The sequence below is a fragment of the Ranitomeya variabilis genome, chromosome 5 (genome assembly GCF_051348905.1).
Source record: "Ranitomeya variabilis isolate aRanVar5 chromosome 5, aRanVar5.hap1, whole genome shotgun sequence".
Taxonomy (NCBI): Eukaryota; Metazoa; Chordata; class Amphibia; order Anura; family Dendrobatidae; genus Ranitomeya; species Ranitomeya variabilis.
In genome coordinates this window covers 517,995,369-518,067,457 of record NC_135236.1, presented here as the reverse complement: position 1 = coordinate 518,067,457, position 72,089 = coordinate 517,995,369, and positions in this window count along the sequence as shown.

Genomic DNA, 72,089 nt, shown 5'->3' with positions numbered 1-72,089 from the left:
GTGACGCCTAATTCTAGGCATTCAGGATTTTAAAATTACGTTCCGGCTTGTGAGTGGTCGTGTCGCCCATGTCACATGGGCGACGCGACCAATCACAAGCCGTGACGTCACGGGAGGCAGGAAACGCGCGCATTTTAAAATTACGTCACGGCTTGTGATTGGTTGTGTACCGCCCATGTGACCGCGACGCGACCAATCACAGCAAGCCGTGACATAATTTTCAGGTCCTGAATGCAGAATTAGGCATTCAGGACCTGAAATTACGTCACGGCTTGCTGTGATTGGTTGCGTCGCGGCCACATGGGCGGCACGCGACCAATCACAAGCCGTGACGTCACGGAAGGAAGTAAACGCGCGCATTTTAAGCAAAGAACGCTGCCGGTTCCCTCGGTGAGGTCCAGGCTGCGTCGGAGAGGTGAGTATAGCAATATTTTTTATTTTAATTCTTTCTTTTACACATTAATATGGATCCCAGGGCCTGAAGGAGAGTTTCCTCTCCTTCAGACCCTGGGAACCATCAGGGATACCGTCCGATACTTGAGTCCCATTGACTTGTATTGGTATCGGGTATCGGTATCGGATTAGATCCGATACTTTGCCGGTATCGGCCGATACTTTCTGATACCGATACTTTCAAGTATCGGACGGTATCGCTCAACACTACTGATAAGTGTTGAGCAACCCTAGATGGTCCAGATGGATGGAGTAGTGGATGGCCACCATGTCCCAACAAGGCTGCAACGTCAGCGAGGAGGTGGAGGAGTCATGTTTTGGGCCAGAATCATGGGAAACAGCTGGTAAGGCCCTTTAAGGTTCCTGAAGGTGTGAAAATGACCTCTGAAAAGTATATAGAGTTTCTGACTGACAACTTTCTTCTATGGTCTAAAAAGCAGAAACGTGCCTTCAGGAGCAAAACCATCTTCATGCATGACAATGAATACCTCTGAGTCATTGGCTGCTATGGGCATAAAAGGAGATAAACTCATGGCGTGGCCACCATCTTCCCCTGACCTCAACCCTATAGAGAACCTTTAGAGGATCATCAAGCAAATGATCTATGAGTGTGGGAGGCAGTTCACATCCAAACAGCAGCTCTGGGAGGCTATTCCAACTTCATGCAAAGAAATTCAAGCAGAAACTCTCCAAAAACTCACAAGTTCAATGGATGCAAGAATTGTGAAGGTGACATCAAAGAAGGGTCCTATGTTAACATGTAACTTGGCCTGTTGGGATGTTTTGGCGTTAAATAGCTTTTTTGTTCAGTGAATGTGACCTCCTAATGCTGCAAATTCCACAAATGAGCATTTTCAGTTCTTTAAAACATATCAAATGTTTAGAAATTCTACTGTGCATAATAATTTGGAACAGTGCATTTTGAGTTTTTATTCATTTTGGAGATTATACTGTTATAATTGGGAGGTTTCTTCAATAAAATTTGATGTATAATCTAACGGGTGATTACTTTTATTAGACTGACTGTCAATTGCACCGACCATTTAGGAAAATCTGATAAAAATGTAATTTGCATAATAATTTGGAACATAGTGTACTTGGACTACTCTAGTTCATCATTCTGACAGGCGAGCAGCGCAATCTGATGCCCCATTCTCTTTACCCAACAAAGAATCATTGCTCCCAGGCTTGCAGCAGCCGCCAATGCTAAGTACAGTGGCTGTGTCTCACACATCCACAATAGAGTGTGAATTTGAGCTATCTAACATTCCTTTTATCTTGGATAAGCAACAATGTGTGCTCTTTATTCCTTCTAGCTATCAAGCTTACACAAACAAAAGTCAGTTTTCTTGACTAAATAGAAATCAACACATAAATCCAAAAGCCAACATACGGATAAAAAGTCAATTCTTCTTGGTTTGCTAAACATAGTCATCTGGGTAATTAAGATATAACCTGATTTCTTCACAATGTATAATCTGCTTCTGGGTACATTGCTTGCAATACATCTCAAGATTACCAAATTCTCCTATGTTTATTATTATGGCCTGTGGCTCCTACGTGGAGCTGCTGCCTGAAAACATGGAGATGTGAGTTCAAATCCTGATGAGAACCAATCACATGAGAAGAAATGTGAATATTATAATTTAATAAGTCTCAGGGCAGAGAGATGCCACCTCCCCCCCCCCCAAAAAAAAAGGAGCAATGGAGAGAGGATGAATAATAGAATCTAGGACAAATCCCTGATGTAGTGAAACTGAGCCCTCAAATTGGGACAGTCCTGCTGAATCTGGGATGGTTGAGAGCTGTGTGTTCCTTTAGTAATAAGGAAAACCATTGCATGAACAGGTGTGCAAGCTGTTGACCAAAACTGTGTGCATATACACTCACCGGCCACTTTATTAGGTACACCATGCTACTAACGGGTTGGACCCCCTTTTGCCTTCAGAACTGCCTCAATTCTTCGTGGCATAGATTCAACAAGGTGCTGGAAGCATTCCTCAGAGATTTTGGTCCATATTGACATGATGGCATCACACAGTTGCCGCAGATTTGTCGGCTGCACATCCCAAAGATGCTCCATACAAGGCAGGATGGATCCATGCTTTCATGTTGTTTACGCCAAATTCTGACCCTACCATCCGAATGTCGCAGCAGAAATCGAGACTCATCAGACCAAGCAACGTTTTTCCAATCTTCTACTGTCCAATTTCGATGAGCTTGTACAAATTGTAGCCTCAGTTTCCTGTTCTTAGCTGAAAGGAGTGGTACCTGGTGTGGTCTTCTGCTGCTGTAGCCCATCTGCCTCAAAGTTCGACGCACTGTGCGTTCAGAGATGCTCTTAGGCCTACCTTGGTTGTAACGGGTGGCGATTTGAGTCACTGTTGCCTTTCTATCAGCTCGAACCAGTCTGCCCATTCTCCTCTGACCTCTGGCATCAACAAGGCATTTCCGCCCACAGAACTGCCGCTCACTGGATTTTTTTTCTTTTTCGGACCATTCTCTGTAAACCCTAGAGATGGTTGTGCGTGAAAATCCCAGTAGATCAGCAGTTTCTGAAATACTCAGACCAGCCCTTCTGGCACCAACAACCATGCCACGTTCAAAGGCACTCAAATAACCTTTCTTCCCCATACTGATGCTCGGTTTGAACTGCAGGAGATTGTCTTGACCATGTCTACATGCCTAAATGCACTGAGTTGCCGCCATGTGATTGGCTGATTAGAAATTAAGTGTTAACAAGAAGTTGGACAGGTGTACCTAATAAAGTGGCCGGTGAGTGTATATTTCAATGGCAGGCAATTTTTTAATTTATTCTTTTTGTGACTAATACTTTAGGATTGCATAAAAGTTATTAATTTTGTGAAAGTTAAACAAAAAATTACATTTTCATTCTAAATTTATTTGAATAACTTAACGTTAATACGCTTGGTACATTCAATGACTTCCATATGACTTATAATTCCACAATAATGACAGTATGAGCTAGGGTAAAATGTGAACATGTTCTGAAAGCAAATTAATGACGCATTTGATTAAAGTCAGTTAATCATATTTTGGAATCAGCATATCACTAAACTGTTGCATTTGTTTCTTCTATCCTTCGTCTCATTTTATTACAAATTGTATTTGTTATGTTCTTTTTTTATTTGCTAGTTCATAGCCAAACAGATGTACTTTCTTGTAAAAATCCACAATGATTGCAATTGTATGGTTTCAATGCCAGAGAAGAGGCCACATTTGCCTGGTATTAAAAGTCCAAGTGATTTGGGTTAAACATAACCACATTTTAAGCTCCAAATGCAGAATACATTGGGAATGAATATAGTTTGCTAAGTGACTGCACTTTGCTAGATTCAGAGAGTCTGGAGACACATGGTAAAAGCATAAAGGCACTGTTGGAAATGAAAGTTATATGGGGATGGATTAAATCTGAGGAAAAGAACTTTGTCAAATATTTCGAAGAAATACCTCATTTTAAATTTTCTGTAAATTTACATTGGGTAGAGAAATGAAAATTGGCGTTCGCTGCAGTGTGCATTTAATCATGGTTTTACAGAGCTGATTTGTGTATGAACAGATATGTTACTGACGTGAAATTATTATCTAACTAACATGCCTTGCACATATCCTGTGAGGGTGAGATCAGGACCTTAACTGACCTTTTTGAGTCTCCACTTGTTAACTCTGAGAGCTTGGCTATCTGTGGTGCAATTATTCCATGTATATGATATTACTGCATTCCGATTGACTGTATATTTTAATTAGCGAAGTAAACATAACAGACCATAGGGGAGTTGGATTTCTGCTACATTCCTTATAGAGCCAAAAAGGAAGGTCAGGGATAAACAAAAAGAGTTAAGAAATGAGACACTATGTTCACAATTACATTTCTTCGCTATGCTCAGTGTATGTACTAAGAATGCTACAGCTTGTCCTGAATTGTTAGCATCCTATTTGTCTAAAACTTGCCAAAAGAGTGACTCTGATGGGCTAGCATTCATGCTGTTATATTGCCAAAAAATGTATAGGTTTTTACTGAGAGAGCCTATGGGCAACCCGTCCACTGTATTGTTATATGCTCACCAGGCACAATATCAAAACTACCTACCTAATACTGTGTCTGTCCATCTTGTGTAACCTGCTCTGACATATCAAAGCATAGACTCTACAAGATATTTTCCAGCATCTTGTCATATTTGCCCCCAAAACATTAGGAAACTGGTGCAGTAGGTCTTCTATGGAGCAGACTTCTTCATCCAGATGACTGATGTGAAGACACGAGGAGTCAGCAGATGCTCTTGTCCACTAGCCGATACCACATAGACCAGGGCTCAGCCCACCGAACGCCAGCTCTCCTTTTACCGTGGGCATAAAACTACTCAGACAACACAGGGTGAAGGTAAAACAGTGTGGCAATACTTTATTGAACCACAAAACAAGCAAACAACACACAGAAAAGTCTCAGGAAAATACCCAAGATGTCTCACCCTACCATATCCCAGTACAAATATTAGGGCAACATATGCTTCAAACATAGAGAGTAGAGTAACCCATTCACAAGGATTCGTATTACAAATGTATAAGTGGCGTTACCTCCTTGGTTGGTAAATACAGTGTGATGTCCGTGATCTGCCAGTGACCCTCCGCACCCCGACGCGCGTTTCACCCTTTTGCTTCTTCCGGGGGCGTCCCCTAATATTTGTACAGCAGGAGTAAATATGTATATATATATATATATATATATATATATATATATATATATATATATATATATATACACTCACTGGCCACTTTATTAGGTACACCTGTCCAACTTCTTGTTGACACTTAATTTCTAATCAGCCAATCACATGGCGGCAACTCAGTGCATTTAGGCATGTAGACATGGTCAAGACAATCTCCTGCAGTTCAAACAGAGCATCAGTATGGGGAAGAAAGGTTATTTGAGTGCCTTTGAACGTGGCATGGTTGTTGGTGCCAGAAGGGCTGGTCTGAGTATTTCAGAAACTGCTGATCTATTAGGATTTTCACGCACAACCATCTCTAGGGTTTACAGAGAATGGTCCGAAAAAGAAAAAAAATCCAGTGAGCGGCAGTTCTGTGGGCGGAAATGCCTTGTTGATGCCAGAGGTCAGAGGAGAATGGGCAGACTGGTTCGAGCTGATAGAAAGGCAACAGTGACTCAAATCGCCACCCGTTACAACCAAGGTAGGCCTAAGAGCATCTCTGAACGCACAGTGCGTTGAACTTTGAGGCAGATGGGCTACAGCAGCAGAAGACCAAACCGGGTACCACTCCTTTCAGCTAAGAACAGGAAACTGAGGCTACAATTTGTACAAGCTCATCGAAATTGGACAGTAGAAGATTGGAAAAACGTTGCTTGGTCTGATGAGTCTCGATTTCTGCTGTGACATTCGGATGGTAGGGTCAGAATTTGGCATAAACAACATGAAATCTTTGGGATGTGGTGGAACGGGAGATTCGCATCAGGGATGTGCAGCCGACAAATCTGCGGCAACTGTGTGATGCCATCATGTCAATATGGACCAAAATCTCTGAGGAATGCTTCCAGCACCTTGTTGAATCTATGCCACGAAGAATTGAGGCAGTTCTGAAGGCAAAAGGGGGTCCAACCCGTTACTAGCATGGTGTACCTAATAAAGTGGCCGGTGAGTGTATATATATATGGGATGCTTTTAGCACTTGGTGGATTGCTTTGCATATATGTTAATGTATACTCATTATCCCATAATAGATCAATTGGATGTATAAACATTTATTCAAACATAATTGATTCTTATCTGTCAGTTTTGCCCTCCATGGGGTATGTTTTTTGAATAATGGATATGTGGCTTTTATATCAATTTTTAATTTTTTCAATAAAAGATAATTAATTTTATATTGATGGTTCATTTAGGTGGTGGTATACTCTATTGTTCCTTTAGAGTTGATTTTCCTCAGATTTTTGTATATTTCAATTTATAGTTATTATTGTTTTCCAGGCTTCCATCACAGGGCCACCCACCTCTTTGATACATACTGTCCATTAACGATATGGCCACTTGCCAAACCACAACAGTCAGGGCCGGCGTCAGCACCCGGCGTACCCGGGCAAGTGCCAGGGCCCTGAACAGGCGGGGGGCCCACTCGCTGTCAGGGACACTGGCGCACTATGGGGCCCAGTGCCTGTGCCGGCACCTGCTAGTGGGCCCCCCTGCCTGTTATGGGCCCTGGCATTTGTGATACTTACCTCTCCCATCTCCATCGCTGCAGCGTCTTCTGCATCTCCTGACTTTGACCTTCAGGTCATAGGGCATGATGATGTCACATTGGTGCCCTATCTACCTGAGCAGTCACATTGCAGAGAGCCGGCAGACAGCGATGCTGAGGAGTTCAGAGTAGGGCAGTGGCCAGCGATGAGAGGTGGGTATTTCATTTTTTCTTTTTTTATGTTTGTAGCACCATGCATGGGTCCATCATATATGGATCATTATATAGGGGGCCCATTATGCACTGGAGCATCACATATTGGGCCCATCATATATGGAACATTATATGTGGGTCTAATTATACACTGGAGCATCATATATGGGGCCCATTATACTCTGGAGCATCATATATGGGGACCACGATACATTCAAGCATCAAATATGGAGCCCATCATACACTGGAGCATCAAATATGGGGCCCATTATACACTGGAGCATCATATATGGGATCCATTATGTATGGAACATTATATGGGCCGATCATACAATGGAGCATCATATATGGGGCTGATTATATATTGAGCATTATATGAAGCTCATTATGGAGCATCATATGAGGCCCATTATATATGGAGCATTATATGGGGACTATTCTGTATGGAGCATTTTATAGAGCCCATTTGGTATGGAGCAACATATGGGGCCCATCATATACTGCATGGAAAATTATATGGGACTCATTATACTGTATAGAGCAATATATGGGGCTCATTATACTCCATGTGGCCCATTCTATACAGTATGGAACATTATATGGGACCCATTATGAATGGAACATTATATGGGGCTCATTATTCTTTATGGAGCATTATGTTGCCCATTATACAGTATAGAGCAATATATGGGGCCCATAATACTTTATGGAGCAATATATGGGGCTCATTATTCTGTATGGAGCCATATATGGGGCTCATTATTCTGTATGGAGCACTATGTGGTGCCCATAATACTGTATGGAGCAATATATGGGGCTCATTATTCTGTATGGAGCCATATATGGGGCTCATTATTCTGTATGGAGCACTATGTGGTGCCCATAATACTGTATGGAGCAATATATGGGAATCATTATTCTGTATGGAGCACTATGCGGTGCCCATAATAGTGTATGGAGCAATATATGGGGGTCATTATTCTGTATGGAGCACTATGTGGTGCCCATAATACTGTATGGAGCAATATATGGGAATCATTATTCTGTATGGAGCACTATGCGGTGCCCATAATAGTGTATGGAGCTTTATATGGGGGTCATTATTCTGTATGGAGCTCTATGTGATGCCCATAATACTGTATGGTGGACTATACTGTCTGGTTTCTGAGCTATTGTAGAATTTACTATAGAAATCACTCGTAATGTAAGAAGTAAGTGAAATTTTTGGCATTGTACTATATCTATATTTCTGTGCCATATCTGTGCATCATGAATTGTGGTATGTGTTAAATGGGCCCACTGAGACTACTTTCGCCTGGGGCCCACGAGAACCTAGAGCTGGCCCTGACAACAGTCATAGCAATGCCACTGTGAACCAGTACCCCCCTGAGCTAGGATAAAGCCTAAAAGAGCTGCTTTGTTTGTCCACATTTGAATAAATTCTCTACCTTTAGTAATAAGCTATAAGTGAGGAAGTCCTATACATCTTGGTGCTTCACTCTACTCTTTATGGCATTATGCTTATATATATTTACTTTCCTGTGATGTCCATTTAGGGGATAGAGCTGTAGTTGTATGCAGAAATATTTTTACAGTTAAGTCATATAATGGTGTAGCTTTGTTAGTTTCTTTATATACAGAGGGCTGAAAATAAGAGTTCAGTTTGCAGACGCAGATTGTTTAAACAAGTTGTCAGAAATGAAGAAAGGAAGCATTTAGACTGGCATTCTGCATTTTACTGCCTCATCCATTCCATACAACAGTTAAAATTCTCCGGCTAGCTACACTTTTTTAAAACTCAACTTTATTCATATTTAAAGGGATTATATTACGGTTGGATTTATTTTTTTCTTACCGTTTACTCCTTTGCAACATTATTATTGTAAAACATTTGAAGCCAAGCAACAATTCAGTTAACGTAATATAAAGTAATAATCCATTGGATACTCTATATGTGGCACATGAAAATCATTGATGAATAGGGATGAGCGAGCATGCTCGGTGATACTCGGTTATCACTTTAGTTATCATGGTGCTCAGAGGTTCCTGTTACTCAACGATTAATGGACGATGATCTATGTAAAACTCAATTCCCACCCCCCAATTTTTGGCGCCTGTTCCACAGCCATCAAGAATGTGAGGAATGCATGCATGTCGCTGTAATGCTGTAGCCATCTTGGTAGTGACATTAATGTGATTAGCTGGCCATGTGACATCATCAAGGGTTATAAAAGAACAGGCACTGCTCGGCTCGGCACACTGACATCATTGCACAGCTCTGTGACTCTTCGTATTGGAGGGAGTGCTTGTCAAGGCCTGTTTGCACAGTATCACGAATCAGAGGCCTGAAGTGCTGATATTGGTGCTGAAGCTGAGCCATCATACTAACATTTCTTCTAAGGGCTAAACATTTGCTTTGCTGATTGTAGCACTTACAATCAGCATATAGCCTAAAGAGGGGGCCACAGGAGCATGGAGAGTGACAGAATCCTGCAGAAAAGGATTAGGGCTGTGCAGTACATTGGCAAATACAGTATATAGCTGCAGATTTTTTAGGGGGTGTGAAAAATTGAACCTGGCCTCTCCTCCTTGGTTGGTCCAATTTCCTTGTCTAACCAAGGAGGAGAGGCCAGGGATACACACAGCAGAAGCAGGGGTACACTGGCAGAGGCGTGTGACAATTTAATGACACCAGCCTAGTATCTGAGGTCTGATGACCAGGTATTTTTGTCAAGGAGAGAAGCAATACCTGGACAACCAAATCAGCGTACTCGCTACTTCCTCTGTGACTTTCAACTATTGGATCTCAAAGCTGGACACTTGGCAAGAACTATCCCTCTATGCCTTGGAAGTGTTGTGCTGCCCAGCTGCTAGCTTCTCATCTTAGTGGGTTTTTAGTGCTGCCAAGGGGGTCATAACAGACAGGCACTTTTTCCTGTCATCTGAGAATGCCGACAGGCTCACTCTCATAAAAATGAAGGGATTAGCCCACACTTTTTCACAAATATCAAATGACAGCACCACATAAATGATTTAAAATATTCAATATTTCAATGAGGCTTGCCAGTTGTTGCCTTTCAGGGGTATGTGGATAACCCTCCTTATAATTTTTGCCTAGTTTTTCAATTTCTGCAAAGCCTTTAGGACTGTACAAGTACATCACCTACACTTTCAAAATATTTACATTAAATTTTGCAGCCATAGAGTATTATGCAATCTTGGGAACATTTCTATGATATATAGCACTCTCAAAAAAGTGTTAAAAAATTTAGCTGGGTTACATTTATCACTAGAACACTATTCCGTGTTCTGGAGTACATTTTTTATGATATATAGCACTACAAAACAGCATTAAAATAATTGTTCGCTGTTAAATTTCTCACCCATACATTATTCCATCTTCTTGAATACATTTTGCTATAATATAACCCTTAAAAAACTTGTTCACAAATGTATTGTTATTATGTTGCCCATTTATACAGTATTACGTGTTCTTGGGTACATTTCATTGGTAGATAACCCTCAAAAAATGTGTTAAAAATGTATCAGTATTATATTGCTCATCCATAGATGTTTACATATTCTTGGGTAGATTTCAGTGGTATATAAAACTCAAAAAAATGTTCTAAATGTATTTGGATTGCCCCCAGGTGCAGGGCAATGGGGTACTCGGCATCGGGTCCCTCGGTCTCGGTTCTGGGGATGTCACGGTGGCCCGACCCGGTCCGTGGCCCTGCTGAGGGGCGCCCAATTAAAGGTGTAAGTTTGTACGGTGTTCGTGACGCCACCTGTGGTATTCGGTCAGGGTGACCGACGCTGCTGGGGGTCCGCTGGGGTGATGGAATGGCAGCCAGATGGTATACCTTCCCACAGGTGTAGTATGTCCCAGGGCTTCCCAAAGTAGGTGGATGATGTTAGTGGTCATTGTAAGGCGCAATGAATAACGAGGACACAAAGGTTGCAGTCTCTTTACCTTTTACTGAAGACTTCATCGTCCGCAGTCCAGAGTACCGCTCACAGGGCTGGCTGAGTCCGGCCGGTCCGAAGGCACATCCAGAGTCCCCTTAGCCAGGAGGAAATCAGTAGCCTTTCTACTAGTGCCTGTGTGTTGTAGTACCTCCCTGCTGAGCACCACGGGAAAGTCCTCACAACCTTTGTAGATGTTTCTGATGTTCTCTTTCTCTCCGTCCCCCAGATGATATGGATAGGATAACCCGTATGACGGGGTAGGCCTGGAGCTATTTTATAGGGACCCTAGAGAAGCCCCTCTCCCACAATTGCCTCTGTGTCTTCTTAGGTATTTAGGTTGGGCAGCCAACTTGGAATTGACTGTCCTGCCATTTCTGGAGTCAGTACTCCCTCAGTGTTCCGGCCACCAGCTACGCGCCTTGGAAGGAGGCTGCCGATCTTGGGGCAGGACTCCTACCGGTATTATCTCCTTGTGCTGTGTCGTTCTCACTCTCCACAATATACTTCGCTTCATGTCCTTTCTTAGGATGCTGCCGCAATGATGTGCAGGCGCAGCTCCGTAATGTTCTATCTCTTGCTAGGCCTCTGTCAGGATCCCACCCCTGACAGGACCTCTCTGGGTCAAACCCAAGCTGCTTCTCCCTCGATGTTATCTAGTCGAAGCCCAGTCTGCTTCTCTCTCTAACTTCCTATCCAACCCACCAGTTTTACCCATGTGTGAGGAGTGCCCTAGTAGATAGAAGCTTTTCTCCCCCTGGTGGACTGGAGTGTAAAGTGTAGTGTGTGACTGTGATACCTGGCAAGGTGAACTCCTTTAGTACCATCAAATGTAACATCACTCCCCCTGGTGGAAGAGCAACATTACTGCAACGACCAGGACTCTGGGGCGCTGCATATTGGTATTATATTGCTCATCCGTAGGGTATTACATCTTCATGGATTCATTTAGTTTCAATTTAAGCCTCAAAAAACTTTTTCCTTGGTCTGGAGTACATTTCTTTGGGATATAACCTTCAAACAACTTGTTCAAAATTTTATTGTTATTATATTGCTTATCCACAGACTATTCCGTTGTCTGGAGTACATTTCGTTGGTATACAACCCTCAAGAAACTTGTTCAAAAATTTTTCGGTATTATATTGCTCATCCATAGGATATTACATCTTCTTGGAAACAGTTTGTTGCTCTATAAGCCTCAAAAAACTTGTTAACCCCCTAGTGAACAGGCCAGTGTCACTTTATGTAGTAATAACTTTGGAACACTTCAACAAATTCTAGTGATGTTGAGTTTGTATTTTCGTGGCACATTATAATTTATGATAATGGTAAATTTAGGGTGATATGATTTTGTTTATTTATAAAAAACTTCAAACATCAGGACCACACAATCATGATCTCAGGGTGCCAATGAGGATAAGATGGGAGCCCCCCACACAGTTTTAACCATTTATGATATAGTCATTATTGACAGCAGCATCTAAGGGATTGAACAGATATGGACGGTGCCAAAACTGATCTTGGCTGATGCAGCAAGTTGTCAGCTATAGTGTACAGCCGACAGTTGCAGGATTGTCACCTGTATGGGGATGCTATTCTTATATCTCAGGTCAGTAAAAAGATGTATTGGCAGTCATTAAGGGGTTAAAAATGTATCGGTATTATATTGCTCATCCATAGGGTATTGGATTGTCTTGGGTACAGTTCGTTGCTACATAAGCCTCAAACAAATTGTTAAAAAAAATTGTCAATATTGTATGGCTCATCCATAGACTTTTACATATTTTTGGGTGGATTTCGGTGGTGTATAAGCCTCAAAAAATATGTTCAAAATTTTAGGCTGTGTGCACACGTTGCAGATTTGGTGCATTTTTGTCGTGTTTTTTCAGTATGGATTTGCGCCAAAACTTAAAGCAAAACCTGATGCCAGCAAAGTGAATGAGAAAGCTAAAGTGTTATGTACACCTTGATACAGGAAAGATATATATCTTGGTACCGTGTTAGCCAGTAGATAGAAAAATGTTTAGAATTGAGTGTCCTCAGTGGTTGATACCTTTTAATGGCTAACTGAAAAGATGGTAACAAATTGCAAGCTTTCGAGACTACTCAGGACCTGAGTAGTCTCGAAAGCTTGCAATTTGTTACCATCTTTTCAGTTAGCCATTAAAAGGTATCAACCACTGAGGACTCTCAATTCTAAACATTTTTCCATGTACACATTGAGCATTTTTTGACTTGCAGATTTGGTGCAGAAAATAATCTGCAGCATGTCAAGTCTCTGTGCATTTTTGCCAGAGTTTTTCACAATTGATTTCACTCAAACCAACCAAAAAGGCGCCAAAAATGTGGCAAAAATTCATCAAAATGTGTGTTTCTGCAGCTGCGTTTTTCCTGCCAAGAGATGCAGAAATGGAGCATAAATTTTACTCAACGTGTGCACCTACCCTTAACGGTATTATATTGCTCACCCTAGGACTATTCCATGGTCTGGAGTACATTTCCTTGGTATATAACCTTCAAAAGTGCCTAGCCTTTATGAGTCTAGGAGTACCAATACATGAAACTTGAGCAGAATGTGTATGAGGCCCTCCTTTATGTCTAATACAGGGTGTACCTGAGTCCCTAATTTTTGGCAGTTCTTGCTTCCGTCATAAATTAAACTGATATTTCCTATTTTTTTAATAAATAAATCACTTTTGATTTACTTCAATTATAAGTTTTTAAAATCCTTTTTCAATTTTGCCTTATATACAAGTCATTATATAGGAAAACATATCTGTTAACATTTTTTTCCTTGTAAAATGCAATTTCTCATTGATTTGAAATGTTTTATTGTCAGTCCTTAAAGTGGAGTAAACGTGTGACACCATCGTTCTCAGCAGCGATCTGGGAGTCAGTGATGCTTCCTGGGGTCTTCCCAAATTCTATTCTCCTTTCATTCAGCACTTTTCCCATCCATTTGAACATTTTCACTGCCCCCAGACCTCTTTGTAGGTTCTGCCGGAAAAAAGCTTGGCTTTCCCATTGACTCTTATTCCATTCTTATTGACCATTATACTCGTTACTCGAAATGAGCATGCGAGTATTAGGAACTGATCGGTTAGAGCAACGAGTACCCGAGCATCTTATTGCTTGTTCATCTCTCTTGAGGAGTGCTTTCTCTGCTCAGAAGCTATTAGCCAAAGTAGAAGCTCTTATTGGTTTATATGTTACATGCCTAACCATTCATTTGAATGGCTGACATTCAATATTATATCCCCCAAGATCACTTCAGGGGTTACCTGCTGCTCCCCCTAGTCATAACTGATTGTTCGGAGTTCTGAAGCCTGACCCATGTAGATTAACTGATTACATGCAAGCCCTTTAAAATACCATAAATAGCATGTGAGATATGAAGTAAAGAGGAAAAAACTAGCAAAGAGCATAACTGGATATTATATGTCCTTGCATGGGTCTCTAAAGATATTATTTCACATTCCGAAAGCATATTTTTCGGGTAATTGGTTACCTACGCATTCATCCTTAGTGTTTGCGTGTGTCTGTGGGAGAGAATTCTGGAGAACTAATCTCATAAAAAAGACTGTAAACTCCAGCACTGAATGTGGGGACTCACATACAAGCATTTGCAGTTCAGACTAGTAGATCGTGAACAATGTAGAATCATAATGCAAACTGTCAGAGGTTACATCTCCGAGGTCAAGCCAGGATCCCAAATATACATATGTATCAGGCCTAGGCTTCCTCCATGCACACATACTGGACAATTGCCTTTTATGTTCCTTAAATCCATTTTTGTGAACTCTTTTCCCTCTTCTTAAGCCACAAGAGATTTTATATAGAAAATTGCATTTTTGTATCTCCCTTTGCGTTATGTTCTTATGTTCCCTTGAATCCAGCTCATGTATGCTGCCAGCCCAACACCCTTTGACATTTTTCCAACCCTAGATTATGATTTGTGGCCAAAAACTAAATATAATCAGGAGAACAAGAGAACCAGCTCTGTGCACACACAGCAAGAGGTTATAGTAAGGATACTGTGTTTCATATAATAACCAGATTCATCGAGATAAAGGATGTTATTAATTTAGTTCATTAGGCACGGTGACCGCATGTATGCAATTTGTATGCTTGTGTGCCAACTAGACGCATTTGGCTTCTTTTAGTAGAAGAGAATTGAGAGAAGCCAGATGAGTCTTGTCGGCACATGACTGCAAGTATGCAAATTGCATGCATGCAATTATGTGACCACCCATTGGAATATGAGGGAATCGTGAAAGCATATCCATCGCACACTGTCACAATTCGGCTTTTGTTCTAAACCACAACAATCCCTTGGACAATGAGCTTGTGTTCAAAAGAAGGGTCAGTGGAATTTGCCCATCTTATCAAGTAATTGCCTATCCTTCATGCTGGTGATAACTTGCTTATAGATGACTACGATATCCAGCTAACTTTAGGAGTCCCACAGACTGGATCAATGGTATGCATGCATTTTACAGCCCCAATCTTCCTTTTCGGAAGTGCATTGAACAGCAAGGTGGATTGCTGCTGAGGGGAAAGAGAAAAAAAAATCTTTTTAAATCTTCAGCTTAGCGAGTGTGAACGAGCTGATTGTGACCTGAGCGTAAGTGTGAACGGCAGTAAGTGTGACTTGTGATTCAGTGACTTGGGATTCAGGGAGTTTCCAAGGGAGGAATTACTGAATTGCTAGCAGTATTTTATTATTATTATTTATCATTATAGCGCCATTTTTTCCATGGCGCTTTACATGTGAGGAGGGGTATACAGAATAAAAACAAGTACAATAATCTTAAACAATACAAGTCACAACTGGAACAGGAGGAGAGAGGACCCTGCCCGCGAGGGCTCACATTAATACTTTGTATTTATTTTTATTTAACGTTTCTGTCTGGTGCAATCCCCATTAGGAAATGTGCTCCACTATTGTTAATGCCATCCATTGCACATCCTGCCACATGTATGCAGTCCTTGATCAGCCGGTCGAGGGTGCATACTGCTGTGCGAGATGTGAGCACGTTGTGCATTTGGAAGCCCAGATTCTGGATCTAAATGTGCAGCTGGCAACACTGAGATCCATTGACAATATGGAAAGGAGTCTTCTGCTCACTGAGCAGACGCTCAATGGGATAGATGAGGGGGGTGGTAGGATGGAGCTGCAAGACAGTGTGGCAGTTAGCTGGGTGACAGTTAGAAGGCCAGGTAGAGGGAAGAGTGCCAGGGAGGCTAGTCCTGATCTGGCACACCCCAATAAGTTTGCTAAGTTGGCAGATGAGGGGGGTGCCAGTACAGGGGTAGCACTGCTGCAGCCAGGCATGTCCTCTGAAAGCCGGAGGAGTGACTGCTACAGTAAGAAGGAAATAGGAGAGCAGGGAAGGCCATACAGGTGCTGATAGTGGGGGATTCAATTATTAGGGGAACAGATAGCGCAATGTGTCACAAAGACAGGGATCGTCGAACGGTGTGCTGCCTACCTGGCGCTCGAGTCTGACATATCGCTGATCGGGTTGACAGATTACTGGGAGGGGCTGGCGAGGACCCAGCGGTCATGGTGCACATTGGCACAAATGACAAAGTTAGAGATAGGTGGAAGGTCCTTAAAAATGATTTCAGGGAATTAGGCTGCAAGCTGAAAGCAAGGACCTCCAACGTGGTATTTTCCGAACTACTGCCTGTACCACGTAACACGCCAGAGAGGCAACGGGAGATTAGGGAGGTTAATAAGTGGCTCAAGAATTGGTGTAGGAAGGAGGGGTTCGGGTTCCTGCAGAACTGGGCCAACTTCTCAGTTGGTTGCAGGTTCTACACTAGGGACGGGCTGCACCTCAATGGGGAAGGTGTAGCTGTGCTGGGGGAGAAAATGGCTAGAAGGTTGGAGGAGTGTTTAAACTAGGGATTGAGGGGGAGGGTATTCATTGTATAGGAGGGGAAGATAGTGCAGATAGAGACCTGGGCACAAATAAAGAAGTTGGGGGTGGCGGTGGCATGGGGGGTGGGGTTAGAACAATTAATAATTTAAGAAAGAACAGAGGTACAGAGAGGAACATAAAGTGCATGTATACTAATGCCCGAAGCCTCGCCAACAAAATGGATGAATTAGAATTAATGTTGTTGGAGCATAATTATGACATGGTAGGGATATCTGAAACATGGCTGGATGAGAGCCATAACTGGGCTGTAGTCTGTTCAGAAATGACTGAATGGATAAGCGAGGGGTAGGGGTGTGTCTGTATGTAAAAAACCCATCCTGCGTGATAATATAGGTGAATCTAATGATAATGTAGAGTCCCTGTGGGTGGAGATAAGGGGAGGGGGAAAAAATAATAAATTACTGATAGGGGTTTGTTATAAGTCTCCAAAAATAATGGAAGTAACGGAGAATATCCTCGTAAAGCAGATAGATGAAGCTGCGACTCAAGGAGAAGTCATTATTATGGGGGACTTCAACTACCCTGAAATAGATTGGGGAACAGAAACCTGCAGTTCCAGCAAAGGTAATCGGTTTTTGACATCTATGAGAGACAATTACCTTTCACAATTGGTTCAGGACCCAACAAGAAGGGGGGCACTGCTAGACCTAATATTAACAAACAGGTCAGACCGCATATCAAATATAAGGGTTGGGGGTCACTTGGGGGATAGTGATCACAAAATAATAAGTTTTCATGTATCCTTCAATAAGATGTGTAGTAGAGGGGTTACAAGGACACTAAACTTCAGGAGGGCAAATTTCCAACGGATGAGAGATGATCTTAGTGCAATTAACTGGGACGATATCCTGAGACATAAAAATACACAAAGAAAATGGGAGACGTTTATTAGCATCCTGGATAGGACCTGTGCACAGTATATACCGTATGGGAATAAGCATACTAGAAATAGGAGGAAACCAATATGGCTAAATAGAGCTGTAATAAGTGACAAAAAGAAAGCATTTAGAGAATTAAAGGAAGTAGGTAGTGATGAGGCATTAAATAATTACAGAAAATTAAATAAATTCTGTAAAAAACAAATCAAGGCAGAAAAAATTGAGACAGAGAGACTCATTGCCAGAGAGAGTAAAAATAATCCCAAAATATTCTTTAATTACATAAATAGTAAGAAACTAAAAAATGATAGAGTTGGCCCCCTTAAAAATAGTCTGGGTGAAATAGTGGATGAAGATGAGGAAAAAGCCAATATGCTAAATGAGTTTTTTTCATCAGTATTTACACAAGAAAATCCCATGGCAGACAATATGATCAGTGATAACAAAAATTCCCCATTAAGTGTCACCTGCTTCACCCAGCAGGAAGTACGGCGGCGTCTAAAAATCACTAAAATTGACAAATCTCTGGACCCTGATGGGATACACCCCCGAGTACTGCAGGAATTAAGTAATGGTTGCTAGGGAATCCCCACATGTACTTATGCTGGCTAACAGATGTAAATCATTCAGCTGTGGCAAGAAACACTAAATCTCCGAGCAATAAAAAATACTCGGAGGACCCCTGACTAATCTCGACTAACGAGTATATTCGCTAATCACTAATTATGATGCATATTTTGACACAAATACATATATAGATACGATTGCCTGACCCTAGTGCCTTTTTAACCAGTATTGGTGCATTGACATAATAACACTGAATCCATGTGATTGTTTGATATCATGTGCGAGTGCATGGTTATACAGCTATAGACAGTGACCTCGATATCCCCGTGTTTCTCTGAATATGCTTTTTGTATTGTAATGTTTTTTATACATATATTTTTTGATAGACAAATAAAATTACAAAAAAATGTATTTGCCCTTATGTACTCCTATTTTGTTAAGTTAAATAGGTTTAGAATATCCAAAAACTGCAATTCTAGAGAATCATAACTTTTGGGAATTTGACTCTTACATATTCAACAAAATGGCGACCAGAAAAATGCCACTTTGCTGAATTCATATGGTCTATGTAAAGGGGTTAAAAACCTCAAAATGTTATACTTGCTTAGGCTCAGTTCACATTTGCGCATATGTGCGCAGCGTATCATCTGCATGTCAAAACACATGCAAGCGCATGTTTACGCAGCATTTTTTATCCGCATGAGTTTACTCATGATGGCAAAAAAACGCTGCGTGTGCATGCGTTTATGTGCATTTTTGCCTGCATTTGCGTTGTTTATGCGCATGCGTTCGATATTTCCAGGAGGGCGTGTGTCAATGGGCGTGTCTCAAAACAGTTCCTGGAGAAGTCCGCAAGCACATCGAACCCATGCATACGCATTTCCTTGCGTACGCATTCGTTCCCATAGACAGTAATGCTTTTTTTGCACACTCATCTGCATGCGCATGTGAGTCGCCCGTCATGGCAGTGGGGTACTCGGTACCGGGTCCAGTACTTAAAGGGATGTGTCATGGCAGCAGCGACCCAGTCCGTGACCCTGGGTGCCCATGTTAAAGGGAAAGTCTTTTTAAAGGGGTTGTTGAAATAAAGATAGTTTGTGACACCACCTGTGGTATTCGGTCAGAGGTGACCAACGCTGCTTAAAGGGGTCCTCTGGGGTGATGTTATGGCAGCCAGATGGTATAACTTCCCACAGGTGAAGTAGGTCCCCAGGGCTCCTGGTGAATAGATGGAAGATGGCGAGTGGTGCAGTAAAGAACGAAGGATGCAGTTGTGCAGTCTTTTTACCTGGTTTACTGATGGCAGCAGGCAGCCACAGTCCAGGGCACCAGATCACAGGTGCAGGCAGGGTCCGGCCGGCTTCGAAGCGAGTTCAGAGTTCAGCTTTACCAGGTGGAGTTAAAAGCCTTCCTTCTAGCTCTGTGGTGTAGTTCCTTACTGCTTATGGCTTCTTAGCAAGGTCCTCTCAGTTATATCTGTCCTTTATTGAAGTGGGACACAAACCTGCATGACAGAAGATTCGAGCCTTTTTACAGGGTCTCTATCATGACCCGGGCTCTATGTGTCACTGTGTCTCCTGGGCATTAGGGCAGACAGGTTATGGATCGCCCCCAGGCGCAGGGCAATGGGGTACTCGGTACCGGGTCTCTCGATCTCGGCTCTGGGGATGTCACGGTGGCCCTGCTAAGGGGCGCCCAATTAAAGGTGTAGCTTGTCAAGTGTTCGTGACGCCACCTGTGGTGTTCGGTCAGGGTGACCGACGCTGCCCAGTAACATAGATGGCGATGGTGTAGGTCGCAGTAAATAACGAGGACACAAGATTGCAGTCTCTTTACCTTTTACTGTAGACTTCAGCGTCCACAATCCAGAGCACTGCTAACAGGGCTGGCTGAGTCCGGCCGGTCCGAAGGCACATCTAGAGTTCCCTTTGCAGGTGGAAATCAGTAGCTTTCCTACTAGCGCCTGTGTGTTGTAGTACTTCCCTGCTGAGCACCACAACTGTCGTGTATGTTTCTGTTTCTCTCTCCGTCCCCCAGATGATATGGATAGGACAACCCGTATGACGGGGTAGGCCTGGAGCTATTTTATAGGGACCCTAGAGATGCCCCTCTCCCACAATTTGCCTCTGTTGTCTTCATTAGGTTAAAGGTTAGGTTAAAGGTTGGACAGCCAATTTGGAATTAACTGCCCTGCCGTAGTTCAGAGTAATGCGTGGAGCCAATCACTCCCTCGGCGTTCCGGCCACCGGCTATGTGCCTCAGAAGGATGTTGCCGATCTTAAGGCATGACTCCTCCTGGTGTTATCTCCTTGTGCTGTGATCTCGTTTCTCACTTCTCCACAATATACTTCACTTCGTGTCCTTTCTTAGGATACTGCTGCAAGGAAGTGCAGGCGCAGCTCCGTAACGTTCTATCTCGTGCTAGGCCGCTGTCAGGATCCCACCCCTGAAAGGTCCTCCCTGGGTCTCCCCAGTCAGCTTTCTGTCTAACTTCCTATCCGACCCCCAGTTTTACCCGAGTGTGAGGAGTGGCCTAATACATAGAACCCTTTGCTCCCCCTGGTGGTTGGAGTGTGAAGTGTAGTGTGTGACTGTGATACTTGGTCAGGTGAACTCTTTTAGTACAATCAGACGTACCATCACTCCCCCTGGTGGAAGAGCGACAATACTGCACGACCAGGACTCTGGGGCGCTGCAGTTACGTGTAGTCTAGCTGTCCTACCAGTTTCTGCTGTGCCTCTTAGGCTGGGGTCACACATGGCGTAAGACAATACGCCACGTATTATACGTCCGTACTACTGCCGTAATACGGAGAAATGTTCCCAAAATATTGATCCGTAGTCAGGGTGTGTCAGCGTATTTTGCACATGGCATCCTCCGTATGTAATCCGTATGGCATCCGTACTGCGAGATTTTCTCGCAGGCTTGCAAAACCGACATCTAATGGATTTATGTGCTCAAATGTTCGGGAAAACATATATACAGTATATATATATATATATATATATATATATATGTCATTGAGACACATATATATATATTCTGTATTTAGATTTCATTCAGCGCGATATCTGTGAAAAGTCGGTAATTCAATTGCCGGCTTTTCATTTCCCCTGCACAAACCCGACAGGATATGAGACATGGTTTACATACAGTAAACCATCTCATATCCCCTTTTTTTTGCATATTCCACACTACTAATGTTAGTAGTGTGTATGTGCAAAATGTGGGTGCTGTAGCTGCTAAAATAAAGGGTTAAATGGCGGAAAAAACTGGCGTGGGCTCCCGCGCAATTTTCTCCGCCAGAATGGTAAAGCCAGTGACTGAGGGCAGATATTAATAGCCAGGAGAGGGTCCATGGTTATTGGCCCCCCCGTGGCTACAAACATCTGCCCCCAGCCACCCCAGAAAAGGCACATCTGGAAGATGCGCCTATTCTGGCACTTGGCCACTCTCTTCCCACTCCCTGTAGCAGTGGGATATGGGGTAATGAAGGGTTAATGCCACCTTGCTATTGTAAGGTGACATTAAGCCAGATTAATAATGGAGAGGCGTCAATTATGACACCTATCCATTATTAATCCAATTGTATGAAAGGGTTAAAAAACACACACACACATGATTTAAAAGTATTTTAATGAAATAAACACAGCGGTTGTTTTAATAATTTATTGCTCTCTCAATCCATCAGCAATACCCTCGCTTGGCAAAATAATAAACGCACAAGATACATACCTTCTGATGTCCGATCACGTCCCACGATGTAATCCATCTGAAGGGGTTAACTAATATTACAGGCTCGAGCTGCGATAAACCACTCGCTCGTGCCTGTAATCCCCGGGTGCTGAAAGGAAAGCTGGATCTGTACTTACATTGAGTCGCGGTGATGCGCCCCTGCTGGATGTTCTCATGAACTGCAGCCTGGGAACTTTTTCCCATGCTCCAGGTCATATGAGGACATCCACCAGGGGGCGCATCACCGCGACTGAAGGAAAAGTAGGTCAATGACCTACATTTCATTCATTCGCCGGGGATTACAGGCACGGAGCACAGCTGCATCTGCAGGGCTCCTGCCTGTAAAATATTTTAACCCCTTAAGATGGATTACCTCGTGGGACGTGACGGTTCAGCTGAGGGTATGTATCTTGTGCGTTTATTATTTTGCCAAGCGAGGGCCTGCAAATGGATTGAGAGAGCAATAAATTATTAAAACAACCGCTGTGTTTATTTCATTAAAATACTTTTTAATCATGTGTGTGTGTGTTTTTTAACCCTTTCATACAATTGGATTAATAATGGATAGGTGTCATAATTGACGCCTCTCCATTATTAATCTGGCTTAATGTCACCTTACAATAGCAAGGTGGCATTAACCCTTCATTACCCCATATCCCACCGCTACAGAGAGTGGCCAAGTGCCAGAATAGGCGCATCTTCCAGATGTGCCTTTTCTGGGGTGGCTGGGGGCAGATGTTTTTAGCCAGGGGGGGCCAATAACCATGGACCCTCTCCTGGCTATTAATATCTGCCCTCAGTCACTGGCTTTACCACTCTGGCGGAGAAAATTGCGCGGGAGCCCACGCCAATTTTTTCCGCCATTTAACCCTTTATTTTAGCAGCTACAGCGCTGAAATTTTGCACATACACACTACTAACATTAGTAGTGTGGAATATGCAAAAAAAATGGGGATATGAGATGGTTTACTGTATGTAAACCATGTCTCATATCATGTCAGGTTTGTGCAGGAGAAATGAAAAGCCGGCAATTGAATTACCGACTTTTCACTAACACCGCTGCGTATTTCTCGCAAGTCACACTGCTGGACCGTGTGGAATCCGTATTTTTCTCGCCCCCATAGACTTTCATTGGCGATTTTTTTGCGCAATACGCTGACAAACGCAGCATGCTGCGATTTTGTACGGCCGTAGAAAGCCGTATATTACGGATCCGTAATATACGGCTGATAGGAGCAGCCCCATTGAGAATAATTGTGCCGTATGTAATGCGAGTTTTACGGACGTAGTTTCTGCGCTCTTACGTCCGTAAAACACGCATGTGTGACCCCAGCCTTAGAGTATGACACAACCTCGGTCTTCCGGTTACCGGTATCTGTGCTCTATCATGGAGATAGCCCAGTTGCAGCTATTCTCCCTTGTTGTCACTCTCCTGTGCTTCGCTCTCCGGCACGTTCACTAAAAGCTGTTCTTCCTTCTGTATATCGCTATCCAGGGGCTACAGCACTTCAGGCTGTACGGCTTCTCACTTGTCCTTCTGCCTCAGACTGGTCAGGTGAACTCTTTTAGTACAATCAGACGTACCATCACTCCCCCTGGTGGAAGAGTGACAATACTGCACGACCAGGACTCTGGGGCGCTGCACTCCCCCCCGTTAAATCCAGTACTCCCGGACTGGGAAAAGAAGAACAACAATACATGTTAGTAAAAGACATACAAAATTTTTGAAATGCTGTAAACAATTAAATATAACAAGGCTTCCCTTTATGGGAGGTGAGAACACTTGAATGTTACAATAAGAACATATTTACATTGTGCTTAAGATTTTAAATAACACTTATTAAATAACTAGCTATAAATAACCATTATTACCCAGCCGGGCATACTATCTACTAAGTGCAAGTACAAATCAGTAACTCTCCTTTAAGGGCATGTACCCACTAAAGGTATACTATATAACTTTAAGGCATAAATCATCATTTTCTTCTTTAACGTTTACTTTCACATATGCAGGACTATCTGTCTACCCCTACGGGCCTACTGCATCTTTCCTCAGCTTTTCTCTCATGGAACTCTAATAATTACTTTAACTTCGATTTTATTCAAGAACATTATAAGACATTTCTATTTCTAACTGCATACTATCACTATGTAAAACATTATCACTACTTAACTTTCTTAAGGCAACATTATCATATTTAGGCTAAGTGCAACAAATGAACATTCCCTCTAAGAGGAAACCAAGTATTTTCCAAGGTAGTGCAAACTATCAATTTGCAAGTCAGTTTAAAAGCAAGAACTTCCGCGCTGTAATCAGGAACAGTCTCTTCAAAAAGCTCTTCTTTTTGTAAAACCAGTAGGGAGCACCTTTAAGAAGGTGCAAACTATTTATAGGCAGATTGTAATCATGCGCAGTTCATGATTCCAATGTTCTTTAAAGATGAGAAACTTGTGCAAAACAATAACGAATTTGTGCAAAAATTAGAAACAATAGGGATCCCGGGTCAACAAAGGGATCCCTTTAACCCCTTCACCCCCAAGGGTGGTTTGCACGTTAATGACCGGGCCAATTTTTACAATTCTGACCACTGTCCCTTTATGAGGCTATAACTCTGGAACGCTTTGACGGATCTTGGCGATTCTGACATTGTTTTCTCATGACATATTGTACTTCATGTTAAAGGTAAAATTTATTCGATATAACTTGCGTTTATTTGTGAAAAAAATGGAAATTTGGCGAAAATTTTGAAAATTTTGCAATTTTCCAACTTTGAATTTTTGTGCCCTTAAATCACAGACATATGTCACGCAAAATACTTAATAAGTAACATTTCCCACATGTCTACTTTACATCAGTACAATTTTGGAACCAAAATTTTTTTTGTGACGGAGTTATAAGGGTTAAAAGTTGACCAGCAATTTCTCATTTTTACAACACCATTTTTTTTTAGGGACCACATCTCATTTGAAGTCATTTTGAGGGGTCTATATGATAGAAAATACTCAAGTGTGACACCATTCTAAAAACTGCACCCCTCAATGTGCTCAAAACCACATTCAAGAAGTTTATTAACCCTTCAGGTGTTTCACAGGAATTTTTGGAATGTTTAAATAAAAATGAACATTTAACTTTTTTTCACACAAAATTTATTTCAGCTCCAATTTGTTTTATTTTACCAAGGGTAACAGGAGAAAATGGACCCCCAAAGTTGTTGTACAATTTGTCCTGAGTACGATGATACCCCATATGTGGGTGTAAACCACTGTTTGGGTGCATGGCAGAGCTTGGAAGGGAAGGAGCGCCATTTGACTTTTCAATGCAAAATTGACTGGAATTGAGATGGGACGCCATGTTGCGTTTGGAGAGCCCCTGATGTGCCTAAACATTGAAACTCCCTGCAAGTGACACCATTTTGGAAAGTAGACCCCCTAAGGAACTTATCTAGATGTGTGGTGAGCACTTTGACCCACCAAGTGCTTCACAGAAGTTTATAATGCAGAGCCGTAAAAATAAAAAATCATATTTTTTCACAAAAATGATCTTTTCGCCCCCAATTTTTTATTTTCCCAAGGGTAAGAGAAGAAATTGGACCCCAAAAAATGTTGTGCAATTTGTCCTGAGTACGCTGATACCCCATATGTGGGTGTAAACCATTGTTTGGGCGCATGGCAGAGCTTGGAAGGGAAGGAGCGCCATTTGACTTTTCAATGCAAAATTGACTGGAATTGAGATGGGACGCCATGTTGCGTTTGGAGAGCCCCTGATGTGCCTAAACATTGAAACTCCCTACAAGTGACACCATTTTGGAAAGTAGACCCCCTAAGGAACTTATCTAGATGTGTGGTGAGCACTTTGACCCACCAAGTGCTTCACAGACGTTTATAATGCAGAGCCGTAAAAATAAAAAATCATATTTTTTCACAAAAATGATCTTTTCGCCCCCAATTTTTTATTTTCCCAAGGGTAAGAGAAGAAATTGGACCCCAAAAAATGTTGTGCAATTTGTCCTGAGTACGCTGATACCCCATATGTGGGTGTAAACCATTGTTTGGGCGCATGGCAGAGCTTGGAAGGGAAGGAGCGCCATTTGACTTTTCAATGCAAAATTGACTGGAATTGAGATGGGATGCCATGTTGCGTTTGGAGAGCCCCTGATGTGCCTAAACATTGAAACTCCCTACAAGTGACACCATTTTGGAAAGTAGACCCCCTAAGGAACTTATCTAGATGTGTGGTGAGCACTTTGACCCACCAAGTGCTTCACAGAAGTTTATAATGCAGAGCCGTAAAAATAAAAAATCATATTTTTTCACAAAAATGATCTTTTTGCCCCCAATTTTTTATTTTCCCAAGGGTAAGAGAAGAAATTGGACCCCAAAAAATGTTGTGCAATTTGTCCTGAGTACGCTGATACCCCATATGTGGGTGTAAACCATTGTTTGGGCGCATGGCAGAGCTTGGAAGGGAAGGAGCGCCATTTGACTTTTCAATGCAAAATTGACTGGAATTGAGATGGGACGCCATGTTGCGTTTGGAGAGCCCCTGATGTGCCTAAACATTGAAACTCCCTACAAGTGACACCATATTGGAAAGTAGACCCCCTAAGGAACTTATCTAGATGTGTTTTGAGAGCTTTGAACCCCCAAGTGTTTCACTACAGATTATAACGCAGAGCCGTGAAAATAATTTTTTTTTTTTTTCTCAAAAATGATTTTTTAGCCCCCAGCTTTGTATTTTTACAAGGGTAACAGAATAAATTGGACCCCAAAATTTGTTTTCCAATTTGTCCTGAGTACGCTGATACCCCATATGTGGGGGGGAACCACTGTTTGGGCGCATGACAGAGCTCGGAAGGGAAGGAGCGCCATTTGGAATGCAGACTTAAATGGATTGGTCAGCAGCCGTCACGTTGCATTTGCAGAGCCCCTGATGTACCCAAACAGTACAAACCCCCCACAAGTGACCCCATATTGGAAACTAGACCTCCCAAGGAACTTATCTAGATGTGTTTTGAGAACTTTGAACCCCCAAGTGTTTCACTAAAGTTTATAGCGCAAAGCCGTGAAAATAAAAATTCTTTTTTTTTTTTCACAAAAATGATTTTTTAGCCCCCAGTTTTGTATTTTCACAAGGGTAACAGGATAAATTAGACCCCAAAAGTTGTTGTCCAATTTGTCCTGAGTACGCTGATACCCCATATGTCGGGGGGAACCACTGTTTGGGCGCATGACAGAGCTCGGAAGGGAAGGAGCGCCATTTGGAATGCAGCCTTAAATGGATTGGTCTGCAGGCGTCACGTTGCATTTGCAGAGCCCCTGATGTACCCAAACAGTACAAACCCCCCACAAGTGACCCCATATTGGAAACTAGACCTCCCAAGGAACTTATCTAGATGTGTTGTGAGAACTTTGAACCCCCAAGTGTTTCACTACAGTTTATAATGCAGAGCCGTGAAAATAAAACATCTTTTTTTTCCCACAAAAATGATTTTTAGCCCCCCAAATTTTTATTTTCCTAAGGATAACAAGAGAACTTGGACCCCAGAAGTTGTTGTTCAATTTGTCCCGAGTACGCTGATAACACATATGTTGGGGTAAACCCCTTTTTGGGCGCACGGGAGAGCTCGGAAGGGAAGGAGCACTGTTTTACTTTTTCAACGCAGAATTGGCTGGAATTGAGATTGGACGCCATGTCGCGCTTGGAGAGCCCCTGATGTGCCTGGACAGTGGAAACCCCCCAATTCTACCTGAAACCCTAACCCAAACACACCCCTAACCCTAATCCCAACGGTAACCCTAACCACACCCCTAGCCCTGACACACCCATAATTCTAATCCCAACCCTAATCCAAACGTAAATGTAATCCAAACCCTAACCCTAACTTTAGCCCCAACCCTAACTTTAGCCCCAACCCTAACTTTACCTCCAACCCTAGCCCTAACCCTAACCCTACCCCTAACCCTAACCCTAAACGTGACTGAAATACGTGGCACTGAAATACGTGGCACTGAAATACGTGGCACTGAAATACGTGGCACTGAAATACGTGGCACTGAAATACGTGGCACTGAAATACGTGATACGTGGCACTTAAATACGTGGCACTGAAACACGTGGCACTGAAACACGTGGCATTGAAATACGTGGCACTGAAATACGTGGCACTGAAATACGTGGCACTGAAATACGTGGCACTTAAATAAGTGGCACTGAAATATGTGATATGTGGCACTTAAATACGTGGCACTGAAATACGTGGCACTGAAATACGTGGCACTGAAATACGTGGCACTGAAATACGTGGCACTGAAATACGTGGCACTGAAATATGTGATACGTGGCACTTAAATACGTGGCACTGAAACACGTGGCACTGAAATACGTGATACGTGGCACTGAAATACGTGGCACTGAAATACGTGGCACTGAAATACGTGCAACTGAAATACGTGGTACTAAAATATGTGGCACTGAAATACGTGATACGTGGCACTGAAATACGTGGCACTGAAACACGTGGCACTGAAATACGTGATACGTGGCACTGAAATACATGGCACTGAAATACGTGGCACTGAAATACGTGGCACTGAAATACGTGGCACTGAAATACGTGGCACTATGACTGTCAGAAAATGTTCATTAAACGGTTAGGGGTGAGGTTAGGGGTAGAGTTAGGGTTAGGGTTTGGATCCCTTTATCACCTTGATGGTGGTGGGTGGCTTTTCAGTGTGTTTTCTGTTTTTTTCGATAAAAATGCATGCGTTTTTAACGCAAACAAACGCATGTGCTTAAAAACGCAAGAAAATACTGCAGGTTGTATTTCTGAAAATGAACGCATGCAGAAAAAAACCGCATGCGTTTGAAAACGCGACCAAACGCGTACAAAAAAACCGCATGCGTTTTCAATGTTAAATATAGGGAAAAAACGCATGCGTTTTTTTGTGCAAAAAACGCTGCAGACAAAAACGGAAGTGTGAAACCAGCGACGCTTTTTATAGCCAAAAAGTTTTTGCGTCTCCACATTTTGAGACCTATAATTTTTCCACATTTGCTCCACAGAGTCATGTGAGGTCTTGTTTTTTGCGGGACGAGTTGACGTTTTTATTGGTAACATTTTCGGACACGTGACCGTTTTTGATCGCTTTTTATTCCGATTTTTGTGAGGCAGAATGACCAAAAACCTGCTATTCATGAATTTCTTTTTGGGGAGGCGTTTATACTGTTCCGCGTTTGGTAAAATTGATAAAGCAGTTTTATTCTTCGGGTCAGTATGATTACAGCGATATCTCATTTATATCATTTTTTTATGTTTTGGCGCTTTTATACGATAAAAACTATTTTATAGAAAAAATAATTATTTTGGTATCGCTTTATTCTCAGGACTATAACTTTTTTATTTTTTTGCTGATGATGCTGTATGGCAGCTTGTTTTTTGCGGGACAAGATGACGTTTTCAGCGGTACCATGGATATTTATATCAGTCTTTTTGATCGCGTGTTATTCCACTTTTTGTTCGGCGGTATGGTAATAAAGCGTTGTTTTTTGCCTCGTTTTTTTTTTTTTTTCTTACGGTGTTCACTGAAGGGGTTAACTAGTGTGGCAGTTTTATAGGTTGGGTCGTTACGGACGTGGCGATACTAAATATGTGTACTTTTATTGTTTTTTTTTTTTAATTTAGATAAAGAAATGTATTTATGGGAATAATATTTTTTTTTTTTTTCATTATTTTGGAATATTTTTTTTTATTTTTTTTTACACATTTGGAAATTTTTTTTTTTACTTTTTTACTTTGCCCCAGGGGGGGACAATACAGATCGGTGATCTGCCAGTTTGCATAGCACTCTGACAGATCACCGATCTGCGAGAAGTACAGGCTGCTTCACAGTGCCTGCTCTGAGCAGGCGTCTGTGAAGCCACCTCCCTCCCTGCAGGACCCGGATCCGCGGCCATCTTGGATCTGGGTCTGGAGCAGGCAGGGAGGGAGGTAAGACCCTCGCAGCAACGCGATCACATCGCGTTGCTGCGGGGGGCTCAGGGAAGCCCGCAGGGAGCCCTCTCCCTGCGCGATGCTTCCCTGCATCGCCGGCACATCGCGATCATGTTTGATCGCGGTGTGCCGGGGGTTAATGTGCCGGGGGCGGTCCGTGACCGCTCCTGGCACATAGTGCCGGATGTCAGCTGCGATATGCAGCCGACACCCGGCCGCGATCGGCCGCGCTCCCCCCGTGAGCGCGGCCGATCGGCTATGACGTACTATCCCGTCGGCGGTCATACGGGCCCACCCCACCTCGACGGGATAGTACGTCAAATGTCGGGAAGGGGTTAAGAACTGACCCTGGTCGGGTTTAGCAGCAACACAAGAAAACAAACAGTTAACTATTTACATACTCGTGGTTCCGAGGTTTATTCTTGTTCTGGCGGCCGTAGCTCCGCAGGTAGCAATGGGTGAGGCCATCCGCCCGGATACCTGCGGCTACCAGGTGCCGTACAGGGAGCTCCCTCACTCCAGACAGGGGTCTGGGTACCCATAGTTTTCTGTCCTGAGATGGCTGGGGCACTAGCCATCATTGAGGTCAACTCTTTAGCCGTGACAGTGGTAGTCGTGGCGACGGTACAGGTCGTGGTTTTGATGATGGTACACGTCGGAGTAACAACGGTAGTCTTTGTAGTAACGGTAGCCTGGCTACGAGGTGGCACCACTGCCACGGGAGACAATTTTACTGGCATTTTGGTGGGAGGTGCTACAGAGTCTTGTTTTTTGTGCACGATCAGAGCAAACCAGCCCTTTTCCCCAAAGTGCCTAGTATAGGTGACCATATCTCCCGGGTAAAGATCTCGATCTGGGTGGCCTTCTCTGAGGTGGGACTCCACATCTCTCCGATTTACGAAGACCTCGGCATACAGGCCTGGCTCCTTAATGAAGCCCCAACCCCCACGGAGTCTAAAGGCTATGACGGTGCCTTGCCTACTCGGGGCCTGGTGGGTGGCGCGGTCCTTTCGGGCTTGGGCCTTGACCGCTAGGCCCTGCTGGTGATGGGCCTCGCGTTGGGCCTGGTATCTCTCATCCGCCTCTTTCCACTGTTGGTTAAGCTGGGTCTGGTATTCCTCCCAGCTAAGGGCTTCCACCACCTCCCCTTCATGCGACTTCACCCCGGGGAACCCCATGAAGTCCGACCCTGGGTTCACACAGCGGCACACAGTCCGCTCCGCGTAGACCTCACCCGGCAAGGTGGTTGGTGAAATCGGGGTCTTTAGGAACCGCTACATACTCGTGGCCTGGTCCCAGGGTTCAAGGTGCTGGAGTTTATGGGTCCCAGGGGAAGGTGGTGCTGCGACAGGGCTTATCAGCAGGTCCTCTGCTAGCGGGGCAGGGTCGGCGGGCTTACCGGCCAGCGCGGCGTCCTCCTTAGCGGCTGGCTCTGCTGGCGGCGGCATCGGTGGAAATATCGGCAGCAGCTCTGGTAGCGGTACAGGGACCGATGTCGGGGGGTCCTCCGCCGGCGCCACCTGGTACGGGTCCTTGGCCCTCACCCGGAGTTGCAGGAGCTGATCGATCAATTCCTCCATCTCAATCTGCAGGAGATCGGTGCCGACCGTGGAGATTTGGCTGCTGTGCTCTTCCGGGTAGCTGGGGGAGTTCTCCGCTTCAACCCCACACTCTGGTTCTGAGCGGCTGGCCATGGCGTCCTCCACGTGGCTCGCTTCCTGGTCTTTTTCCCGCTCTCTTCTTCATGGGCGGTTTCTTTTTCTTTGTCTCCGCCCTCCATTGAGGATCAGGAGGTGGATCTCGGCTGCTGACGGACACGTCCTCAAGGTACTGAAGTATTTAGACTGGGCGGCCATTGTTCTTCGCACTTCTCAGTTTGTTCACGCCCACAACTCCACGCCCTTCTTCTTCTCCTGCGCTCCTCGTGGCGCTGTGATGGCGGCGGTTTTGGCGGGAATTTTTGGTGGCAAGTGACAACACACAGTCTTTGCAATAAGTCACAGTTCAAGCACAATTCAGACACAGTTCCAAGGCACACATGACCCGATTTTTCAGGCTTAAGTAGATCCTGTTCGTGACGCCAAAGTTGGATCGCCCCCAGGTGCAGGGCAATGGGGTACTCGGTACCAGGTCCCTCGGTCTCGGCTCTGGGGATGTCCTGGTGGCCCGACCCGGTCTGTGGCCCTGCTAAGGGGCGCCCAATTAAAGGTGTAGTTTGTCAAGTGTTCGTGACGCCACCTGTGGTGTTCGGTCAGGGTGACCGACGCTGCTTAGGGGTCCACTGGGGTGTTGTTATGGCAATGGCTAGATGGTATACCTTCCCACAGGTGAAGTATGTCCCCAGGGCTTCCCAGTAAGATAGATGGCGATGGTGTAGGTCACAGTAAATAACGAGGACACAAGATTGCAGTCTCTTTACTTTTTACTGTAGACTTCAGCGTCCACAATCCAGAGCACTGCTAACAGGACTGGCTGGGTCCGGCCAGTCCGAAGGCACATCTAGAGTTCCCTTTGCAGGTGGAAATCAGTAGCCTTCCTACTAGCGCCTGTGTGTTGTAGTACTTCCCTGCTGAGCACCACGGGATAGTCCTCACAACTGTCGTGTATGTTTCTGTTTCTCTCTCCGTCCCCCAGATGATATGGATAGGACAACCCGTATGATGGGGTAGGCCTGGAGCTATTTTATAGGGACCCTAGAGACGCCCCTCTCCCACAATTTGCCTCCGTTGTCTTCATTAGGTTAAAGGTTGGACAGCCAACTTGGAATTAACTGCCCTGCCGTAGTTCAGAGTAATGCGTAGAGCCAATCACTCCCTCGGCGTTCCGGCCACCGGCTACACGCCTCAGAAGGATGTTGCCGATCTTAAGGCAGGACTCCTCCTGGTGTTATCTCCTTGTGCTGTGATCTCGTTTCTCACTTCTCCACAATATACTTCACTTTGTGTCCTTTCTTAGGATGCTGCCGCAAGGAAGTGCAGGCGCAGCTCCGTAACGTTCTATCTCGTGCTAGGCCGCTGTCAGGATCCCACCCCTGTCAGGTCCTCCCTGGGTCTCCCCAGTCAGTTTTCTGTCTAACTTCCTATCCGACCCCCAGTTTTACCCGAGTGTGAGGAGTGGCCTAATACATAGAACCCTTTGCTCCCCCTGGTGGTTGGAGTGTGAAGTGTAGTGTGTGACTGTGATACCTGGTCAGGTGAACTCTTTTAGTACAATCAGACGTACCATCACTCCCCCTGGTGGAAGAGCGACAATACTGCACGACCAGGACTCTGAGGCGCTGCAGTTACGTGTAGTCTAGCTGTCCTACCAGTTTCTGCTGTGCCTCCTAGAGTATGACACAACCTCGGTCTTCCGGTTACCGGTATCTATGCTCTATCCGGGAGATAGCCCAGTTGCAGCTATTCTCCCTTGTTGTCACTCTCCTGTGCTTCGCTCTCTGGCACGTTCACTAAAAGCTGTTCTTCCTTCTGTATATCGCTATCCAGGGGCTACAGCACTTCGGGCTGTACGGCCCCTCACTTGTCCTTCTGCCTCAGACTGCTCCAGTCTGCTGTTTGGCACCAACTGTCTAACTCTTGCTAACTGCCTAGCAACTGCCTAGCAACTAACTCCTCCTCCCGACCAGAGAGAGCAGCTCCCGTGAACCCTAACAAGAGTTGATACCTATTATTATTGTGAAAGGTTTACTTATTCAGCATACAAGATAAAGTCTTTAAGGGCTCATACTTATTTGCGGGAAAAACGGACAAGTGCAATCCGATAAAAAAACGGATTGCACTCTAACCAATGTTATTCAATAAGTTCCATCTTATCAGCGATTTTTTTTCTTAGCTGCAATTGGACTGAGAAAAAATTGCAGCATGCTGCGATTTGCTGCGTATCTCAGACGAGACTCGCCAGTGCAAGTCAATGGATGCGAGAAAAAAACGCACAGCACTCGCACCATGCGAGTGCTGTCCATTTTTTACGCACCGGTCTTCTTTGAAAAGCCATGTAATTCATGTGTAGTGTACAGTAAAACCACACTGACAGGTTAGAATAGAATAGATAGGATAGAAATATACACACAGAATACATATACAGCATGGTGTTATCAACCTTTGGCTTCAAAACAGCATCAATTCTTCTAGGTACACTTGTATACAGTTTTTGAAAGAACATGTCAGGGAGGTTGTTCCAAACTTCATGGAGAACTAACCACAGATCTGTGGATGTAGGCTTGTCAAATCCTTCTGTATATTCATGTAATTCTAGACAAACTTGACGATATTAAGATTAGGGTTGAATATAGTTGTTTATAAAATTTGCTGTATTTTTTAGGTCATAGTCCTGCTGCAGAATAATTTTGGCTCTCAAATGCTATTCTATGATTGGCTCTCAAATGCTATTCTATGATTGATAAATATCTGTCTGTATTTCTTAACACCATTAATCCTGACCCAATCCGCAACTCCATTGGCTGAAATACACACCCAAAGTTCCACCATGCTTCACTGTTGTCTGCAGACCCTCATTATTGTAACAGTCTTTAGTGAACAAACTGCTTTTTGTTACAGCCAAATTTTTCACATTTTGACTCATCAGTCCAGCGCACCTGCTGCCATTTTTCTATACCCAGGTGTTTTCATGCATGTGTGACGCCCCAGGGTCCTGGTCATCACAGTGGCATTGCTTTCCCCAGGGGAGAGTGATGTCACGCTTGGAAGTGATGAAGGATAATTTTCACCAGGTAATCACATACACATAACACGTTCATACTCCAGGCAAGAAGGGGGAGCTCTAAACATGGTTTAGGGTGAACTCCCCTATAAATACATTCTGATCTGGAGGGAAAGGGTCAGTTAGTGAGCAGACTGTCAGAGGACAGAGAAGAGGGCAGACAGACATAGAGTGTAAGAAGGTCTGAAGGGGCCATGTAGTCTGAGGTACTACAGCTCCTGGAGAAAAGAGAACTTAGAAAGAACGAACAACTTGTGGAAAGTGTGCAGGAGAGAAAAGGCACAGGAGAGTGATACCAGCGGAGCAGACCAGTGAATTAGCTACCTCCCTGGCTGGCGCAGATTCCGGTAGCCGGAAGACCATGGCTGTGCTGAACTCTAAGTGGCATAGCTGAAACCGGCAGGACAGCTGATCTTCAAGTTACCTGTCCGCCTTTACACCCAGGAGACACAGTGATACTTATAGAGCCCGGGTCGTGATAGAGACCCTATTAAAAGGCCTGCTTCACCTGTCATACGGGTTATGTCCTAACCTATATGGGGGACAGAGAGAACTGTGAGGACCAAATTAGAAGCCATAGGCAGTAAGGGACTACAACACCACCGTGCTTTGAGGAAGGCTTTCATCTCCACCTGGTGAATTGGACTCTGGATTTGCTTCCAAGCCGGCCGGACCCTGCCTGTCCTGTGATCTGGTGCCCTGGACTGCGGTTGCCTGAAGCTTCAGTAAACCAGGTAAAGAGATTGCAAACCTGTGTCCTCGTTCTTCACTGCACTTCTCACCATCTTCACTTACTCGCTGGGAGCCCTGGGGACATACTTCACCTGTGGAAAGTTATACCATCTAGCTGCCATACCATCACCCCAGAGAACACCTTTAAGCAGCGTCTGTCCCTACTGACTGAATACCACAGGTGGCGTCACGAACATAAGCCTTAATCAATATCCCTTTTTCATGGGCGCCCAGGGCCACGGACCGGGTCGCCACCGTGACACGTCCCCTTAAGTACTGGACCCGGTACCAAGTGCCGCACGTCCCTACCGGGCGTTTCACATAGTTGAATCACTTGCCCTTTTTACAATGTCAGTGATTTGAATTTTTGGCTGCAATTCCATGGAGATCACTTCTTGACAGACTTTTCGGAACAATAGATGGGTGTAGCTGGGTCCTACTGGTTATGGCCAATTCTGAGCTGATAGCGCTTCTGGACATTTTCCAATTTCTCCAATTTCACTGGGTCACAAAGAAATTTGTTGATAAAAAAGGACACACATTAATAAAAAAATTGTTGAGAAAAAAAAGGACACATTAACTGCCAAAGATTTGAAAATAATCAAGCGTGAAGAAACCAGAAATCCATTACTTATATAAGTAAGCACTATATGACGGGTTGCAGCAACAGGTCATGGGTCATGGTCACTACAGTATATTATGACACAGCAATACGACTAAGTACAATGTCTATGCAACGTTCTATTACATACACTGTTCTTGTTATCTAGTAGTTAAGTGACTGTTAATGCCTTTATCTCAACTTCACAGGTGTCACTCTCAGTATTAGGCCTGTCCCCATCGTCATCTCTATTACCACCTCTGATCATTTATGCTGGCCCTAGCGGGGTCACCGGTATTTCCGTAAGTCGTTGATATGTGAATCACTGGGTATACAGTGTGCTTGTCCTACTGATCATTTCAGTTCCCTGAAGCACGTCCCCAGCCCACACCCTGTACCGTACGTCTGCGCTGGAAGTAATGGTCCACAGGAATGGTCCTCTGCTACAGCCAGATCGTTTCCTGAACCTGGCTTGGATCTGGTCACGGAATTCTAGTGGCGCTGCTTACAGACTTCTACTGGCACTGCTTATGGATCTTCTACTGGCGCTGCTTACAGATCTTCTAATCTTGCTGATCACAGACTTCTACTGGTGTAGAGCACAGATCATCCTTACAGCTCAAGCCTTCTCTGGCATCTGACCACTCTTGGACTCTTGTATGGCCATAGTTGCAGTAAACCCACCTAGCAGCTGCACAACCTCTCCTGGTACAGGTTCTGGAAACAACTGCCTCTCCTTGGCCCGGCCAGGCCTTTTATTATTAGTAACAGTGACACATGTGTCACCTGACCTGGTGTCATCTTTAAACTCTTCCTCTCAGAAAATATGTTCCCACTATTCAGTTCCTACTACTGTAATTTTTACGTTACTTTCACTTTCACCTTTGACCAGCAGATGGCAGTATTTGATTGCAGCTACTCAGCTAGGCATCAACTATACTTATCTTCTCTTTTGTCCACTTTCTTACATAAAAGACCCCACCATCACTGACTATGACACAACTTGTCTCAGCTGCGGGCCATATAAAAAAAATGTTTAAGTTTAAATGTATTAATTAATGAGAACAAATAACTCCTATCTTATATTATATTATGTGCAGTAAAATAGATTCCACTTCTTGCTTCAGTGACAAGGTCTGAAATCTGAACACATGACCACTGCAGCCAATTACTGACTGAGGACAGTCACCACTTCAGTCAGTAATTGGCTACATATTCACATATCTTGGTAGAGGATGTCATAGCTGTCTCATTAAGTAGAGACTGATGATGGACCTTAAAAGTAGACGAACTGGCATGTAGAGGGATCAGTAATGTGATTATGACTTTCTTTGTTATTTAGGACCTTTTATGGTTTCCTTTATTTTTGCTCATTTGGAACTCTTTTTAAATGCATTTTGCCTGGCTGTATAAACCCTTTAATATCCCCTTTCAAGTTAATGAGGATTTATTTTTACGGTGACTGCATTTTATATTACTTAAAGATATTTCTGCTCTAACAAGTGCTGACAGAATTACGTGTACATGTGTGGGCGTGAGGACATGATGTAAGAATTGAAGGCTAAAATGATTATACAAGATAAGATTATGCTGTGAATAACATCATAGTACAATGACTCCAATGACGCTCCAGTTGATTGGAAAACTGGTGTGGGAGTGTAGTGTGTCATAGTTATTCTCGGCACGACAACATAGTTGTCTGTCAGAGGGATGTGAATGACTTCTGTGACGAGTTTGGGAACAAATTTAGTGATTAAGGCATATAAACAAATGAATATGTATTTCATAGAGTTGACAAGTAATTTCTGCTCTTTCCTGAAGTTGCATACTATAAAATATTATTTATTTTATAAAAACATAGACATTCACTGACTAATAATGTAAGACCGTTGTTCCAAACATTGAAAGAGACCTTCGATCCTGGGACTGAAGTGACTATATATCTTTCCCTATCTGGTGCTTCCATTTATATCCCGCTACCTCTTCCACCCAGATTGGTATTCTGTTTCTCCTACTTCCAAGATGACTAATGTAGTGACATGGTGGTGCAGTGCTAAGACTAAACCATGCCACCACTACCATTCCTATGCTGTGGGATAGGGGTAGCATGGTTTAGACTTAGCAGTGCACTCTCCATGCCACTGGGGTGGCTATCTTGAAATAGGAGGAACAAAATGTTGATCTGAGCTGAAAAGCCATCTGAAAGCAAATGGAGGCATCAGGCAGGGTGACTATAGATGAGACATGTATAGTGACTTTTCAGTCACGGGATGGAGGGTCACCTTTAAGGGTACTTTAGCTCAAAACATTGTCTTTAGATATATTTGAATTACTGTAGAGAGATTCCAAACTTACTAATATACTTGAGCTTTAGTGAACTCAGCAGAAACTGTTCCTTGTCAGCAAGTGACCAGTGCTGTTTCTGAAATGGACTGGCTGAAAAGCTGATTTCAAACATAAAGTATAGATATAATTTTTGGTTTTATTGCACAAATCAATAATACATATGAAAATAAGAAACTATATAACCTATCTTATCAGAGAAATCAGTAATGTCAAGATCTGTCTTCAATGAAATCAGATTTTACCCTGAAATTGAGACTTACAAAAATGAAAGTGTAAGGAGGAGAGCCATCCTCGGCATACCTTGTCCGGAACTATCGGTGCTGTCACCCAGGTTGCAGGGGGGAGCGTTTAGTGCCCTGGACAGACCTTTGAACTTGAGATCAGGAGGCGTGGATAATGCAAAAGGGGGACAGTGCGTCGGAGCAGGAGCTCTCTTGGCGGGAAGCTGTGTTGTGCAGAGGCAGAGTGAGAGTCTTCAAGTGCTGTGTAGTCGGGAAACAGTAGGCCCAAGTCAGAGAGGCCTACGGCGACTTACCGGAGGAAGAGACGTCTTTGAGAGACCCCAACTTGCACTCCTGCTGTGTCACTGAGCATGAGCGAGTCTTCCCCACGACCATACCACAGGGGGAGCAGTTCGAAACTCGACACCCAGACAGTGAACTGTGTGCAGCCGTTGTACGTTTACTTTCCCACCCAAATTAGCGTTGTTCCGATGCTTCTAAAGAAAGGACTGTTCTCTCTCCATCGTGACTCATCATGGAGCCAGGATCCACAAAAGGACATTCCAGGACCCTTGCCGACACCGGAACCCAGGATTCATCTTTGACCGGGACGACACCAGATTCTTCAAGTGTTAAGGCTGGAATAATACCACCATCTTTACAGAAACTGATCCTCAACACCGCCGAACTGATAAGTTTGATATCTACGTATCTCTCTCAACCCTTTATTGTCCCTGCTATACCCACGTCTACCAACCTCAGTTCTATTATCCTTATTACCCTCATTTACCCTCTCCCTGTGTGGAGTTACGCTGTTTCAATAAAATCCCCTGTTAACCCTCGCACTGCCTCCGATAGTTACTGCACCCTGGTATCTGCTCACAAAAGATTGATCCAGGAGGAGAAAGAAGCAGATTTCTCTGATAAGATATATTACAAAGTTGCTTACTTTTATGCGTACTGCTGATGTATGAAATAAAAATTAAAATTAGAGTACGCTTTACTCAGATCTCTAGAATATCTAGTTAAAATGATCGAGCAAGCTAGCCTCCTTCAAATACATCACTTGCCAGAAACTGGCTCAGGAACACAGGTGGACATATCAGATGCCAGATCAATGCTGATATTTTGAATTCAAGACACAACAACCACTTTAGCTGATTGAATGAGAATGAAAGTGTCTATCTTTTAAGTTACATGATATCTAAATTTAAATTGAATCCATTGATTTTGTTATCATATTTGTTTTCTGGAGTCTGGCTCAACAGGACCGGATTTTCCTTTTCATTTTATTTTTCAAAAGAAAATATAGTGCATACAAAAGAAAAATGTACATGGTCGACATGACCCAGTCGACGCGTTTCGACTGCACTAGGCAGTCTTACTCATGAGTCATTACAGCCTATTAATGATGCCCATAATATTATGTCAGGCTCGCTGACCAGTACTATATGAGTGCACCACAAAAGGGCCTGGCTGCATCCTGCAAAAATGGTAAAATGTGCAATAAAAGATATTAATATTTTTTCCAAAATAGACAAGCATGAGGACTCGTGACATGGGTTGCGAGCTTGTCTATTTTGGCCAAAATGTCAATCAATACATCATTTATGTATTTAACATATACATTATTTTTCATAATTTTTTCATCTTTTATTACACATTTTACCATTTTTGCACGATGCAGCCAGGCCCTTTTTTGCTGGTTGGGTGAACTGGGGTGTCTGTCCTTTTGTGGTGCATTCATATAGTGCTGGGAAGCCTGCTTGACATGCTACGGGAGTCATTAATAGGCTATGAGCATCACACGTACCTCTGTGACTGGCATTCTTCTCAAGCCTCATTTTTGTGCATACTAGACAGCCACACCTCCATAAATTGGTAGGTTTGTGAGTGGCTGCTTTCATCCGTAATTTGCACCCGTGCTGCCCCTGCCTTTATAATGGGGGTCTACTGCATCTTGCTTGTGCATTTGTGATCTGACTGGTGTTGATAAGGCTGTTTTTTTCTGATTTATTTTTTCACCTCCACAGGGCAAATGGGAAAAGCTGGGAAAAGCGCCAGAATTGGCGCATCTAATAGATGTGCCTTTTCTGGGGTGGCTGTGGGCTGCTACCAGCCTGAGAATACCAGCCCCCAGCTTTAGATTGGCTGGTTGTCAAAAATGGGGGGACCCCATGCCGTTTCTTAAATTATTCATTTAAATAATTAAAATACAGTGTGGGACCCCTCTATTCTTGATAACCAGTCTTGCTAACGCTGATAGGTGAAGGATGCAGCCCGCAGCTGTCAGTTTTGCCTGGCTGGTTAGTAAAAATATAGAGGAACACACGTCAATTTTTAAAAAAATTATTTATTTACAATGCAATTGATGGGCCAATTGATGCTACTTTTGTTGATGTCTGCCCCTAATTTGAGCTTGGCAGCATTTTCTGCACCCATGAAGGAGTTGTCCATGCATTTGGTTTTGCCTCCCATTGAATTCAACTGGTTTTGCTTATGTTCGTCGAATTGTTCGGCAAACATGTTCAGCGAACATTGGGACGTTCGCTGAACTGAACCAAACTGAGCCGAACCAGACCTTGAAAGGTTCGCTCATCTCTAGATATGACCATGTAATTGTATCAATGCCAAGATTTATAGACCACTGTCAGTCACAGCACTTCTTCAGGAAGGCTGCACAGCTCCACGCTGATTCGGTCTCTTTCGGCTGCAACAATTATTGTTTCACTAGTGCAATCTATACTAGCCCCAAGTGTCATGGAAAATGTATTGTAATACAAAGGAATAATATCCAATGGAAAAGATGCCTGTGTGGACAGTTAATTTTTCACATTGGTGTCTGGGAATTGCATATCTTTTCAATTACACATCAGAACCTGGAGATGTTGGAGTAATATCTACAAAAAGAGTTTTAAAGCCCGAACCCAGGTGCCATGACTCAGCTGTCGGATGACCTGGGACCAGGGGCTCCTTCCTTGTCCCTACCACTAGAGGGCAACCTAGCTGTCAGTTTTGCCTGGCTAGTTATCAAAAATAAAGGGGAACCCACGTCAGTTTTTTTTAAAAATTATTTATTTTTAATGCAATTGATGGGTCAATTGATGCCACTTTTCCTGGTGTCTGTCCCTAATTTGAGCTGTTTTGGCAGCTTTTTGGCCCCCCTGAAGGAGTTTTCTATGTGTTTGGTTTTGCCTCCTTTGAATTGAATGGTGTTCAGCTTTATTCGGCGAACATCGGGAAGTTCGGCGAACATAGCTGAACCGAACCTTGAAAGGTTCGCTTATCTCTAATTAGAAATGCTTTGTAGCCAGAGTAAAAATTGCCATATGATATGATTTATTTATGAAAGTAACATAGAACATGTAATATAGTGCTTTATCCGATTAAAGGGAATCTGTCACTTCATATTTTGTATATAAACTGTGGCCACCGCCATCAGGGGCTTATCTACAGCATTCTGTAATGCTGTAGATAAGCCCCCGATGTATCCTGAAAGATGAGAAAAAGAGGTTAGATTATACTCACCCAGGGGCGGTCCCGATTCGGTCCAGTCCGATGGGCGTCGCGGTCCGGGTCCAGGGCCTCCTATCTTCATACGATGACGTCCTCTTATTTGATTCCTGTCGCGGCTCTGGCGCAGGCGTACTGCTTTGCCCTGTTGAGGGCAGAGCAAAGTACTGCAGTGCGCAGGCGCCGGGCCTCTCTGACCTTTCCCGGCGCCTGCGCACTGCAGTACTTTTTTTTCTGTATCAATTAAGCAAGCAAATGGTTAATGCAGCAAATATCCAACAACATCTCTTCTGAATCACACTTAGATTTATAAATGAAAAAAGCAATTGAAAAGTTAGCATCCTGATGTATTTCACAGTCTGGTTAGGTGAGGATCAATATTCTGGTCACAGATTCACCATGGGTGGACTTTCTTTCATTGAATCTGAGAACAGTACAGAATAGTAAATGCTTGCCAGAGTTAAATATCTTGGCATTTTCACAACCGTTCATTACTTTCACAAACACACATACTCTTTTAAACAAGTGACGTCAGCTTATTGAAAAAATTCTCTAAGAGGCCAGGGAAAAAATATATCAGAATTTTTACGATCATTTTCCAGTTACATGAGGATGTAATTTATCAGGTCTTATGACTCCATAAATACATTTGCCCTCTGTAGGGGTTGTTCTCTCTTCTGTAAATAACATTTAATGATTGCCTGATAAGAAGTTAGAAAGGTTTCTAAAAAAAATTTAGGTCTCAGCCACTCATCATTTTGCCAACTCTCTGCTCTGTGTCATTGAATTAAAATATATTGTTCATATTTACAAGCTGATAGCAAATGCTATGGTCACATAACATAAAGTCGTAATGTAGCTGCAGTGTATAATATGCAATGTATTTGTGGAATTAAAGGGGTTGTCTACTACTGGTGGGGGTGTAATGAGATGGATATACTGCCCATGTTCCCCCTCTAAGAACACATGTATAATGTGAACTATGATATGCATTAATAATGTTGATATTGTATTGTGCCTGACAGTAGTGAGAGTTAGAGTTGATGATTGGGGCTAGCCCAGAGTTGGAGGGGTTAAGGTGAAGGGACAGTGACAGTTTCCTGTCAGGATATCACATAGGGACGAGGGTTCGTCAAGAATAGGCATAAGGTCTAGACAATAAGCAGTGCCACATGATGTGGGTGTTCTGAAGTTAGAGGAGACCAAGAAAATGGTTAGCGTGATCCTGAGTAAAGAGACAGCGGAAAAGAGAGAAGTTACTGAAGGACTGATTAATGAACCAGTTACAGGTCCTGGGACTGGATGCCTAGCAATCCAGCCCCTGAGTTATAACTCAGAAAGGTAACATGCTAACAGGCCAGGACTAGACAGAGACCGTGAGATAACGAGAGTGCCTTGGGGGAAGTTCCAAGGTGTCAGTAGCTGAGACGCAAAGTACGGCCATATTCGCAAACTAGTTCCCTTGAGGGGAAAGAATGCACTGAGCCAAGCATTGAGAATAGGACTCTAACTAACTGGACTGGCTGCAGTACTAAGCTGGGTTGTGCTGAAGGAAGGCGAAACAGTGAAGGCCGAGAAAAAAGTACATTATGAGAAAGGAACTGAGACTGTGAGTCAAAATTCTCCTTATTGTGAAGGAAATGCTTATTAAGCTGCGTACCCTACCTGTTGTACATAATCCCCACCATGTTGTCATTCAGTAAAAAGTTTATTTTTTGATTCGTGGTCTCCCTCATTGAATTGTTCAACATCTGGTCCTGGCCAAACTAAGTATTCAGTAACATGCTGCCTGGAAGAACCATACAAAGGATTTTTGTGGATATTGTCCGCGCTGCTGAACAAATGGAAATCTGGACGTATTGATAAAAAGGAATGATGGGTTTATTCAACGTGTTTCGAAGTCTATATATGACTTCTTCAGGATATACCACACACATATAAAAAAACAGTAAAAGTTTGCTGTATAAGTAGGTTCAAAATTCAAAACCCAGCGACAAAGGAACCACCTGACAAACAGTGTCAGATTTCATGACATAGACACATATAACACGGTAACTAAAAAATATGAAAATCTTTGCATTATTTGTAATAAGTTTCTCTATGCAGGCCATGCAGTTTTAGAGAGGCTAAACATCCTGTTCTTTGACTTCGGGGAGCCTGACGGGCTCATACTCTTTGCTGTGCGTTGCTTCCCCATTGCCTATATACCAGGACTTGCATGAGTAAATGTGGAAAGAAACTATAATTCTCTTACACAGAATATGTTGCCCACATTTCGGAGACGATGAGGCTGACAACAATGTGTATGGCTTTCTCTTTAAAATTGCTTGAAAGAGTTTGTCCAAAGGGATTAAACAGCCTAAATAAAACAGGCTGTACATGGCCATGGTGGTCTTTTTAATTATTCCAGCGTGCTGCACAAAATAAAAAAATACTATACTTACCTCCCGGTTCGGTGCGGCTCCTCTACTGTCCATCCTGACTGTCCAAAGAATCTCCTGACTTAACCCTAGAACGCATACCCATAGAAATCTACCCATTCACGCACCTGGGGCCTTTTAGGCCTGTTTACAATTATCATGGAATAACTCAAATAAAAATACTTTTCAAAGTTTATTGCAAAGTAAGGATGCATTCCCACTAGCGCAGGGGTCCACCAGGACGGGATTCCGTAATGGATCTGACCTCCTGGTGACCCCAACTAAGGCTGGCGGACGCATACCTGGGGCCTCGCAGGCCTGCCAGGTTACTTGTTTTCTATTTTCTGTAAAATTACTTTAGTTAGAATTTTGAAACTCTAGGTATTCCTCAGGTATATAGTTGTTAGTAATTTCCAGTTGTTCATATATTTTTATGTTATAGGCATTTCGGTATAACAACCTTTTTTTGGGACTACCCCATATTCACGCACCTGGGGCCTTTTAGGCCTGTGTGCAAATAACACGGAATAACTCAAATAAAAATACTTTTCAAAATTTATTTTACAATTGCAAGGTAAGGATGCATTCCAACTAGCGCTGGGGTCTGCCAGGAGGGGATCCGTAATGGATCTGACCTCCTGGTGACCCCAGCTAAGGCTGGCGGAATCCCGCCATTCCGGCAGCCTTAGCTGGAGTTACCAGGAGGTCAGATCCATTACGGATCCCCTTCTGGCGAACCCCAGCGCTACTGGGAACACAGCCTAAGATGTGTATATTTCAAAACATAATTATGTGCATAAAACAACAAAAAAGTAAGTAAACGGGCACGCCAAATATAGGCATTCTATATGCAATTTTTTTATGAAAACATTTTTTGGTTGTAGCAAACTTGGTGCAGGAATATTTATTTGTAACTTTACATATTCCCCGACAATTCTCGCATATTATTTTTTCGGCTGAATGTTCCTTGCATACAATTTGTCCGCAAGTAGAACAGAAACGCTCCGATTTTCTTTCCTTCTTTGCTGGACAAATATAGCAGCGCTTTCTTTTTTTTCTCTTTGCTCTGGATGTTCCAGAAAGTGTATTCCACATCAGATCATTGCCTCCGTAATTTGCCTTGATAAGCATATCATGCTGCTTCTCTCCATCATAGTAGGCATCAAAAGTTCATAACAAAGTTCTGTCAAAAATAGACGTCTCTTGTCTTTCCTGTTGGCATGGAATTCTGGATTAGTTTGACAATAAACAATGTAGATATTGAGGGCTGACACAACAAGGATATTGGAAAAAAGGGCAACAGGCCAACGTTTAGTCTGCCTTTTGCACGAATACTCTCCAATCATTTCGTCCATCTTGTCGACACCTCCTTTTGTCTTATTATAATGCAGTATGATTTCAGGGTTTTTTTTCCTGTCATTGGTGTCGATACTTCCATTATGATGCATTGTACTCAGTAATATCACAGATTTTTCTTTCTTGGCTTTATAAGACACCATTGTTGCTTGATTGCAGAAACCGTATACACTCTCGTAGATTGTTCGCTGTGCATTGTGCTTCATGATTGGAGGAATTTCACGGTGGCTTGGCCTCATAGTACCAACAAGTGTAAGTTGCTTTTGAAGCAAAAAGTTGGCCATTTCAAAATTGGTAAAGTAATTATCCATTGTAATATTTTTTCCTGAATTGAAAACTGGTAGAGCAAGTGTTTCTGGACTGGAGCATCAGCTTCTTTGCCACAGTAAATCAGACCATTCATCCCATAATAGCTTGCTGAATCGCACATCCAGAAAATTTTTATGCCATACTTAGCTGGCTTCCTGGGCATATACTGAATGAATTTGCAACGTCCCCTAAAGGCAAGAAGTTGCTCGTCCACTGTCACATTATCACTGGAATGGTAAAGCTTTGTACAGTTCTTGATAAAAAGATTCCAGATATAGCTAATAGGGGCTAATTTATCGGTTGCCAACCTCACAGGGCGAGTTCTCTTTTCATCAAAACGAAGGCATCTCCGAATACCCTCAAATCTATTGATGGACATAGTAGCTTTGTAGTGTGGATCTGCAAATGGGTTCTGAAATAACTCTTCCCAGCAATAGCAGAGTCATAAAAGTTCTTCCCCAGCAACAATACAGACAAAAAGACTGAGTATCACATGTAAAACTAGTACAGGCCTAAAAGGCCCCAGGTGCGTGAATATGGGGTAGTCCCAAAAAAAGGTTGTTATACCGAAATGTCTGTAACATAAAAATATATGAATAACTGGAAATTACTAACAACTATATACCTGAGGATTACCTAGATTTTCAAAATTCTAACTAAAGTACTTTTACAGAAAATAGAAAACAAGTAACCTGGCAGGCCTGCGAGGCCCCAGGTGAATATCAGGTGACTGCTGCAGCCAATCATTGGCTGCAGTCTTCACTATTCTGATGGAAGAAGAACAGTGGTTCTTTATTCTTTAGCCCAAATATAATGGCTTGTTGTACAGTTATCGGGGAGGAAATAGCTAAAGTAACCTCTTTATTCATCAAATATTTTTTTATTCTTCATTCATGCAGGTTGGAGAACACGCCAGTCTAATCCAGAGATGAACAGCATCATTAAGCCCTGGAGCACCTCAAAAAGGGACTTGCATCCTTCTTCTCATGAGTTCCATCATAGCAATCCATTTCCATCCTTCTACCTGCGTCACCCTCTACAAACCTCCATCCGAACACTTCCAGAAATATACGGTATCTATGTATTCCTCGTACTTTACATTATTTCACGTATGCATGTTTTTCTTTTCATTAATACAAGTGTTTTTTGTAACAGTCCTCCAGAAAAACAAGGCTGTTGTTCATGTCATTCAAGCAAGAGCGATTTAGCTGCAATATCAGACAATCCAGAGACTGGAGTGGTGCTGCTTCTGAATAAATCTCTTACAATCCCTTTAATTTTGGGGGATTTAGGTGTGACTTTTGCCAATTAAGTTGACCAAGGATTGAAGTCCAAAACCTAAAAAAAAATGTGTAACTCGTAATAATAGATATAACACATTTTAAAGCATTCATATTAGCATGTCATGTGTTCACAAACACTGTTGCAAAGACCCGGGTTTATGATTTTATGGAGAATAGAAAAAATTGGAGTCTGGCTCAACAGGACTGGATTTTACTTTTACTTTTATTTTTCTGCAGATAACGAAGGATGCAGGGACAAAGAGGAGTCAGAAAGCAAATAACGTTTTTTTAACTTTCCTTTAACTTCCAACCCAACAAAGAAATAACAACAGTTTTCCACGCAGGGAACTTAGGTACACGATCACAATTTCACAGTAAATCCTATCTACTATATAGGCGCCCTGAACTAAACCCGCGAAACACGACAGCGCCTCACTAGTGACCCACTAACAAGAACAAGTCAACCAAGTTCACTTATCAGCGTTGTTTCAACGATGCAGTCCTGATGGTGAAGCTCCGTCAGCGACGTAGTCCTGATGGCGGGGGAAGGAGGTGTCCTCCGTTGACGGGCCCAGGTGTAGATTCGAGTCCAGAATGTCTTTTGCGGTGCTGCGTTACCTCCCACAGGCGGACGTTGATCCGGGGTAACAGTTTCCACGTCCAGAGAGGGGTCTTTTTGAGAAGAATTAGCAGAATAATCGGTATCAGTCACAGCTAAGAAAAACCCAGGAGGGCCCGGAGCACTCTGTGGCAAGATGCTCCCGGGGAGCACGGTAATATTGTCCCTGAGCTGATCAGCGCTACCCCTCTGCCTGGGGGGTCGCTGACGACGAGTGCGCCTCTTTTGGGGGGCTCTGGTAATTGCCCGCAGTGTCTGTTGCACGTTCTCCCCCTGCTTCCAGCAAGTCTCACTGCGGCCTGCACACACACAACAACTGCGCTGCAGTTTCCTCTCCTCAGAGATTTCCCGCGCTTCTCTGTCCCTGCTTTCGCGCGTTTTGCTTTTTATCCTCTCCTCTCCCTGCGTCACTCTGCCTCCTGTCACATGAGCCTGGCTTCCCATGCGCCCCTCAAATCCGTCCCCCGGAACCCCGACTCCCGGCAACAATGGTTCCACCCGTCTGCACAGCTCACCAGGTCCCTGTCCCCTACATTCCCCCACCCTGTATGCTCGCCAGTCCCCGGGCGAGGCCTTCGCACTGACAGGTCGCCCATCTGATGGGTTGTTCCACACTTGGGTCTGTCTAGTGTGTAAGTCAGGACTGTAGCGAGTTGGGGGTCTACCGGCAGTAGAACGTTCAGAACGTCGTGGCTCAGGTCCTTGTGTAGGGGGTGTTGGGGGAATGTCGTCAGCGGAAGGGTGACTGGTCAGGGGTAGTGTAGTAGTCGAGATAGGGGGAGTATTTTGACGCCGTTCTTCTTCTTCATCATCTTCTTCATCCCACCAATGGTTGTTGGGGGACTCAGTCGTAGGTGGCTCTTCCCTGATTGCGGATTCCGGGGTGTCCGAGTCAACAGAGCGACACAGCCGGAGCATGTTGCGATGAAGAATGCGAGTACCTGTACTTCCGGGGGCCTCAGACTGCACTTCATATACAGGTCCATGCGGGTCTATACGGCGAAGCACCCGATAGGGTGTTTTTTCCCAACGATGGTCTAACTTGTTTTGCGGTCTTTGCTCTCGAACGAGTACTCGATCACCTGGCCGGAACTCTGGGGGTTTTGCTGTAGGGGTGCTCCGATGCTCCACTTCCCGAATTCGAGTGTGTACCAGTCGGTGTAAGGTCTGCAGCCGATGCCGATGATCACGCACCCACGAAGCCATCCCTGTTCGGGGGCCTTCTTCCTCCGAAGACAGTTCCAGATCTGTCATGCCTTTTCCTGGGCGCCCAAAGACCACTTCATACGGGGTGCGTCCTGTGACTTGATGAACTCTATTGTTGTAGACCCACACTAGGTCAGACACATACTCCGGCCAGCGGGCCTTCTGATCTTGTTCTAGCGCACGCAGCATTTGAAGCAAAGTCCGGTTAAACCGCTCACAAGCCCCATTTCCCTGGGGGTGATACGGTGTGGTGCGTGACTTATCAATGCCGTAGAGGCGATGCAGCTCTTCCATGACTTTGCCCAAGAAACAGGCGCCTTGATCCGAATGTATTCGCCTCGGACAGCCGTAAACTTGAATAAAGTTCTTACAGATAGCGCTCGCCGCCGACTCAGCTGTCTGATCACGGGTAGGGGTGACTACCGCGAATTTTGAAAAATGATCTACCATAACGAGGCAGTGTTCGTAGCCTTGATGCGCTGCTCCAATGGTAATGTAGTCTATCATTAATACTTCAAAAGGGGCAGACGTCGTGATGCTCTGCACAGGCGCCCTTTCCTCCGGTGACTTGGTTAGCTCACATTGTCGACATTGTCTACAGGCAGTTTGTACTTCCGCAAGCAGCCGAGGATGATAGAACCGAGTTTGCAGCCACTTAAACGTCCTCTTCACTCCGAAGTGTGCCCCGGACTCATGAGCTTCTTTAGCAACTGCGGCCACCACGGGCCCTGGTAAGACCATCTGCCAGGTCGGCTCGGAATCTGCCTGAGCCATGGTTAAGTGGCATAAGAGCCCGTCCTGAAGAGTTAGGCGCTCCCACTGCCGCAGAAGAAGGTTCAGGTCTGACGGGAGAGTTTGTCCAGGGGTTCTCACGGGCAATAGACCATTCGTTATCCACTGTCGCAATGGAGCTAGTTCCTGGTCTTCCTGTTGCAGCCGTATCCATTCGTCCCGACTCTGAACCAACAGTCCTGTAGCCGTTCCGTTCCCGGTCTGTTCCCGGCTCACAGCCGTCCGAGCAGCGCCCCCGATGGCGTAGGGGATTTCTTCTCCCTCCAGCTCCTCTTCTCGGTTAGTTCTTGGGGGGTTCTTCCGCAGACGAGATAACGCGTCAGCATGAACATTCTCCGCTCCTCGCTTGTAGAGGATACGGTATCTGTACTTGGCCATCCGGGCTACCCAGCGCTCGTCCAGGATATTATCCGGTCCCCGGTGCTTGCTATGGTTGCGGGGAGGCAGGACATTTTGCACGGGAGTGCCCCCAGAGAGGGAGGGCCTCGTCCCGTCAGGCGTTAAACTAGAGGGCTCCGAGCTAAGGGGACGACGCTCGGAGCCAGAGTCCCCGCGGATGGGTGGTGAAAGTCCCGGAAATTTGGTTGCCAGCTCAAAACGCGTCGACTGGGTCATGTCGACCATGTAAATTTTCCTTTTGTATGCACCATATTTTCTTTTGAAAAAGAAAAGGAAAATCCAGTCCTGTTGAGCCAGACTCCAAATTTTTCTATTATCCTTGATGTGAGGCCAGGGCGAGGCCGGTGTCTGAGCCCCAGGTGGAAGAGCATAGAGCAATTGGGTGAGCTGGAATCAAGTTTTTATAATTATGATTTTATGTCACAGTATGCCATTGCCATACGCCCCCAGTCACATGCACACCGACATCATCTGCTGGCCTACTGGCCTCAGCGGGTCTCTGCACTGCAATACACTTCAGCTGAATGTGCGTCAGAGGATGCACATCCAGTTAAAGTGTGTCTAGGCAGCGGCAGGCACCTCACACACATGACCCCTCTGTGACCGCAATTGTTACGCCCCTGGGAGTATGCCTACTAGAGATGAGTGAATAGATTTGATTCAAATTGATTTAGTCTCAAATTTTTAGAAAGTCATTGAATTTCATTGCTACCATTTTAAACATTGCAGAATATTTCATCAGCCAGAGAAGACACATGTGAGCTCAGGCACAACAGGATTTCACATAATGCCTTGCAGCTATCACATCTCATGACATTGCGGAGGCAATCACAAGAGACTATTGTAGCCTCTATAAAAGCAGAAGCAGGGAATGTAGCAGCCACTTGTAGTATGTCTGGATAGTGAGGAGTAGTCAGAGTTCACAACTTAGCCTTAAGGATAGGAAGAGAAAAACATAAAATATTGAATAAAAATTACAGATAGTTGTGACGCTCTAATCCTTACACACTGTGTTTTTGTCAGCGCTGGCTGGACAGTGTCAGACAAGAAGTAGAATGCTATGTTATATTTTATGACTAAAGTAGGTATTCAGAAATATTGTTTCCTTGAAATAGGATATTGAATATTAGTAATCTCATACTAATAAAAAAGGCAGTAAACTTTTCTTAAGCCTTGATCTTGGATGTCACATACAAAGGTGACATTCTTTGTTTACTTTTTTATTTTTTTAGATTTCTGGACATATTACATAGTTCAGAATATATTGAATAAACAGATTACTGTAATGAAACATATTGATTTGGATTGCTTACACAGATTTAGGCTGCTCTTTACATTCACAACAAATGTGAATGTGTCTGTTTGCCTGCAAGGCTTAGGTGACTTTGTTACTATTCTCATCATCACTTGTCTTATTCTGATTAACACTTGTGTTTCTTCATCCATAATGTAGTCATGAAGGACTGGAGGGAGCTGTTGCATAATTCATGTTTTTATTCCTCTACTACACAGAATAAATCAGCATTTATTTTAGTTTGTGGAAAAAAAAACACTGATTGGCAACAATTAATTAGGGTACATGCTCACTATGCAGATTAAGCTGAATATTGATCTACTGGCTCTCTGGTTGCTTTCACATGTTTTCCATGAAGTATGTATGTTGTAGCTGTAAAACATCAACATTATTATGCAGAAATTAACCAACTTTTCAGACAGTAAATGGACCATGCATCTCAGATTCTTTGTTCATGATCTTGATTTATACAAGGATATTTTTGCATATGTGGAATTATTTAACAGTAACTACACAAAAAAGGTATTTGGCTAAATAAGTAGTTATATAGAAGGCAGTAAATAGAATCTGTACCCTCGTATAAGAAAGCCTAACTACAGCTTTGCAACTAGTCATCCGAAAATCATTTTATAGTGTAGGACCATCGTATTAGTGTTTATTATTATTATTATTATTATTATTATTATTAATGATTACATTGTTATTGATAGACTTTGGTCTGCCACCATTGGTTTAGAACATAAAAAGTGTTCAAAATAAGAAAAGTGTTTTAGAGACATATTACAACAAACTAATGCGACTCACTATAAACGAGTTCCAACAACTGTAAAGTGGATCTTTTACCAGATTCCATGCATTATTAAGCAGTTCTCTAAAACCCGGAGAGGCTGGTGTACTTAGTTTGAACACCCATGTCAGAATGGCTGTATAATCCTGATTTACAAAAACAATGTATGAGTCCACCTTGTTCTTTTGGGGGTTTACTATAAAAATATAGATTCATCAGAAATAAACCATTTTTTTCTATTGATTTATGCTGCCGATTGTGACAATTGACAATTTAATGTGTTACAGTAACACAGAAAGGTCACTTTCGTCATTACTTCTTAAAAACTTTTCAAAACAGTCCAAGCAGGTTTCATAAATGACAGTGAATTATTCTAATACCTTTAACTTTATCATCTAGTACAAATGCAGTACAAATGTCAATGTATTTCCCATGTGTTAATATACTTAGATATCACAGGCAGTCATAATTTATTTTCCCCTCAGTAATAAAAAATGGTTGAATTTTACAGAGTATTTTTCAATATCCAAAATCATTTTAATCTGAATCACATATGTTTTAGAACAACTACTCCAATGATATCCAAGACTAAAAAGTGGATTAGGTTTCCTTAGTGCTAACTTAACTCTTTTCTTACTGCTATAAGAAGAGGCCATTCCATCGTTCCATGGGAGGCTAGATAAGCTTCAGGACTTCTTCTTGGGGCTTAATGGTGACATTCTTTGGAAATACTGAGGCGCAGTGGCACCGAGCCATTTAGATGTGGTGGAGCGGGTTAGGAGTAAACACATAGGGGTACTTAGTGTCATGTAGTAATCAAGTGTACAAATGTTCTTCTGCAACATCCTCTCTAGGTCTAGGCCAGAGAATTACACAGCAAGATAGAGAAGTTGTGGAGATATTATCGGCTCCTAGGAAGTATGAGACAGGTTTGAGCTAAGTCAGTGCCCAGAACAAGGTGAGAAGTTTTCTGTTATAAAAGTGAATTGCGTGTCTGAAAATATAACTTGTCCCCTAGGGCTGAATAACTTGTGGCTGGCATGAATTACACTAGTGAAACACAATAATTGTTGCAGCTGAAATAGTGGTTCCCTGAGGCCTGAGGATATTTATTTCCAGCTTTGGCATGGGAGCTGTGTAGTCTTCCTGATGAAGTGCTGTGGCTGCTGGTGGTCAGTGAAACTTGCCATGGATACAGTTCCCTGGGCGTATCTCTGCCAGTATTTGCTCATCTACCGCTCTCTTAGCTTCATCACATTTGAAAACTACTGTTTCTGACACAGCCTAACTACCCTGTCCTCCTTGCCCAGAACTCTGTCCTCTTGAGCTTATGCCCTTCACCTCCTGGGATGATGTCAGTTCAGACGGTATGTAAGATGCTAGCAGGAACGCGGGATGCAGTCAGTGACGAGCAGGAGGCAGAGCAAGAATTAATAGATTTAATCTATATATATAATTGTCTAAGGGTTTTTCCGTCTGTCTGTCTGTCTGTCTGTCTGTCTGTCCTGGAAATCCCGCGTCTCTGATTGGTCGAGGCCGCCAGGCCTCGACCAATCAGCGATGGGCACAGCATGGTGACGATGATGTCATAATGGAAATCCCGCATCTCTGATTGGTCGAGGCTGCCAGGCCTCGACCAATCAGCGACAGGCACAGTATCGACCTATATGTCATAATGGTTGCCATGGCGACGATGATGTCATAAAGGTTGCCTCGACCAATCAGCGACGGGCACAGTCTGCCACGAATTCTGGAATCATCATTGTCCATATACTACGGGGACATGCATATTCTAGAATACCCGATGCGTTAGAATCGGGCCACAGTCTAGTATTTTATATATATATAACTCAACAGTAAATACTCCATGCAGGGAGTAAGGGGATATGAATCTACAGGCCCACGATGTCAGTCTCTGGTTCCTGGATGATGGAGGCTGGAAAATCCCACAATGGCGCCGTAGGTGGCGCGTGAAGTCTCTGTACCGGTCCTGAAAGAAAGTATAGCACTGTCTCTGTACGGCGGTGAAGCGTCCTGTTTTTCTTTTCTGTGGTCTTCTGATCCTGGAATGAGGTGCTGAATCAGGAAAGGTCTGCTGCATGGCTGGAGATGTACACAATCCCGGACTGGATGCTACAGCCTCACCACTATGAGCCGCGTGCAACGCCGGACCAGCGCTGCAGTGAGGGACAGAAGGGGTAAGATGTACCGACCAGTTAGTGCTGTTAAGGTCAGAGAGTAACAGGGAATTAGTCTAGGGTAATGCACAGTCTATAAGCACGGGGAATAGAACGCTGCAAAGTGGTCTTGTCAATTGGTGTCGGTCTGCGGAGAGGGAGTCAACCTTCTCCTATAGCGCATGCTGGTTTCCAACCAAAAGCCCTGTTTCCGTGCAGGCAGTCTCCTTTATATCACCCCTACCCCCAGCAGTCAGGTGTGAAGGTCTATCACAGTCAGAAAGTGCTTCCCCCGGCAACAATGGTGACAGTCCCGACAGTTCCGACCCGGACACGCAGGAGAAACTACTATTCTGGTCCATCTTCCTACAGGTACATTTGGTAAATATGCAGAAACCAAATGTTCAATATCAGCTACTACCTTATTACACATTTGGGCGACACAGTTCCCTTTCTCAAACAAAGGTGAAGATGCAATTGGGTCCCACCACCAAAATCATCTAAAACATTCATGGTACAAATCCTATCTAGCCTTCTATTACTCACCAGAATGGATGAAATAATGGACTCTGTCCATACCTCAGACCAGAATGTGTGGAAAAGCATGGTTAGATTCTGGAACAACCTTATGGCCAACAGTTTGATCTGAAACATAGTGTGCAACGATCCTGCCTAAATCTGTGCTCAGCAAAACATTATAGGAATATTGTTAATACATCTACTTCTCTCAGTCCATTCCCTGTACCACAATCAAAATATACTCGGGCTGTAGGCAAACCAATATGGATTCCTCTAACACCTCTTACAGAGTTAGTTTTGCCCTCAATTATGTCTTCAGCACTCACAAGTGCAGAATGTACAAGAGTAACATCATGCCCCATTTCTCTTAAACTCACCGTCACCTTGTCACCTACACCATTTTCCAAAGCAGGGAAATCTTCTAAACAGGGCCTGATGATCACTCTATCTTCAGGTTGGTGGAAAAGTTTAGTGAATTCCAGCTCATACCTTTCTTTCTGGATCACAATCTTTTGTTTCTCGTACAGCTTGCCACCCTAGCTTGGCATTCAGCATTCTCTGTCTCTTAATATTGCTGTATAAGCTTTAACGCAGTGTCCAGATCCACACGGCCAAGGAATTTTAAGGAACTCTGTAGACAAATGTCCATAGCAATGTCCATGTCCATAGCAGTGTCCATAGTTGAACAGTTAGAATCCTAAGATGACAATAGTCCACATCCAGACCAGAGATTTGATAAACTGCTGTTTGTCCTTGCCAAAATTGTAATTCCTCTTTCCTCACATTGAATAGCAAGTGCATCCTTTCTTTGGCACATATACTCAGAGGCTGACATATTTGCAAAACTTGCACAAAATAAATACTAGAGAAAGAGAACAAGAGAAGAGGAGGGGCAAAACCATTAGCACAGTTTAACTTAAAAAAAAATTAAGCATTGAGTTCTGTCTTAGGTAAATTAGTCAATGTTCTACTTGTCAGAATCATATACTTTATCCTCTAAAGTTCTTACTGTAAATAAAAATTATTCCACATCTGCCACCAATTTTGTCATACCAACCCTATTATTACGTGTGGGTGTGACTAGGGTCGTCAGATTTGCTTTTCAGTAACATCTCTATGCTGATTACACTTCTCCTGACATCATCCCCGCATTACTACAACATACAAATGATTGCCTGTTTGCTGTCTCTATCATCATGTCCTCCCTCTGTCTACAATTGAATCAGTCAAAAACTGAACCCCTTGTGTTTTCCCCTTCTACCAACCAACCTACCCTTGAAGTTGCCATTTTTGTTTGTAGTTCTACTATAATGCCTAAACAATACGCTTGCTGTCTTGGGGTTATATTTGATTCAAATCTTTTTTTTATTCTCTATATCAAATCACTCAATCTCTCATGCCACCTGCACCTCAAAAATATCTCCAGATTTCGACCTTTCCTTACCTTCTACTTTCCAAAAACTTTCTGTTGCTCTGATTCATTCTCGCCTGCACTACTGCAACTCTCAGCTAATCATTTTTTTCTCTTACTAAACTCTGACCTCTCCAATTTAACATGAATTCAGCTGCAAGGATCATATTTCTATCCAACCCCTACACCGATGACACCACATTGTGCAATTCTTTGCCGCACTGGTTACCTATCCATAGTGAGTTTAATATACAGTTGTGCTCAAAAGTTTACATACCCTGACAGAATTTTTGCTTTCATGACCTTTTTTGAGTGAATATGAATGATAACACCAAAACTTTTTCTCCACTCATGGTTAGTGGTTGGGTGAAGCCATTTATTGTCAAACTACTGTGTTTTCTCTTTTTAAATCATAATGACTAGTGATGAGCGAATATACTGGTTACTTGAGATTTCTCGAGCATGCTCGGGGGTCCTCTGAGAATTTTTTAGTGCTCAGAGATTTAGTTTTTCTTGCCGCAGCTGAATGATTTACATCTGTTAGCCAGCATAAGTGCATGTGGGGATTCCCTAGCTACCAGGCAACCCCCACATGTACTTATGCTGGCTAACAGATGTAAATCATTCAGCTGCAGCAATAAACACTAAATCAAAAGTTCGCATACCCCATTTCTTAATGCCATGTATTGCCCCCTTTATCATCAATGAAGGCTTGAAGTCTTTTGTGGTAGTTGTGGATGAGGTTCTTTATTTTCTCAGATGGTAAAGCTGCCCACTCTTCTCGGCAAAAAGCCTCCAGTTCCTGTAAATTCATGGGCTGTCTAGACCCATAAGACCATGGGTCTGAGCAAAGTGAGAATCCACCAAACTGATGCCAGCTCCACTATCCCTTAGAACTGGTCTCAGTTTTCCCTACATCCAATATTTCAGCATAATTCTTGCTGGACCAAAGAAAAAAAACTACATTTAAATTCCAGCAGTCCCAGAGCTGCCAAAAATCCCTTAATGATTCATGATAGGAAGGGACGGAGCACTATTTGATTTCTGGAGTGCAAAATAGTCTGGAATGGATTGTGGATGCCATGTCACATTTGGAGAGCCGCCAAGTATCGGGTATCGGCCGATACTTGCGGGTATCGGAATTCCGATACCGAGATCCGATACTTTTGTGGTATCGGGAATCGGTATCGGGATTAATATCAATGTGTAAAATAAAGAATTAAAATTAAAAAATAGGGATATACTCACCTCTCCGGCGGCTCCTGGACTTTACCGCCGTAACCGGGAGCCGTTGTACCTAAGAATGCGCGCTTGAAGGGCCTTAGATGAGGTCACTGCGCTCTGATTGGTCCGTAGCGGTCGCGTGACCGCTACGCGACCAATCACAAAGCAGTGACGTCACCTAAGGTCTTTCAAGCGCTTGAAATACCTTAGAAGACGTCACTGCTTTGTGATTGGTCGCGTAGCGGTCACGCGACCGCTATGGACCAATCAGAGCGCAGTGACCTCATCTAAGGCCCTTCAAGCGCGCATTTTTAGGTACAACGGCTCCCGGTTACGGCGGTAAAGTCCAGGCTGCGTCGGAGGGTGAGTATATCCCTATTTTTTATTTTAATTCTTTCTTTTACACATTGCTATGGATCCCAGGGCCTGAAGGAGAGTTTCCTCTCCTTCAGACCCTGGGAACCATACAGGATACCGTCCGATACTTGGTGTCCCATTGACTTGTATTGGTATCGGGTATCGGTATCGGATTAGATCCGATACTTTGCCGGTATCGGCCGATACTTTCCGATACCGATACTTTCAAGTATCGGACGGTATCGCTCAACACTAGTCAATATTACTACATAATTTGTTACACAATTTTTCGTTAATGTGGCAATACTCCATATGTGGCTGTACAGTACTGGCTGCACACACGGCTAGACTCCGGGGGAAAGAGTGTTATTTGACTCTTGGAGAACAAATTTTTGTAGAACTGACACCCACTCATGATGTGCTACACTCGTCATTGGTCGTTAAGGGTTTAATGAATGAAAAAGAAGATAACAAAATAACATACAGTAAAAAATTCCAAACACATTTCTTAAAATAAAATGGACTAAACCAGAACAAAACATCCAAGTTTTCTGACTAGAATCCAGTGCCTAGAGAAAGCAGAAATTAGGACAAGTCTTAGATTCGATTGATAACCCCAAGATAAATGTCCAACATTCAAAATTTTACACACATTTTCAAGACCTGGACTTTCTGTGTTTATACCCCATCCTGTGATTTCACCAGGGCCCAGACTTTAAAACTCTTTTTGAAGATAATATTATTCCCCCACCTCTAGGTTCTGATGTGTCATTTCAAAGATTTGCAATTCCCAAACCCAATGTCACGGGGTTGCAGCAACAGTGTGGAGCCAGAAGACCACAGTGTCTGACTGTTCTTACTCCTGTGCTGAGAAGAAGCACTTCTCCTTCATTTTAAATGTATTTATTTCTTATGGCAGAACAGGGGTTAATCGGCCATGTTGGAAATCCCTGTGCTCACAGCTCAGCACGGTTAGCCACTTCTTTACCCTAGCATTTGTTGCATGGCTAACAGAGGGAGAGGAGTTCAAATGAGAAGGAGTGTTGGAGGAGTTATCAGTGACTGTTGCTTGGTTTGTATGTGTGGTAATTTCATATCCTTCTCTGTTTTGGTTTATTCCCCTACCTCCATGCCCCCGTGCATTCCTGTGTTATATGTGAGTGAATATTTTGTATGCCAGGAGTTTTCTGTTAACCCTTGTTTGTGTTGCCTTGTTTGTCGAGTTGGTGTACTATAGTGCACAGTAGCACCCTTCTTCCCTGTGTGGGGGAAGAGAACAGTTGGAGGGATAACTCAGGAGATAAGGCAAGGGTGGAGGCCCCAGCATCTTCCCCTTCAGAAGTATCCCGGGGAGTAGGGCGAGCTTGGGTGCCCCCCTAGTTTTAGGAACAGGAAAAGAGCCCCTAGTCCCCAGTCACCCGACAGCTGTGTCATGACATTAGCTCTGAACGTAACCATTTTTTCTGATCCATTATGGATCCAATCGCTGCTCTGACAGGGCAACTGTAGCAGCTCAGTCTGGAGGTGCTAAACACCACAAAAATGCAGTTAGTAAAATCCATAAAATATCACTTTTATTTAATAACACAATAAAAACCCAATACATGGAAGCAGATACAGTGGAAATGATGGGGACAGTGGAGCACAATGTGGCAGTGCACTAAACACACATAGGGCTAAAGGGTACCACCCACTGCATAAACATACCGTAAATAGTATACTTTGACTGACCAACAATAAATATGATGAAATAGGTATGTAAATATAAATAAAGTCACAAAGAACTGGCCACTACCTGAACATTGCACTGGAGTAGCCGAATAGTACCTGGTATGTGTAGCGGTGAGGGACCCAGCTCTGGGTCCCTCATGTGTGGGCCCTATGTGTGTTTAGTGCACTGCCACATTGTGCTCCACTGTCCCCATCATTTCCACTGTATCTGCTTCCATGTATTGGGTTTTTATTGTGTTATTAAATAAAAGTGATATTTTATGGGATTTACTAACTGCGTTTTTGTGGTGTTTAGGATATCTGGTTTGCAGTTGTCCCTATTTAGTCCTAACATGCACACATGAGATACTTATTTTTGCATCTTCTCTGATGTTCTGTATTAATTTTTCTCCATGTGTGTAAAATGTATGCTACAACTTTTTTATCAGTCTGGAGGTGGCAGATTTACACATTGTGGTTTTGCAGCACCCTGATACATCTGGTGTGGACTCTCTTCTCCCCAGCAAACCATAGTGGAGCCCAAGATCGCTTTGCCTCTTAAGGGCTCATACTCACTTGCGCGAGACTCGGATGAGTCTCGCACGGCAGTACCCGGCACTGCAACTGGCACAGAGGAGCGGAGCATGCAGCTGCATGTATTCCTATGTAGCCCCATGCTCTGATTTGAGTGCCGGCAGCAGGGCCGGGTATTGCCGTGCGAGACTCATCCGAGTCTCGCGCAACTCATCCGAGTCTCGCGCAAGTGAGTATGAGCCCTGATTCTGTGAATCTTTGGAGCAGACCTCTGATGCCAACGGAATAGAACGTGCAAATAGCTCTGAAGACTTGCCCATCTGTGGTTCCGCACAGTCAGTTGGGCAGTTGAAGAGTTGTGATGTGGGGGGAAACAAGGGTAATTGGGGTGCCACCTTTGAGGATTGTACTGTTTGGGATGTTAAGGTGCAGGAAGAGGAGGAGAGGCCACTTGATTCAGCACTTGCCATCCACTGGAGTACATGCTCTTTCAGGCCCTTATTTACATGGCGTACCATTGCTGCTGCCAAAGAAAGGGAGTCAAGTAGTCCGTCCAATTGTAAGGGGACCAGGGTGGTAGCCGTGGCAACAGGGGTTAACGTTCCCTCACCCTGGCGCCTCACAGGTGAAATATATAGTTCCTTCAGCTGCACATGCAATGCAAGTAGGTGCAAGCTCCACTAGATGGCTATAGAGTGGAAGGAGCGTTGCACCTAGACAAAGCAGGCCTGTCGTGCATCAGCGAGGCTATCACTAGGTGCCAGCAAGAAAGTCAAACAAGCCGGCTAGATAGAGTGAGTAGCGCAGTGCCAAAGGCATAAACAAAACACTGAGTCAGAGACAAGCCAAAAGGTCAGTAACAGTCAGGAGCAGATTAGCCAAAGACAGGAGGCAGAAACAGGTCAGGATGCAAGCCAAGTCAAAACCACAGAGTATACACGTAAAAGGGAAACACTGAGTCAAGATGGGGATTGGGGAAAACAGACACAGGTTAAGGCAGCTAATACAGCAAGACAAGTCAGGATATACCAAAGTCAGCAACACACGCAGTAGGCAGAACTATAACTGACACCGCCTGCAGGATGCAACAGAGAGAAATAGCAAAACCTGAAACCAGACTGAGGTTGAGAAAAGTTAATCCCTGATATGATCAGACCGGGAAAAGGGAGACAGGACTCAAAACTCGGTCTGGATCATGACAGTACCCTCCTCTCAAGGGGGGTCCATTGGACCCCCAGGTTTCCTAGGATAACGTACATGAAGCACCCAAACCAATTGATGAGCATGGACAGATCACTCCAGGACCCATGATCGATCCGTAGGACCATAACCCCTCCAATGGACCAAATACTTAAAGGGAACCTGTCCCCCCCCCAGGTGTTTGGAACTAAAAGAGCCATCTTGTGCAGCACTAATGCTGCATTCTGACAAGGTGGCTCTTTTAGTTCTTGTTGCTATAACCGCTGAAATAATAGTTTATGAAATTTGTCCTTCATACCTTGAAATCGTCCTGGGGCAGGTCTTTCCCCCCTAATCCAGACGCACCACAGCCGTGACTCATGGCCTCTGCGCGCCGGGCACCGCCTCCTCAGCGTTTTTCAATTTTCCTGTTGCCTGCGCAGTCACATTAGGACTTGGGCATGCACAGTTAGTGCTGCCCATCCACTGACATCACTTGATGTCTTGCTTACTGCGCCTGCGTGCACACGCAGCCCGAGATCCCGCCCGCAGTCTCTTATGATATATTCACACTGCGGGGCTTGGAATCTTGGGCATGCGCAGTACTTATCTGCGGCTCTCCCTCACCTCCCTCCCCCTCTTTCCTACTGTGCAGCATCATAGGAATCGTCAGATTTATTTTTTTAGACTATACATTCCGTTGCCTGTCCATTATGGTGGGAGGTTAGGGTTACATTTCAAACAAGATTTCATCTCCTGTCCTTTCCCTGGCTTCCAGGTGAACTTAAATACTCCTGTGACCTTTCCTTCCATTCTCTTAGTAACCCCAACTACATCTGTGGACAATTCTATTCCCGTCTGTCCTTTCAACATCACCAGCTCCTTGTAATCCCCTTGTCCATCTTCCATAAGAAAAGGTGCCGGAAACACTATTATAGCTGCTCCAATCCTGGTCATGGACCCCAGGTCTTTCCTGGAGATACTTCCACTAAGCTGGTGTCTGTCCACTCTGTCCCAAGGCCTAAACCCCTCCATAGCAACTCTATCTTCACAGCCTGAGGCTGTCCCATAAGCAGTATGCTTCCTGCCCTTGAGCAAGATGCCCAGGCATTCTGCCTCTAATCAGGAAGTGTGTTATGACCCCAATGGCGAGGGTCTCAGAGGAACGTGGAAGTCTGCAGAATACAAAAATCCAGCTCATAGGGCAGTGGTAACTGGGTTGACCAAATATCTACTCCTAACGCCAACACTAGAAGTAGCTGGGGATCATTCCTACGTTGATTCTAGATGACACGCGCCAGCCGGAGAATCTAGCTACCCCTAGTAGAGGAAAACAAAGACCTTTCTTGCCTCCAGAGAAGGGGACCCCAAAGCTGGATAGAAGCCCCCCACAAATAATGACGGTGAGGTAAGAGGAAATGACAAACACAGAAATGAACCAGGTTTAGCACAGAGAGGCCCGCTTACTGATAGCAGAATAAAGAAAGGTAACTTATATGGTCAACAAAAACCCTATCAAAATCCACACTGGAAATTCAAGAACCCCCGAACCGTCTAACGGTCCGGGGGGAGAACACCAGCCCCCTAGAGCTTCCAGCAAAGGTCAGGATATAGATTTGGAACAAGCTGGACAAAAATACAAAACCAAAACAAATAGCAAAAAGCAAAAGGCAGACTTAGCTGATATAACTGGAACCAGGATCAGTAGACAAGAGCACAGCAGACTAGCTCTGATAACTACGTTGCCAGGCATTGAACTGAAGGTCCAGGGAGCTTATATAGCAACACCCCTGACTAACGACCCAGGTGCGGATAAAAGGAATGACAGAAAAACCAGAGTCAAAAAACTAGTAACCACTAGAGGGAGCAAAAAGCAAATTCACAACAGTACCCCCCCCTTAGTGAGGGGTCACCGAACCCTCACCACGACCACCAGGGCGATCAGGATGAGCGGCATGAAAGGCACGAACTAAATCGGCCGCATGAACATCAGAGGCGACCACCCAGGAATTATCCTCCTGACCATAGCCCTTCCACTTGACCAGGTACTGAAGCCTCCGCCTGGAGAGGCGAGAATCCAAGATCTTCTCCACCACGTACTCCAACTCGCCCTCAACCAACACCGGAGCAGGAGGCTCAGCAGAAGGAACTACAGGCACAATGTACCGCCGCAACAAGGACCTATGAAATACATTGTGAATAGCAAACGACACAGGAAGATCCAGACGAAAAGATACAGGATTAAGGATTTCCAATATCTTGTAAGGCCCAATAAAACGAGGTTTAAATTTGGGAGAGGAGACCTTCATAGGAACAAAGCGGGAAGAAAGCCATACCAAATCCCCAACGCGTAGTCGGGGACCCACACCGCGACGGCGGTTGGCAAAGCGCTGAGCCTTCTCCTGTGACAACTTCAAGTTGTCCACCACATGATTCCAGATCTGCTGCAACCTATCCACCACAGAATCCACCCCAGGACAGTCAGAAGGCTCCACATGACCCGAAGAAAAGCGAGGATGGAAACCAGAGTTGCAGAAAAAAGGCGAAACCAAGGTGGCGGAACTAGCCCGATTATTAAGGGCAAACTCAGCCAACGGCAAGAATGTCACCCAATCGTCCTGATCAGCAGAGACAAAACACCTCAAATAAGCCTCCAAAGTCTGATTGGTTCGCTCCGTCTGTCCATTAGTCTGAGGATGGAAAGCAGACGAAAACGACAAATCAATGCCCATCCTACTACAAAAGGATCGCCAGAACCTGGAAACGAACTGGGATCCTCTGTCTGACACAATATTCTCAGGGATGCCGTGCAAACGAACCACGTTCTGGAAAAACACAGGAACCAGATCGGAAGAGGAAGGCAGCTTAGGCAAAGGAACCAAATGGACCATCTTGGAGAAGCGATCACATATCACCCAGATAACGGACATGCCCTGAGATAGCGGAAGATCAGAAATGAAATCCATGGAGATATGTGTCCAAGGTCTCTTCGGGACAGGCAAGGGCAAGAGCAAACCGCTGGCACGAGAACAGCAAGGCTTAGCTCGAGCACAAGTCCCACAGGACTGCACAAATGACCGCACATCCCTTGACAAGGAAGGCCACCAAAAGGACCTGGCCACCAGATCTCTGGTGCCAAAAATTCCCGGGTGACCTGCCAACACCGAGGAATGAACCTCGGAAATGACTCTGCTGGTCCACTTATCCGGGACAAACAGTCTGTCAGGTGGACAAGACTCAGGCCTATCAGCCTGAAATCTCTGCAACACACGTCGCAGATCCGGAGAAATAGCTGACAAGATAACTCCATCTTTAAGAATACCAACAGGATCAGCGACTCCAGGAGCATCAGGCACAAAGCTCCTAGAAAGAGCATCGGCCTTCACATTCTTTGAACCTGGTAAATACGAGACAACAAAATCAAAGCGGGAGAAAAACAATGACCAGCGGGCCTGTCTCGGATTAAGGCGTTTAGCAGACTCGAGATACATCAGATTTTTGTGATCAGTCAAGACCACCACACGATGCTTAGCACCCTCGAGCCAATGACGCCACTCCTCAAATGCCCATTTCATGGCCAACAACTCCCGATTGCCCACATCATAATTTCGCTCGGCAGGCGAAAACTTCCTAGAGAAAAAGGCACAAGGTTTCATAACAGAGCAACCAGGGCCTCTCTGCGACAAAACGGCCCCTGCCCCAATCTCCGAAGCATCCACCTCAACCTGAAAGGGAAGTGAGACGTCAGGCTGGCACAAAACAGGCGCCGAAGTAAACCGGCGTTTCAACTCCTGGAAAGCCTCCACGGCAGCAGGAGCCCAGTTAGCTACATCGGAGCCCTTCTTGGTCATATCCGTCAAAGGTTTCACAATGCTAGAAAAATTAGCGATAAAACGACGGTAGAAGTTAGCGAAGCCCAAGAACTTCTGAAGACTCTTAACTGACGAGGGCTGAGTCCAATCAAGAATAGCTCGGACCTTGACTGGGTCCATCTCCACAGCAGAAGGGGAAAAAATGAACCCCAAAAAGGGAACCTTCTGTACACCAAAGAGACACTTTGAGCCCTTGACAAACAAAGAATTTTCACGCAAAATTTTAAAGACCAACCTGACCTGCTCCACATGCGAATCCCAATTATCAGAAAAAAACAAAATATCATCCAGATAAACAATCAAAAATTTATCCAGATACTTCCGGAAAATGTCATGCATAAAGGACTGAAAAACTGAAGGCGCATTGGAGAGCCCAAAAGGCATCACCAAGTACTCAAAATGACCTTCGGGCGTATTGAATGCGGTTTTCCATTCATCACCTTGCTTAATGCGCACAAGGTTGTACGCACCACGAAGGTCTATCTTGGTGAACCACTTGGCACCCTTAATCCGGGCAAACAAGTCAGACAACAGCGGTAAAGGATACTGAAATTTGACAGTGATCTTATTCAAAAGCCGATAATCAATACAAGGTCTCAAAGATCCGTCCTTTTTTGCCACAAAAAAGAATCCCGCACCAAGAGGGGAAGAAGACGGACGAATATGTCCTTTCTCCAGAGACTCCTTGATATATGAACGCATAGCGGTATGTTCAGGTACCGACAGATTAAACAGTCTTCCCTTAGGAAATTTACTGCCCGGGATCAAATCTATAGCACAGTCACAGTCCCTATGAGGAGGCAGTGCACTGGACTCAGACTCACTGAAGACATCCTGATAATCAGACAAATACTCCGGAACTTCCGAAGGCGTAGAAGAAGCAATAGACACAGGCAGGGAATCCCCATGAATACCACGACAGCCCCAACTTGAGACTGACATAGCCTTCCAGTCCAGGACTGGATTATGGGTCTGTAACCATGGCAGCCCTAAAACAACCAAATCATGCATTTTATGTAAAACCAGGAAACGTATCACCTCGCGGTGTTCAGGAGTCATGCACATGGTAACCTGTGTCCAATACTGCGGTTTATTTGCTGCCAATGGTGTAGCATCAATACCCCTAAGAGGAATAGGATTTTCTAATGGTTCAAGAGTAAAACCACAGCGCTTAGCAAATGAGAGATCCATGAGACTCAGGGCAGCACCTGAATCTACAAACGCCATGACAGGATAAGATGACAGTGAGCAAATCAAAGTTACAGACAAAATAAATTTAGGTTGCAAATTACCAACGGTGACAGGACTAACAACCTTAGCTATACATTTAGAGCATGCTGAGATAACATGTGTAGAATCACCACAGTAGTAGCACAAGCCATTCTGGCGTCTATGAATTTTCCGCTCATTTCTAGTCAGGATTCTATCACATTGCATTAAATCAGGTGTCTGTTCAGACAACACGATGAGGGAATTTGCGGTTTTGCGCTCCCGCAACCGCCGGTCAATTTGAATAGCCAGTGCCATAGTATCATTCAGACCTGTGGGAATGGGAAAACCCACCATAACATTCTTAATGGCTTCAGAAAGGCCATTTCTAAAATTAGCGGCCAGTGCACACTCGTTCCAATGTGTCAGCACGGACCATTTCCGAAATTTTTGGCAATACACTTCAGCCTCGTCCTGCCCCTGAGACATAGCCAGCAAGGCCTTTTCTGCCTGAATCTCAAGATTGGGTTCCTCATAAAGTAAACCGAGCGCCAGAAAAAACGCATCAAGATCAGCCAATGCCGGATCTCCTGGCGCCAGCAAAAAAGCCCAATCCTGAGGGTCGCCCCGTAAGAACGAAATAACAATTTTTACTTGCTGAGCAGAATCTCCAGATGAACAGGGTCTCAGGGACAAAAACAATTTACAATTATTCACGAAATTCCTAAACTTAAACCTGTCTCCGGAAAACAGTTCAGGAATCGGTATTTTAGGTTCTGACCTAGGATTTCTGATAACATAGTCTTGTATGCCCTGCACACGAGTAGCCAGCTGGTCCACACTTGTAATCAAGGTCTGGACATTCATGTCTGCAGCAAGCATAGCCACTCTGAGGTAAAGGGGAAGAAGAAAAAAAAAAAAAACTCAGAATCTTCTTTCTTATAATCCCTCTTCTGCAATGCATTAAACATTTAATACTGGCCTGGCAAACTGTTATGACCCCAATGGCGAGGGTCTCAGAGGAACGTGGAAGTCTGCAGAATACAAAAATCCAGCTCATAGGGCAGTGGTAACTGGGTTGACCAAATATCTACTCCTAACGCCAACACTAGAAGTAGCTGGGGATCATTCCTACGTTGATTCTAGATGACACGCGCCAGCCGGAGAATCTAGCTACCCCTAGTAGAGGAAAACAAAGACCTTTCTTGCCTCCAGAGAAGGGGACCCCAAAGCTGGATAGAAGCCCCCCACAAATAATGACGGTGAGGTAAGAGGAAATGACAAACACAGAAATGAACCAGGTTTAGCACAGAGAGGCCCGCTTACTGATAGCAGAATAAAGAAAGGTAACTTATATGGTCAACAAAAACCCTATCAAAATCCACACTGGAAATTCAAGAACCCCCGAACCGTCTAACGGTCCGGGGGGAGAACACCAACCCTCTAGAGCTTCCAGCAAAGGTCAGGATATAGATTTGGAACAAGCTGGACAAAAATACAAAACCAAAACAAATAGCAAAAAGCAAAAGGCAGACTTAGCTGATATAACTGGAACCAGGATCAGTAGACAAGAGCACAGCAGACTAGCTCTGATAACTACGTTGCCAGGCATTGAACTGAAGGTCCAGGGAGCTTATATAGCAACACCCCTGACTAACGACCCAGGTGCGGATAAAAGGAATGACAGAAAAACCAGAGTCAAAAAACTAGTAACCACTAGAGGGAGCAAAAAGCAAATTCACAACAGAAATGCTTCTCCTATATCCCTGCTCTGTGCTGCTCTGCTCTGTAGCCCCTCCCAACTGCTTAACCCCTGTGCTGCCTGTATCTCACTAACCTTTTCTATGCTATTACCTTGCTCTAATGTGCTCCCCCTTAAGCTAACCCCACTATTATCCTATACTAACCTCTATACTATTGTGGCACCCCAGGAGTTCTGGTACCACAGTAGTGATGCCTTTCTCTTGGGGAGGGTAGTGCTATGCCTGGAGACAAGTGAGATTCCCTTTGGTAGGTTTTGACACACAACACCTTCCAAATCCAGGCCAGGAGGGGAAGCTCAAAACCCCTTTTTTAGGACAGCTTCCCTGGATAAAGATCCTGGCTTGGAGGCGGAGTTAGTTCAGTTAGTGCAGCCAGTCTGTGTGCAAGGACAGACAGGGATGGAGCACAGTGGAGATACAGGACTCCAGGAGGGGACTAGGAAGGCCTCCAGGGAGTCCGAACGCAGTAGCCAGGTACCGGGAGCCCGAGGCTTTTGTGGACTATAAAACACAGAGCAGAACCGTAGGGCATTGAATTACATGGACTTTGCCCATATTTACCTGTGGCACAGCAGCACCTTGGAGCCTGGAGTTGCCATGAAAGGACCCCAGTAGACACGGCTCAAGCTGCCTGCTATACAGGTACCTGTCCCTGGACAGGAGAACGATTAAGAACTTTGCTTAGGACACTTAGTGGCAACAGGGACCTCAGAGACAGTGAGCGCAGAGTGGAAAGCTCCTACCTGACCTGCTAAGGGGATTCCACTTGTCTCTGGACTACCTTGACTTCTTATTCACCTGTTGCCGGTGCCCTGGACTGTGGCCTGTCACCCACAAGTAAACCAGGTAAAGACTTACAACCCATCTCCTCCATTTATTCACCGGCTTTACCATCTATGCCACACACCATAGGACCCCTGGGGACCCCGCTTCACCTGTGGGAAGTGTAACATCAGGGCTGCCGCAACATCCCCTTACACAATAACAGATGTTGTCAGTTGTCTTTGGATAGGACAAAACAGTGTTTGCTCAGTAGAGCTTTCAGTAACATTATCACCTAACCCAAGTACACCTCAAACACCAAGTCTATTCCTCCTTTCACCACAACCTCACTTTTTCCCCACTCATGTTGGATGTACCTTTCCCCTCTGTTTCACAACTGTAGGCCCAGACCTGTCAGTCACCTGTCACTGGCAATCAGCATTTATTTGCTGAGATAGGGTGTCTGGACCACACTATTAGCCAAAAGCATTCAGATTCAGAAATGTGAGCTGGTGTCTGGACCACACTATTAGCAGAAAGGATTTAGATTCTGAAATGTGGCCTCCTGCCTACACCACAGTATTGGCACAAACGATTTAAATTATGAAATGTGGCCTCCTGCTTGCACCACAATAATAGCACAAACTATTTAGATTATGAAATGTGGCTTCCTGCGTGCACCACACTATTAGCAGTAAAGATTTAGATTATGAAATGTGGCCTCCTGCCTGCACCACAGTATTAGCACAATTGATTTACTGTCTAAAATGTGGACTCCTGGCTGCACCACAGTATTAACATTAATGATTTAGATTCTGAAATCTGGCCTCCTACCTGCACCACACTATTAGCACAAATGATTTAGATGCTGAAAGGTCAATTTTACTCAAGATTCTATCTAACTGACAATAAAATGCCTATCTACCTATCTGACTAATTGCAGAAGAAGCAGCTTCTCTACGCTGTTACACTGACAAAACGGTGTCAAAACAAAATGTCCACTTTTTATATGGAGAGGGACATGTGACTTTGGCAGCCAATGATAAATGCCCTTGTGTCTGGACGTTGTGGATGGTTTATGCACCCTGATTGGCTGTCGAAATCTCCACCCATTAAGGTAAAAAAAAACTAGTCCACCGCTATTCACCCTCTCCCACCTCTCCCAACTACCTCCCCTCATCAAACACTAAACCCCCCACTCTATTCGTACATCACCACTATCCTAGCCAAAGTCCTAACAAAAGCAGTGGAAACACGATCATTTACCGAACTGTGACCGAATTTTGCCGATTTTGAGGAAAAATGCTCGGGAATCTGGACATGAATCCGAATGTACTACGTTTGTGCTGAATTTGAGATTGGTGAACGTATTCCAAACAAGTTCGCTCATCTCTAGTGATATCTTTGCCAGTATTACTGGACAAATATTGTTCCAATGAAAAAAGTTGTAAAGCGGACTGTTTTACATTTAAGTGCTGACCTCACATGTCAATCACTATGCTCAATCTTCATTGTTAGTGTTATATTTACTTGTAAAATTGTGCAATGTTTTACTGTTGAGGACTTAAGTGACACACCACTGACAAGTGACTTCTTCTGCGTATTTTCTGTGCAATTCCTGGTGACTGCTGGCTTGACATCACTATCACTTTTAGAAAATTGCCACTTTTTCTCTTCTCTTACAAAGATAGTTTTGGTCAATTGTATAGATATACCAATGGAGGAAAAGGGGTAAACCACTAACATAGCACCAGTTCCATATTAGAGGCATTCCATTTGTATATCTGGACAAACAAAGTAAGATCTAGAATCTATTTACTGTAGTCATTTGACAACTTTCTATTAAAGGGAATCTGTCACTGGGTATTACTATCCCATCTGTGAACAGATTGATGTTGGGGCATAGAACCTGATTCCTGTGATGTGTCACTTACTGTACTTGGCTGCTTGCTGTAGGCTTGAAAAATTAGTTTTATCTGCTGCAGATCTTCCATTACTTGGAATGCTGAGCTTTGTATAATTCCGCCCCCCACACCACTGATTTGCAGCTTTCTGTGTACACTGTGCACAGTCAGAAAAGCTGCCAGTAAGTGGTGGAGGCAGGATTAACCCCTTCGTGACATGCGCCGTACTAGTACTGCGCAGTAATGAGATCGCGTTGCTCCGGTGATCCGGAAGGAGTCCCCGGATCCAAGATGGCCGCGGGACTCCTTCCGGGTCATGAAATGACCTGGCTAGCCGGCGCCTGCTGAGAGTTGCTGAGAGCAGGCGCCGGAAAGCCTCAACGATCTGATCTAATACAGTGATGTCCCACCCTGGGACAATGGTAGAAAGTAAAAAAAAAAAAAATAAATAAATAAAAAAAAAATCCCCAAATAAAGAAAAAAAAAACATTTCCCAGTAAATCCATTTATTTATGTAATACACATATTTGGTATCGCCGCGTCCGTAACGACCCGCCCTATAAAACTATCCCACTAGTTAACCCCTTCAGTGAACACCGCAAAAAAAAAAAAAAAACCAAGGCAAAAAACAACGCTTTATTATCATACAGGTGAACAAAAAGTGGACTAACACGCGATCAAAAAGACGGATATAAATAGCCATGGTACCGCTGAAAACGTCATCTTGTCCCGCAAAAAAAAAGCTACCATACAGTATCATCAGCAGAAAAATAAAAAAGTTATAGCTCTCAGAATAAAGCGATGCAAAAACAATTATTTTTTTATATAAAATAGTTTTTATTGTGTAAAAGTGCCAGAACATAAAAAAATTACATAAATGAGGTATTGCTGTAATCGTACTGACCTG